Source organism: Amblyomma maculatum, unplaced genomic scaffold (genome assembly GCF_055883805.1).
Source record: "Amblyomma maculatum isolate TAMU_Amacu unplaced genomic scaffold, ASM5588380v1 scaffold_73, whole genome shotgun sequence".
NCBI classification, from domain to species: domain Eukaryota; kingdom Metazoa; phylum Arthropoda; class Arachnida; order Ixodida; family Ixodidae; genus Amblyomma; species Amblyomma maculatum.
In genome coordinates this window covers 134-72222 of record NW_028146798.1, presented here as the reverse complement: position 1 = coordinate 72222, position 72089 = coordinate 134, and the positions used below count along the sequence as shown (strand labels likewise).

The 72089-nt window shown below is 45.1% G+C and overlaps 1 long non-coding RNA gene across 1 annotated transcript; it reads left to right on the top strand.

The window, feature by feature from the left end:
* Positions 1-48119: 48119 nt before the first annotated feature.
* Positions 48120-69628, top strand: LOC146170686 (uncharacterized; the record flags this gene model as incomplete). Its single annotated transcript, XR_014703141.1, has 4 exons — positions 48120-48259; positions 48754-48815; positions 62814-62888; positions 69550-69628. It is a non-coding gene; the product is annotated as an uncharacterized LOC146170686 (long non-coding RNA).
* Positions 69629-72089: the final 2461 nt, after the last annotated feature.

The following is a 72089-nucleotide window of genomic DNA, read 5'->3' as shown; positions in this document are numbered from 1 at the left end:
TACGAGCTTTACTTTGAGACCATTTTCTCGCTCTGTTTTGGTGGATTCCCATAGTAGCTCACGCTTTCTTAAAGTTTCTTTAGAATAGTCATTCGTGAGGAAATATTTCGACCCCTTTAATTTGCTCACGTTTGCAAATACATTTTCCTTCTCTACGTAGTCCTGGAAATAAAGAATTACCGGGCGCTCTTTATCGCTCTTTTTTCCAAGCCTGTGAATACGAGCCACAGAGGATGTTTGCACACTCACCTTTTCCTGAAATATATCGATGAAAACTTTATCTTTGAGTCTTTTTTCGTTTTCATTGTCGTCTTCAGGAATTCCGTGCACAATCAGATTGGAGCGACGGCTACGGTCTTCGATATCAGTAACTTTCCTCTGTTGCATGTGATATGACTGGTGGATGGATTTCACGTGCTGTTCGAGAGGCGTTATCCGGTCTATACTGATGGCGAAATCGGCGACACTCCGTTCTACTCGCTCGAGTCTGGCAGACAGAGAGTTAAGGGATATGTCCAGTTTATTTCGGAAATTTTTTAGATCGCACAGATCCTTTTGGATTTGAATTGGCGTTTCTATGATTTTATCGAACATGTCTTGAACGTTGAGACCTGGATTGGTTTCTGTCTCCACTCAGAAGAAGTTTGCATACGAAAAAGCCTTCATACGCCATGGAAACAAAACGCTTTGGGCACGGTAGGACCAATAACATCGGAGAATAGCAACCAACCTGTACAAACAAGAGAGGTGGCATGTTCAGAGCCAGGTCTTTGCGCGCTCCGCCGTGCCCAGTTAAGGCGAAGCGGTGAAGCTCTTCCTTTATAGTTGCAGCAGATGGTGACGTCACACCCCAACCAACGTGGCCGGCAGAGGGATAGCTGAGTCTTGGTGCGTCATGTTCTAAGGCGGAGATGATAGTTGATAGCGGCGGCAATGGTTCTCTGCTGCATGCATCGAAGTTTATGGCGGCGAATGCGATGAACAGGGCCTTTAAAAACAAGAGAGGTGGCATGTTCAGAGCCAGGTCCTTGCGCGGTCCGCCGTGCCCAGTGAAGGCGAAGCGGTGAAGCTCTTCCTTTATAGTTGTAGCAGATGGTGACGTCGCACTCCAACCAACGGCCGGCAGGGGGATAGCTGAGTCTTGGTGCGTTATGTTCACAGGCGGACAAGATAGTTGATAGCCGCGGCAATGGTTCTCTGCTGCATGCATCGAAGTTTATGCCGGCGAAACCGATGAACAGGGCCTGTACAAGCGAGAGAGGTGGCATGTTCAGATCCAGATCCTAGCGTTCGAAAAGTTCTCAGCAAAACATGTTTCAGAAATGTGAGCAAAATTTAAGGAACACGGTCAGCACTGCATTGCGAATTTTATCCTAGACAAAGACATACGCTTGAAGAAGATAAATCCTTGGATCAGCCGACATATTATCCATTTAAAAACAAAAATCAACCGCCTAAAAATAAATAAGTCTCCAAAATCTGGTACTTTAGAAACACTGAAGCAAGAATTATCTGCTAGCATCCGGTCTGCCAGGCAGCGTTACATTACTGAGCCTCCCACAGTTCCTTAAAAAAAATAAAAGCAAATTTTTGAACCACATCTGGGACCGCAGGGAGCCTATCCAGCATATAGTTGTGCATGGCAATGCCATCACATTTCCAGAAGAAATGGCAGTACATTTTAATTCTTATTTCCATTCTGTGTTTTCCACTAACTGTCATGAAAATGGTAATGTGAACAATATATGCGATTCTTCAAGCGAAAATGTTGTGTTGTTCTCTTATGAGGGGTTTGCGAGATGCTCCTTAGACTCGATTCTAAGAGTTCTTCTGGGCCTGATGGTATACCCAATCAATTTTTAAGGCGTTATGCAGAATCTCCAGCTCATTTCCTTGTGAAAATATTTCATGAACCATTGTTGTCTGTTTCATTACCCCCTGACTGGCTCACTGCCAGAGTTGTACCTATTCGCAAAAACGGAGACCGCTCATTGGTGGAGAACTACCATCCAATCTCGTTCACTTCAAATTCCTGCAAAACTCATCGAGCATGTAATAGCGAATCATATAACGGAGATTCTAAATTCAAATTCCGCTCTTATGTCATGCCAGCATGGCTTCAGAACAAAATTTTCAACTGTCACGCAATTAATTACAACCATTCACACCTTTAGCTAAATACTAGATAAATCCGGACAAGTTGACGTCATATACCTCGATTTCAGCAAGGCTTTCGATAAGGTTCCTCATAATAAACTACTTCTGAAGCTTAATACAATTGGAGTGCCTGCACCACTCATCAACTGGGTTTCTGCTTACTTAAAACAGAGAACGCAGTATGTGGAGATTGATGGATTCTGTTCCCCCTCACTTGATGTTACCTCCGGTGTTCCGCAAGGGAGTGTGTTGGGTCCTTTATTGTTTGTGATTTACGTATATGATCTGGTCTCTTTTATTGATGAAAATCTTAAAATTAATATTTTTGCTGATGATTGTATGCTATTTAAATAAATTCGCTCTGTTCAGATCAAACCCTGCTTAATACACCTTTAAATGATGTTGCGTGTTGGTGTAACGAATGGGGAATGTCACTGAACCTTGAAAAAACTGTATATATGCGTAATACGAGAAAGAAGATGCCTCTGGGCTTTGTCCACACCCTTAAAATATACATGTGACTAAAGTAAATAAATACAAGCATTAAGGCGTAATAATTAATGACCAGCTAAAATGGAGTGATCACATTTCGCATATAACTTGATCTGCAATAAAACTTCTGGGTTTTTTAAGACACAAGTTGAAAGGTGCACCAAGTAACGTAAAAACATTAGCTTATGAATCTATTATTCGGCCAAAACTCGAGTACGCTGCCATGGTGTGGGACCCTCACACGAAAAAGGACAATGCGCGGGTAGAAATGTTCAAAGGCATCTTCTTAATCTATAACAAATACCGAAATTCTGATTCTCCATCTTTCCTTATGGAAACGAACAAAATAAAACAACTCTCTACCCGACGAAAGATAGCAAGATTAGAATTTTTACACTCCTTAATTCATGGAAACCTCGGATTATCGACAACACTTTATGTCACACCATCCCTCGCTCGAAAAACAAGACACACACACAATTATAGCTTAATTCCCCATTTCGCCAGAACCAACATTCACAAATTCTCCTTTTTTCCACGAACAATCGGGGACTGGAATGTACTGCCTGGGGAGGTTTTCACTTGTGAAAAATTCAGGGAAGCCATTAGCAATGTTTTTGACCACTGCGAGAGTTTTTGTCTGGTAGTTTGCAATGTTTTTGACCTCTGAGAGAGTTATTGTCTGTTTTTTTTTGTTGTTTTTTTGATGGCGACAAAATCAAAATGACTATCTGTACCAATTCATGCTTCCAGGTTATTTGTAGAAGCGTATCTGTGCATGACACGCAAACATTTCCCCTTTTCTTTGTTATTTCTTCTTTACACTGATTTTGCCCATTCTGCTTGTACCAAAGAGGTCTGCAGTATCATATAAATAAAAATAAAAATAAATACACAGTTCCGTGCGGAACCCACAGAGCAACAGTGTAGAGGCCTGGCACTCCGTGTTGAAACGAGGGCTAAGGGCTTTGTGCCATGAAAACAAAACAGATTGGGAGGCTTCCTTGCCAGCTACCATGTTTGTCAACAAGAGTTGTTGTCGGGCTAGTTGGCTTGAATCATGTAATGCCATTAAGGCTATGCGCAAAAAAGGCAACACAAAAAACAGAGGCAACGACAGGACGAGCGCAAACTAACAACTAGTTTATTCAGAAGTTTAACCTCTAAATATAAAACATATAAGCGCATGCGCAGCGGAAAAAACCACAACATGCCTGATAAACGCGGACCACCGTCATACCCTACAGAACAGAATTCAATAAGGCAGACTCGCTTTTGTATAAGGCAATAGACGTACCACTGACTCACTGACACAATTGCGCGCTTTGTTTATCAAAAACGACTCAAATATTTCGCGCGCCACTGCGTTGCTGCCACGGCCAAGTATCTTAATCTCATTTAGTCGCGGCCGGCAATTGCAATCTCTTGTACTACAAACTTAACCGAACATTGTCGAGATTGCAAGTGCCGGCCGCGACTAAATGAGATTAAGATACTTGACCGTGGCAGCAACGCAGTGGCGCGCGACATATTTGAGTCGTTTTTGATAAACAAAGCGCGCAATTGTGTCAGTGATACGTCTATTGCCTTATACAAAAGCGAGTCTGCCTTGTTGAATTCTGTTTTGTAGGGTATGACGGTGGTTCGCGTTTATCAGGCATGTTTTGGTTTTTTCCGCTGCGCATGCCCTTATATGTTTTATATTTAGAGGTTAAACTTCTGAATAAACTAGTTGTTAGTTTGCGCTCGTCCTGTCGTTGCCTCTGTTTTTTGTGTTGTGTTTTTTGCGCATAGCCTTAATACCATGTTTGCGTTGAGGTCCGTGCCACATGAGGCCACCGGCTTCAGCCGAGAAGAACTAACGTACGGCCGTTCTATGAGGTCCCCGCTTCAGATGCTCCGCGAGGCGCGGGAAAGGCGCGGAGACGACCCCACAGTAGTTGAGTATATTTTTCCGCTACTAGAACGTCTTCAGTCATGTCGCAAGCTATTGGAGGCTAACATGAAATAAGCTCAGGGCAAGGCGAAACTATATTACGACCGGGACGCTCGAAAACGAACTTTTGCTGTTGGAAACAAAGTGCTCTTACTGACTGCGTCGCGGAAGAACAAACTAGATATTTTAGGGGAGGGTCCGAATAGGTTGTACAGCGCATTTCGGACACTATGTTATTCGAATGCCGGGAAGACGCAAAGAGGTGAGGATCTACCACACCAATTTAATGAATCCGTACAGACAGAGGGCAGTCATTGTGCAGCTCGCTCTAAATGTTGGTTAAGAGAAGGAAAATGATTTTTTTTCTCAGAAGTGCAACTAGATTCCGCACTGGAAAAACCTTGCCAGAAAATTGAATGCCACGCCAAACTGGAAGATAAAAAAAAAAGAAGAGCTAGAAACGCTTATGTGTGAGTTCAGAGATTGCTTCGTTGACCGGCCCGGCAGGACTAACTTGATCGAACATGATATAGAGCTAATTTGCGACAAGTTCATCGGGTGCAGGCCTTACCGGGTTTTACCCCGGCAGTAGGAAATATTGGCAACTGAGATTCAGCGGATCTTAGACATGGGGCTGATTGTACCATTTGATAGTGGATACACGTCTCCCATCATATTAGTTGAGGCGCCAGGTAAAGACCCTCGTCCATCTATCGACTACCGCCGTCTGAATGAGATCACACGTGATCAGAGCTACCCGATTCCGAATCTTGAGGGAATGGTTGAGGCCATAAGTGGTGCTCATTATACATATATCCACGCTGGATCTCACTAGGGGTATTGGCAGGTGCCTCTGACCGAGAAAGTGAGCCGAATCACCACTTTTATTTCCCCTCTAGGAACGTTTCGTCCTCTCGTCCTTACTTTTGGCCTTAAAAACGCGCCCTTTTTTTCCCGTCTCATGGACCGTGTGCTGCAGGGTCTGGAGGACTATACTCTTCCATATTTAGATGACATAGCTGTCTTTTGTAAGAGCTGGGAGGAACACCCCTGTCATTTGAGGGATGTACTGACACGGTTACGTGAGGCAGCCTTGACTGTAAGAGCGGAGAAATGTCAGTTGGGAAAAGCTCAAGTGACTTACTTGGGTCACATTGTCAGACGCGGTTATCGGCACCCGCTAGACTAAAAGTAGCGGCAATATCAAAATTTGCAAGGCCAGTCACCAAGACAGATATTCGGTCATTCCTCGGACTAACCGAATACTATCAGCATTATATCCGCAATTTTTCCGAAATCGCCAGCCCCCTTACTGACAGTTTGCGAAAGAATGAACATGTCAATGTAGAATGAAAATCGGACAAAGAACGCTCTTCTCTTTCCCTGAAAGCGGCCCTGGCCAGTCAGCCTGTTTTGAGAACTCCAGACTACACGCGTTTTGTTTGTGCTACAATGCGACGCGAGTGACCGCGGTATGGGGGCCGTCCTCAGCCAGCAAGATGGAAATGGGGAGGAGCACCCTGTTGTATTTGTAAGTAGGAAGCTCACCCTACGCGATCAGGCCCATAGTGCATCAGAAAAGGAATGCGGCTGTCTCGTGTGGGCGATTCAGACGCTGTAGTGTTATTTGGCAGAGTCTCCGTTTCTTGTAGATACTGACTATTGTCCTCTGACTTGGCCTCGTAATATGTCGGCCAAAAATGGCAGGCTGCTTCGTTGAAGTCTAGCCTTGCAGGAGCACGCATTTGACGTGCGTTATAGAAAGGGGCGCGATAATGCTAACGCTGATGGCCTCAGCCGACATTTCCATTGGTAAAGCTCTCTGGTTGGGCTCCCAGATGTTAACTGGCTACGTATATCATATATGTTTTTTTTTTGCTTGCGTAGTTGTTTTTTCGTTGTTGCTGCTGCTTTTCTTACTATCGTTTACCTACCGCTCCACCTTAGGATATGTTATCATAGGAAGTGGCCTTCTATGGCATCTCTCATGTTACGACATGGATCAATATTTTAGCTAGCATATTTGCTGAAAAATAAATCTTGTTTTTTTTCCTTGTTTCTCGGACATGGTCTCTTTTGGAAGAGAACTTAAAATTGTCTGGACGAATTTCATTTTATTTTTATTACTTTGAAATGGCAATCATTGTTATGAAGGCAGCCTCTCACCTGGCACTTCTCAGAATATTTTTTTGAGCTCCCTGCTTGCTGTGTTTTGGGATTTGAGTCACTGAGTCTGCTAGCGCTGTTCAACAAGGAAACAGGAACCAGATGGCCATGTTTGACGTGGCCAGACCGACCAGGCTGAACCGACTGCAGGTCTCTACGGGATGAAGCGTTGGATGCTAACACTACGAGACCTCTTCGGGCGGCGGAGGCGCTGTTGTTACCGGATTTCAGGCCGAGGTATGCGCAGACTCTAGCAGCTGACAAAGGAGGCGTAATGTTGTGACCGGTGTTCCGGCCGAGATATGCGCAGACACCAGCAGTTGACAATGGAGGCGTAATTATCGGACGCCGGCGAGCGACCGCGAACAAAAGCAGCGAAGCGGCGGCAACGGCAGGTGTTTCCGGCAGCGACGACCAACCCTTCCCGCCCCCCTCCTTAAGGATAAAGACCAGCTGCCCTTCGAGCCTTAATCCCCGTGGTGCCACGACGGCGACAACAGGGCACCTATTCTTGTGATTAATGGGCACGAGGCGCATCACCGAGCAGCATTGACCCCGCTCGCCGAATTCTGAGGCAAGCAGGTGACCCCCTTGGAATTTCGCGGGGTGAATGACCAGCGTCAAATGGTGACTTCTTAGACCATTTTGCCCTGGTAACGAAATTCCATCGTCCCCACGAAATCGTCATCGACATCAGAAGATTTGCCCTCGCCACCGGAATATGTGCAAGGAAATTCACCCTCGGCAGTGGGCGGCACCTCGAGTGATCCTTTCCCCCCTGATTGCATAGTATAGAGGAACTTTGTGTCCCCAGCTAGGGAACTGGGGATAACAAACCATATTTAACTGACGGATTTTGTTTTGACAGATAGCTCCGTTTTCCTCTCATGACTGGTTCCTTCTTCAGTATGTAGAAAGTGTATATAAACGTTATTTTTTGCCTCTCCTCCCTGGCTGTCTTCGGCATCGATACATCGTCGCCTCCTGAGCCCGCTGCGGTGAAGCTCGCCCGCTGAACCCGACTCACTTCAAGAATGGTAGGTTAGCAGGGTCAGAGCAAGGCTTCTTCTACTGTCGGAGCGGGGTTACTTTGTTAAACTTTTTTTTTATTTACGGTTTCGCGACCCGTATCGCTGTGCCATCCTTTTCGGTGGTCCAAAATATCAAACTCGCTTCTATTTATATAGATTTGGGCGCACTAGATTGAGTTGCATATCGTGCGGATCTCGGCCTTTCACAAGAGTAGATTGGTTGAAGTATGCTCTGCCTCGTAACATTTTGTCGTCTGCTACGCACAAAATGGGTGCGCACGCTCATAAGCCACATTGACTACGTGTACCGAACCCTTGTTTTATACTCTCTTGGTAGTCACCGACGCGTGCTGGTACCTCGTTGCCTCGGCAACAGTGGCCTCGATGCAGAGGCTCCGATGCTTTTCTTTTTTTCGGCCTTATGAATGTACATTTTGTTAGAAGAAGCAGTTCTTGATAAGCCTTGAAAAGGCCTTACTGCGTAGTGATTGTGCAAGGCACACTTACCAAGTGCGCTCCCGCCTAGCCCCCACCCCGTTGTTCTCTCCAGTTCAACTTAGATGGACTTTCACAATAATGTGCTGTCCGATGCGGTAAAGATGTCCGCTGGTGCGTCGCATTGGGAGCCCTTCCCCAAGAATGCCGCCTGACAAACAGGAGAATTACACAGAATGACAGATGTGTCCACTATGGCTAGCCAGAGAAGCGCAAGCATGTAGGTGAAGAATTGCTAGTGGAACGCACACTTCACCCCTCGGAGGCGGTGGGTGTTCTCTGTGCCATTGGAGTGGGGGCAGATCTGGTCCACATGGTTCTCTCTGAGCAGCCCAGCCTGTTCACTAGGGCCTGGGAGACAGCCCAAGCTAATGGTATTTTAGACTGAGGAAACCACCCACGCTATTCCGTTAACCAGTGAAAGTTTACTCTCTCTCTGGGCCAATGTCAGGATTAGCCAGAAAACGGAAAGCATTTGAGCGCCTACTAAAATTCGCGAAAGCATGCGTTCTTTGGGAGACCCGCGACGTGGCGACACGTGTGCAGACACCGTTTCGATGCCTGCAACGCCTTATGACTAAGCTAGCGGCAAAATGGGGTATTTTCGTGATGCCCAACTTATTCTTCTTGAGTAGAATGCCTTTATTATGCGGTGGTACACACTCTACATACGTATTATAGAGTAGAGAGTGGCTCTCGAATGGACCGCATGGTATACTAATTGATGTCTCTATATGGGGAAACTCGCTAATCCACTGTAATATACGAGTCATGGGCAGATTGTGCGTTCTTTAAATGTTTCCATGTGTTGGGTCTGTATAGGCATTTCCTTGGTTCGAGTGTGTTTGCTGGCCCGTGTTTACTGCTGGCTGCTTTGAATCCCTGCAGGACTGTGGCTGATTACCTCTGAATAATGCACCAGGTTGTTCATTTTTGTGGACTCAGAATTTTTTTTGTTTCATTGAATAGACGATGAGCTGCTAACGCCTACACCTGAAACCTGTGGTTTATTGCGTCCTGAAGCAACTTTGTTGTCGCTTGTAAAACGGAATAGTAGTAATGTGTGTTGTGTTATGTCTCTATGAAAACTTAGTGTGTATGTTCAAAGAGTGTCACATTGTGGCAATAAATTCTCATTAGAACTGGGCAGCCGTGATGGTCACGATCGTCGGTCGGCTGCATCTGAAGATCCGTGGGACAGTGCATTGCGAGCTTAAAGTTTGCGGAGGTGTAGCGCATTCTCTTCTACTCTGCCAAAACTGTGCGGGAAACGCAGCAACAACGTGACCAGCTTTTTGCAAATGCAGCACAACGATGCTGCAAGGCGTGAACGACGAGCAGCATATATGGCCACCGCCGCTTCTGCGTCAGTGACGACAGCAACAACTTTTATTGTCGAGACGCCAGTGGAACTAATTTATTGTCGACGGCTTGTCGATACACACACGAAACACCAAAGAACGCGTCTCCCTACCTGGAAAGGCTATTTATATTATTGTGGTGGCCATGGGGTACAGATGGTTGTGGCCGTCTGCTGGTTATAGTACGCAACACTTTTGCTGTCCTTATTTTGGGTCGCTACCAAGCGATAATTGGTACCCGTACGTTTCGGGCACTTTCCGGGTCCTAGTGGATCGTCGCAGGCACCCTGGTCCTAATGGCTGCTGCGTGGAAGTCTGTTCGTTTACTGATCCCGCTCCCAATAGCGCCGATTACGGCACCAACGTGCCGGTGTCTAGTGAACCTTCACTCGGTGAAATTTCGGGTACCATCTCGCTTTTAGGCTCTGCGTTCGCAGACAGCATTATCTCGGACCAGGGAACCCTTGACGATTCCACTTTACATCTTATGTGATCTGCAGGACAAAACCGAATAACTCAGCCTGCTCGCATCAGGAATGTCAGTATTGACATATTCTTAACAATTTCTCCAAACCATCAGTTCACCCTTTCGTTGCGAACGGTGCGGACATCTACTTCTTCGCGTGGCATAAACTCGTGGCTCTTTCTTTTTCTCGCATCTGTCATTAGCTTATTGTTTTCCCCTCTATTGGTCCACACTGTCATTTTGCACCATTTCAGCATGGACAGTCTGGTTCAAATTTTTCGTCCGAGAAACAATTCGCAGAGCGCTGATTCTGTGAACGAATGAGGCGTTGTCCTGTAAGAAAATCACAAATTATCAATGCGGTGCTGTAACGACCGCCTTCGGTGCGTTCTCTCATCTTCGAGCTGCTATTTCAAGATACTCTTTTGGTTGTCTGCACAAATCTTTCTACTGCACCGTTGTATTGAGGGTGATAAGTGGCGTGAAAATTGACTTTACACTATTTTGCTCTAAGAAGTGTCGATATTCACTGGATCTGAATTTTAGGCCCTTGTCTGTCACCACATCATTGGGTAGGCCAAACGCGGCAAACCTGCACCTTGCCGCCTCCACCGTAGCCAAGTCTGATGTGCTATGCAATACTTTTATTTCGAGCTATTTAGATTAGGCGTACAGTGACAGAAGAACACAAGGTTAACTTGCATCGAGTGCATGTGTAACCATGCTTCAAACATCACATCAGAATAGCTGTAACCGAATCTAAACTACGGCCAATTTTCTAGGTTGTCGTTTGTAGACAGAAAAGCATAGTATTCTGCTAAGCGCTTTTAGTTCTATGCAGTACTTTATTTGATACGGAAAGGAAAGCGCGCTATTGTTTTTTTTTTTTTTTTTTCACTTCTCACTGGGAGCCGACACATGTGAGAAGTGGAAACAACCTCAGTTCGAATCTCTTTCACAATTGTGTCTGAAACTTGGCTATAAGACTAATGTCCAATGGAAAGAAAAATGATATGACTGCACAGAACGCTTCAAGCTGTACTTTTGCCTCGCCATTTTATTTGAATTCTAGTGTGTATTTGTTGGTAATTTGTTCATCTCTGCTTTTCTTGAATAAATTTGGCTTTGTTTGTAGGGTTTGGTGTCCCAAATTAGCCACAGGCTAAGTGAGACGCCGTAGTGGAGATTTCGACCACCTGGGAAAACTTCCCGTGCCCCTGGTGGTCGAGTCGCAATTCTGAGGGTTTGGGTTAAGGAAACGGTAATGGTAAATGATGGCATTTCAGCAGAACGAGCTGTGTACTTTTCGCTTAAATATACCAATACTAAAATAAGAAAAGTATATATACATATATATATATATATATATATATATATATATATATATATATATATATATATATATATATATATATAGAGCGAAGGGTACGCTTCATTTAAAGAAACATTTTATTAGACTCGACGTTTCGACCAGAAGCTGGCCTTCATCAGGAGTGTGAATGCAAGCAATGGGAGTAGGTTTTATATGCAAAGAGTGGAAAGAGAGACAGGTGCGCAGAGTACAATGGCATTGTAGTGATGGGTGGGGTAAAAAGCAGGTGCAGGAGGGGAGCGGAAGAAAGTGCAGGTGGGGAAAAAGAAAAGAAAAAAAAACACAGCACATGGAAGGAAGCACAGTAATAGGTATGACCCCAGGCGACAAAAGCAGGAATTGTGTGACCTTCATTGTGTGTATGGTGGGGGAGGCTGACATTCGTTTGGGTCACCTGGAATAAGCTTGACTTGGCCGTTTTGGGTGTGTTTGAGGAAGGAATTTACGGGGTAACTGAACTTTGAAGTGGAGAAAGAATACCAGGGCTCTCATTAATACCGGCATGCAGGGCTATAAATTTAAATATAAAGTAGGATTCTCGCTGTTCCCGTTCGCGGTTGCTATGGAAGCCGCTCTGGAGCAGGAAAACTTTAAGTTTGTCGAATTTGTGACTTTTCTGTTGCAGGTGTTTGGACAGGGGAAGGTGGGGGAGAGATTTGCTGTGTGCGCGATGGTTGTTGAAACGAATTCGGAAGGGGTTCTCGGTCTGCCTTATGTATTGCATTTGGCACTCGCCACACTCGAGCATATATACCACGTTCCTGGAGTCACAATTCAAATTTCCGCGGATGGAGTGTTTAAAATGAGAGTGTGTGCTCTTTGCCGTGGTCGTTGTTTGCTGTGTTTGCAAACTTGACACCTATTTTTTCGGCACGGCATACAACCCACAATATCTGCTTTATCGATAGTAGAGTGTACTACATAATTTTGTAATTTTTTTGGTCGTCTGTATGTAACCCACGGAACCACAGAAAAAATTTTGGAGAGGCGATCACTTTGTTCGATGATGTTAAAGTGTTTTTTTTTTAGTATTTTGTTGATGTTCGGAAGGTTGTTTGCGAAAGTTAAGACCAGGTTTGAGCGGTGTTCATTTTGTGTTGCCGGCCGGTCTTCCCCAAATGTTTCATTGCGATCAATTAATCCTGCTCTTTGGATGGCATCATCAATAATAGTTGGCGGATAGTGCTGGTGTTTCAGAACCTCCCGCATACGGTTGGAATTTTCCTCGAAATCTTTTGAGCGTGAGCAGATTCGTTTGAATCTTATTGCCTGAGAGTATGGAATTGATGTTTTGCAGTGGCGCGGGTGGCAGCTTTTAAAATGAAGGTATTGTTGTCTGTCCGTGGGTTTTCTGTAGACATTGGTGATTAGTGCCCCGTCTTCAAATTGAATTAATACGCCCAGGAAGTTAGTTTGAGTGGAGGAGTAGGTATGTGTGAATGAGATGTTGGGATGTATGTTGTTAAATGAGGTAATGATTTGGATGAGTTCATGCTCGTTTTCTGTCCATATGATAAATATATCGTCTAGGAAGCGTTTATAAAAAGCTGGTTTTTTTTGGGTACGAGCGTAGGAAGTCAGATTCAATGTGATCCATGAATATGTTAGCATAGTTTGGCGCCATTTTCGTTCCCATGGCTGTACCACTGATTTGTAGGTAATACGAGTTGTTGAATTCGAAGGAATTGAGTTTTAGAACCAGATTAGCGAGTGATGTGATGGCGGTTGGGCTAGGGGAGTTTGGGGCTTTGTGTTTTTCATATGATGCGATCAGAGCTTGGATCCCGTCCTCGTGCGGAATGTTCGTGTAAAGGGACACCACGTCAAGGGTCATAAAAGGGCTCCTTTGGGGACAGTAAATTTAGATAACTCTTTCAGGAAGTGATTAGTGTCGCGTATGTAAGATGTATGTTTGGGAGGATAATGTTTGATGAGGGAATCCATGTAGTTAGATATTGGTTCTGTGAGGGTGCCAATGCCGGATACGATTGGTCGACCGGGATGATTTTCATTGTGCACTTTCGGGAGCATGTAGAAACGCCCTGGGGACGGATCTATTGCCTTTAGTGCCTTTCTTACTCGTGGTAGTATTTCCTCTTTCTCGGTGAGTTGCTTTAGAGTTTGTGTTATAATTTCCTGGTGTTCGGCAGTGGGATCTGATGGGAGTAATTCATAGAAGTTTGAGTTGTTGAGTTGGCGATATCCCTCGTTAATGTAATCGTCTTTGTTTAAAATTACTATACCCCTCCTTTATCGGCAGGTTTGATGACGATAATTTTTTAAGCGGCCAAGTACGTTAAATGTTCTCGCATCCATATATATATATAGAGAGAGAGAGAGAGAGAGAGCGAAGGGTACGCTTCATTTAAAGAAACATTTTTTTTTAGACTCGACGTTTCGACCAGAAGCTGGCCTACATCAGGAGTGTGAATGCAAGCAATGGGAGTAGGTTTTATATGCAAAGAGTGGAAAGAGAGACAGGTGCGCAGAGTACAATGGCATTGTAGTGATGGGTGGGGTAAAAAGCAGGTGCAGGCGGGGAGTGGAAGAAAGTGCAGGTGGAAAGGAAAAAAAAGAAAAAAAAAAGGCACATGGAAGGAAGCACAGTAATAGGTATGACCCCAGGCGACAAAAGCTGAAATTGTGTGACCTTCATTGTGTGTATGGTGGGGGAGGCTGACATTCCTTTGGGCCACCTGCAGTAAGCTTGACTTGGCCATTTTGGGTGTGTTTGAGGAAGGAATTTACGGGGTAACTGAACTTTGAAGTGGAGAAAGAATACCAGTGCTCTCATTAATACCCGCATGCAGGGCATTAAATTTAAATATAAAGTACGATTCTCGCTGTTCCCGTTCGCGGTTGCTATGGAAGCCGCTCTGGAGCAGGAGCAGGAACAGTAAATTTAGATAACTGAAAGAGTTATCTAAATTTACTGTCCCCAAAGGAGCCTTTTTAGTGACCCTTGACGTGGTGTCCCTTTGCACGAATATTACGCACGAGGACGGGATCCAAGCTCTGATCACATCATATGAAAAACACAAAGCCCCAAACTCCCCTAGCCCAACCGCCATCGCATCACTTGCTAATCTGGTTCTAAAACTCAATTCCTTCGAATTCAACAACTCGTATTACCTACAAATCAGTGGTACAGCCATGGGAACGAAAATGGCGCCAAACTATGCTAACATATTCATGGATCACATTGCATCTGACTTCCTACGCTCGTACCCAAAAAAAACTGCTTTTTATAAACGCTTCCTAGACGATATATTTATCATATGGACAGAAAACGAGCATGAACTCATCCAATTCATTACCTCATTTAACAACATACATCCCAACATCTCGTTCACACATACCTACTCGTCCACTCAAATTAACTTCCTGGACGTATTAATTCAATTTGAAGACGGGGCACTAATCACCAATGTCTACAGAAAACCCACGGACAGACAACAATACCTTCATTTTAAAAGCTGCCACCCGCGCCACTGCAAAACATCAATTCCATACTCTCAGGCAATAAGATACAAATGAATCTGCTCACGCTCAAAAGATTTCGAGGAAAATTCCAACCGTATGCGGGAGGTTCTGAAACACCAGCACTATCCGCCAACTATTATTGATGATGCCATCCAAAAAGCGAGATTAATTGATCGCAGTGAAACATTTGGGGAAGACCGGCCGGCAGCACAAAATGAACACCGCTCAAACCTGATCTTAACTTTCGCAAACAACCTTCCGAACATCAACAAAATACTAAAAAAACACTTTAACATCATCGAACAAAGTGATCGCGTCTCCAAAATTTTTTCTGTGGTTCCGCGGGTTACATACAGACGACCAAAAAATTTACAAATTTTTGTAGTACACACTACTATCGATAAAGCAGATATTGTGGGTTGTATGCCGTGCGGAAAAAATAGGTGTCAAGTTTGCAAACACATGCAAACAACGACCACGGCAAAGAACACACACTCTCATTTTAAACACTCCATCCGCGGAAATTTGAATTGTGACTCCAGGAACGTGGTATATATGCTCCAGTGTGGCGAGTGTCAAATGCAATACATAGGGCAGACCGAGAACCCCTTCCGAATTCGTTTCAACAACCATCGCGCACACACCAAATCTCTCCCCCACCTTCCCCTGTCCAAACACCTGCAACAGAAAAGTCACAAATTCGACAAACTTAAAGTTTTTCTGCTCCAGAGCGGCTTCCATAGCAACCGCGAACGGGAACAGCGAGAATCGTACTTTATATTTAAATTTAATGCCCTGCATGCCGGTATTAATGAGAGCCTTGGTATTCTTTCTCCACTTCAAAGTTCAGTTACCCCGTAAATTCCTTCCTCAAACACACCCAAAATGGCCAAGTCAAGCTTACTGCAGGTGGCCCAAAGGAATGTCAGCCTCCCCCACCATACACACAATGAAGGTCACAAAATTTCAGCTTTTGTCGCCTGGGGTCATACCTATTACTGTGCTTCCTTCCATGTGCCTTTTTTTTTCTTTTTTTTCCTTTCCACCTGCACTTTCTTCCACTCCCCGCCTGCACCTGCTTTTTACCCACCTATCACTACAATGCCATTGTACTCTGCGCACCTGTCTCTCTTTCCACTCTTTGCATATAAAACCTACTCCCATTGCTTGCATTCACACTCCTGATGTAGGCCAGCTTCTGGTCGAAACGTCGAGTCTAATAAAATGTTTCTTTAAATGAAGCGTACCCTTCGCTCTATATTTTTTTAAGCGGCCAAGTACGTTATATATATATATATATATATATATATATATATATATATATATATATATATATATATATATATATATATATATATATATGTAGTTTGCAGTGTTTATCGTCCCAAAGCACCTCAGGACATGAGAGATGCCGTACTGGACGCCTCCAGAAATTTCGACCACCTGGGGTTCTTTAACGTGCACTGACATCGCAAAGCACACGGGTGGCTTTCCTTTCGCCTCCATTGAAAAGTAGCCGCCGAGGCCGGGATCGAACCCGCACCCTTAGGAACAGTAGTCGAGTGCCGTAACCACTGCGCCACACGGCGGGGCAGTATATATATATATAGGAGTAGCGCACACTCGTGCCTTATATAGGGTCACATGTAATGGGGTTCTGTAGATAAATGAAAGTTTCTTTGTCGTGGCTTAACGATATCCTTCTTTTTTAATTATGGACACATTACGAACATCATCTAAACCAGTTGACAACCATTACTTCATTCCCATACGGCGGTTATGAAGAACCTCTGCACGGCGCATACACTTTATGCAGAAATAATGTCAATTTAATTAAATAGGCCCATAATATAATTATATACTTTTCCATTTCCATAGCACATGAGCCATTTTCCGTTGTCAAAAGGGACAGTAGATAAAGATGAACAGTAAAATGAAGATAGCTGAATATCTTTCCGTAGTCACTGTTTATACCATGATTCGGGTAATTTATGAAAATTGCATGATTAAGAACAAAAACGGGTAAAACGATATCAGACGATATCTTTCCCTTTTGGGGTGATCAGGATAATTGGATATGAAGGACACATACAGCTATTCATGCATATTAAAAATTAAACAATCTCTGATGTGCAGAATGAACGCAGCCAGAGTCATGCTAACTGCTTGGGTTTTCGGCTTAACGCATGAATAACGTGTTACTTTTCTTTCCGTCCTCATTGTTTTCTCTCCAGCAGCTGGATTTGACGGTGGACCAAGATAAAAAGTTCCCATTGTCTGCCTATTGCAAGGTGTGCGTCTTTGTTTTTGGATCTTCTGTTTTCGGCTCGACAATGCATTGCCAAAAATTACTTTCTAGCTTGCTTTCTGTGTGGGCGGACATTTTGTGTGAATATTTTTCCGTTGTGCGAATTATTTGCGTGCTCTTGTCACAAATTCAAGAATTGGGTCTGACTCAGAACTAGAGTAAAAATACGTTTTGTCCTCCTATGCGGCGATCACCTAAGCAGTATAATATTCAAAAGGCCGCTGCAAAAAATTTTTAGGGGACGACCACGAGCTGCATATATCATCTATACAATTAAATAATATTTAGCCAGGTTTTCTAGAATGAATTGGAAAATTGCAGCTGCGATGTGAACACGTTTAACCGCAAATGCGTCCGCATTGACGCTGACAGATTCTGGACTAGTGTCGGATGGTTCATTTCTATTTTTCTAGCCCTGGAAATTCAACCACATCATTCGCGACAACAGAAGCGCAGCGTAAGGTTTAGGCTTAAAAGAGCTGCGGAGAGAAAAAAAATGCAGAAGAAATGAACAGATAAGGAAGTTTTGGTTGGTGAAGTTGTGACAATAGCCGACCGACACCAAGTAGTATGGTAGGAGGGGGAGGGGGGCGCTTAAGGCACATATCGTATTGAGAGTTTGTTTGACACTATTTGTTATGCACATATTGACATTCAATGTGAAAATTTTATGTTCTCGCACTCACACTTCCACTCAGACTATAAACCGTTGTCCGTCAATAGTCCTGTCTTACGGACCTTGAAAAATAAATATTAGCACTCGTCAAATGGCTTAGATTGCGGGTCTGCACAACAGTTAAAACTGCCGGCCACGTTATAAAGGCATTGCAAAACTTTCCGGCTTCTATACTCAGTTAATCATGCCGCATTCTGCAATCCCCACCAACAAACTCCCATTAGCATTCTGCTATTTCTGGCGTCAGGCATATAATATTGTAGGACATATAAATATGCATTGCGAAAAGGCAGCCAGAGAGGAGGTCGATATTCCGCAGCATACACGAACTACACAAAACCTGCACTGCTCCCAGATAACATGCATCGACCAACCTTGAAACTAAACGTCTAAATCATTTCCGCAGTCCACAATGGATTCCAACCTACATATCAAAATCGGCGGGAAACGTGCAGCCTTATTCTGAGGGCAAATATTCCTACATATCGGCCGTATTCTTAACGCCGTTAATAAGAGATCTTTGGAAACTGAACGTTGAAAGTTTGGCATCCCGAGAAAAGAGAACCGCGATTTTTACCACCAGAATTTTGACCGCCAACTGAACACACATATATGGCACCCACTTTAACATTATGTTTTTTTCTTCTACAGCTTCAGGAATTAACCATGCGATAGCAATGTGTTTGCATCTATCATAGATAGAAATATACGAAAGCGACATGCATTACACAGCGTCCGAGAGCGACGCCTAAATACTATGCTTGATGAGCTTCGCTGAAAATTATGAATTTCCGCAGTATTTTCTACCGTCATTGCAGTTGTGAACGCCAGCAAGATGATTTATTGCTTCTGGGGATGTCTAAATGTTTGGTGCTTTTTGTTTCTGTTTGTTTTTACCCTCCCTCTAGTGTTTTCGCTACAAAACACATTCTGTTAAAATGAAATATGTCTATGCTTTCTTGACTACTTCTCAGAAAAGCTCTTAACGATTATGGCCACTGGGAGCTAGCAACAAAGGAAATGGTTCCATGCAAGTAAGACTAAAGGAAGTAATTGACTGCTGTTTCAGAGCAGAAAGCCCTTCAATCTAAGTGAACAGAACACTGTTTGAAATCAACTTTCAAAGACTTCAGAAAGATTGTACTGGCTCCAAATGGAAGCCTCATGTGAAGCCATATATAAAACTTTAAGATATTTTAAGCATCAAGTGCACCTTTTGGCTTGCAGTATACAAAACTTCTATTACGAATATAACCTTCGGAACCAAAGAGGCATTGCAAACGCATCCTTGAACAGACACACACAACTCACTACCTATCCAATTCTGTGCCTGTCGCCATACTGACTAGTTTTGAGAATTGAAGGAAGGCCCACTGTCTCAAACATCACACTGCAAAGAATGCAAATGCTCTGTGTCTCCCTCGCCTTAATCTTTGAATGCAAAGTGATGTGCATTTTCGAGTCCCGAGTCATTGGAAACCATTGCGGTTTATCATAGACAAGAGCAGCGTCGAACCATGTAAAAAACTGTTACGTGCAAACTTTTTAGCCAATAAGTTATATTAAACCAGATGCGGGTAATCACAGTACCTTAAGCAAATTATACTTTCACATTTATGTACAAAAAAGGGACCCATTTACGTATATCTGAGGGGCCGAAGCGCAAGCGGCTGAAGACACGAAGCAAATTTTGAAGGTCTATCGAGCAGGGCTGTCTTGAAGATGACTGATGTGGAATAGCTTGACTCAAGACATCTCTTGCTTCCTTAATAAACTTAGTTGTCCCAACTGCACAAAAAAAGGAAGACATTTCGGATAGATTTTTCAGCTTCTGTTGGACAAATATATCACGCAATACAAAAACATACATAACAAAAATCTGCGCCTCAACATATCGGTATCAGTATTTGTGTAGTAAGTGCAGAAAATGGGTGCTTGAAAGCTCCCTTGATAAGCGGTACTGCATTCTCCCAAGACAGATATTACGCCTGCGTAATTATTTTGGAGACATCATTACCCAAGCCATCCAAGCTGGGAGACATCAGTAGAGCATGTACAGCAGAAATGGCCCATTAGAGGTAATCCAATGTATAGGATCCTCCAATGACTGCATCCTCATGTGACCAAAAATAGGAATACTTGCACCAACAAAGAGCCGCAATTTGATAAAGATCAAAAAGAATAATGAGCCCGTTACTCATTAATGTCACATTGTTTTAAAATCTGCCTAAAAGATAAAAGGGTTTATTCAATTATTAAACAAGGTTCGAAATGGTTCATCTTTAATAAACAACCTTATACATATGCTTTAGTTCAAAGGTGGTATGACAATTTATCTTGTAAGCTGTGGTATTTTGGATTTAATGCTGTTTATGGCATGAAGATTTTATCGCGGGGCTTTGATATTGAGCTCCCCCAGTTCATTGATGCTGCTCCTGAATTAACGAAAAGTAAAGTCGGCAGAAATGCACCCTTAATGAAGCTATATTGGGCAACTTGTTCGAGTCCAGTCATAAAAGAATTTACCACTGAAAGTATGGCAGATGTAGAGGTGCCTTCGTATCTTGCATGGAAGCAACTACTGCCAGTTGAAATACTTTTTTTTGAGAGGAGATAAATATTTTGACACCACTGCTCTCAGCGTGGCTGGAGGAGACACTGAAGAGACGTCTATTCGAGCGAACACCATGCACTTTTCGTGAAGCATATCAGTCTAAACCAATTGAATATAATCATACTGAGCAAGCCGAAGTTAGGTGTTCAGCACGAGAATTCTGAGATGATTGGAAATACATGAATTGTAAACCTTTACTTATTAGGCTGTCATTATATGTGAAGTTGTGTTCAAAATTGAAAACAATGAAAGTGGTAAAAGAGGAATGAAATTGTCCTTTAATGACTTGTTATTATATATAATCAAATTAATGTTACAAGCAAAAAAAATTTATGTCGAATTTATATTCTGCCCAAAATTTGGTTGCTTTTTTCAGTCGATATATAAAAATATGACTTTTACCGTTGCGTTATTTTACCACTTTTGCATTAAATGTGCGAAACTTTTATTCTCTTCTCAATGTCGTCGCGGCACTGGTGATGTCAAATCATTTATTAAGCGGTGTTTTCATTAAACGCTGCTAGCATCGGGGCCCACGGACATGTCATTTAAATGCTACACGTAATTGATGTTTTACAACTATATATCGGTAGAAGCGGACTGTTCTCAACAAACGCAGTTGACGCCTAAGCATTTTCTCAAAGTAATTGGTGCCCCTTTTGTGGCACATAGGCGGCAGTACCTACATTATCGTTTTAAGATATATCCATCATCGATTAAGATGTTAGGAAGCAGCTGACCAAGGCGGCATTGAGTGCTGCCATGCATAGAAGGGTATAGTTGATATGTTGATTGCTCGTACTTCTGATGGTTTCCGAAGTTTCTCGGTTTCCCAACGAAGTGCAGAATAAGATGTAGCCGGTTCGCCTAAGTTAGACGAGATAGACACAATTTATTTACACATTTACTAATCGGGATCCAGATTGAGAATCGAGATGAGTATCAAGATGCTTGAAGACTTTCCAGAGGTTAAATTTTAAGGCTTTCGAATTGCGGATGGAACTTTTTCTGTGTTTCAAATCAACCAATCACACCCGTTGACGAAACCCCGCCCACGATAAGGCGGTGCTTTCACACTTTCGCCGGTCCTCCCACCACGCGGCTGGTCGATTGATGTAACATAACTGCTTGGATTGGCAACTTCGTCGGAGCCGACGAAGGTGATCCATGCTCCTCCACTGTCAGCCCGCTGTCCAAGTGAACTTGAGCGTCCAAACGGCCACGTTGCGGCTGATCGTCGATTAATAGGCCTCCGGCCTCGCGGTACTGTCGTCCCACTTCTTTTTACGCAGCCGCCGTTTTCCAAGGGAGCGGTCCTCGAGCAGTGTCTCCCTATCGGGTGGCGGCGGTTGCGCTGCCGCTAAAGGGGCGCCGGCCGCTTCCGGACTGCAAGAAGGGGTGCGCAGGCGGCGTCTGAACCTCAAAGAAACGGCCCGTCGTTCGGAAACACGTGCGCACGACGAAAACAATTCTTCAAACGTGATGCCGGCAAGTAGACATGCACATACTCTCTGTCCTGCAGCAACAGGCCGCTTTTTACTTATCTCAGTCGGTGTGGCGCCAACTGTCCAAATTCCTGACCAGTCGAGCCCAACAGGTGTCTAGAGTATACAGCTGTGCCACTATTGCGCAAGAATAATGGCCAAAATGCGCACAAAGAACCGTGTTCCTTGAGCCAAACAAGACAGTGCTCCTGAAGCAACTAGACAGCATTAAATGCGTGTAATATGACACAGTGAGGCAAGGCACACACTTGCTATGCGCATTTTGATTATCCGACCGCTGATAGCGGATTTGATTTTTTTCGGATGAATGCATGAAGGATAGAAGAATTTTAGAGGATTAGTGAGAGGCGGCATAAAGGTAATACAGATTAACAGGCATATTTTCAATATTGCAAAAGTCTTCATTTATTTCAACACGCAAATGGAATAATGAAAAACAATAAAGGTCCCTATGAACGCGTGGAATCAGACAAAATAGATGTGACACCACTGCATATTAGTTTCACCGTCAGCCTCCTAACCTTATGTAGCCAAGAAACAGGTATGCCGCAGACTGTTGGGCATACCTGTGTTCCGTATGTCATAAGAGGAGTAGAGGGAGTGGTGCTGGGCTTTCGAAGAAAATAGCCTATGTATAACGAGTATCCCCTTTTGAAGAAATTGGGCTTTGGGGCGAAAGAAATTGCTAACCGCAGATGTTTCTCTACCGTTGCTTCACCCTTAGCATAAACGAGTCTTGGCAATAAGAGCTAAAGTGTCTACATTATTTCACTGGCGGGAGTGAACGGTAGAATTTAGGAATGCTCTTCGGAACTTGAGAAGAGAAATTCTGATACAAGAGAATTTAGAATTGTGGCTCTAGCTTATAAGCAGCTATCCCACCTGAAGAAAAGGCGACGACCTTAGTGTTGATGTCATAAACGAAAATTTGGGAAATAAATTTTGATGCAGTTATGAAGTGTGAAGAGGACTCGTTAAGTAGATAAAATATAACGTTAGTTGCTTAAAAATATATAGTGAAGGATAAAGGAATTTTAATACGAAGCCGAGAATGACGATTATATTGAAGTTATTGACCTGAAAAAAAGTAAATAGGAACATTAATATTGCCAACAAATAAATGGACTCCTCAACAGAGGGATAATTCAGTGGAATAAAAGCAGTCCATGGATGAGTGTCACATTTGGCCATTTTGAGCACAAGTGTGCAGTAGAGGAAATGGTGCCTACAGTACACACAATGGAATGCAGAAATCAGAGGCCAGGGGGAGGGGACGAGATAGGGTGGTGTGTTTTCGGCAGTTTTAATTTTTAATGTCTCAACTGGCCTACCTATCTAGCATCCACATACTTTGAGCAAAACGAAAGAAGGTAAAAAGGGCTAGATTAATTTCATTGCAATGAAGAGGGTCGTTAGGATTACTGAATGGTGGTGGGCGCATCTTGTATGAAATAATGCCTAGAATATATACACAGAGACGTAACCGTAGTCTAGGAGGAACACAGACAGCATCGTTATACTGAATTAGGATCTATGCGCTGAATATTTAGTTCTTTACGTTCTTTACTCAATCTGACATCTGAGTCCAAGAAAATGGCCGGCTGGCCTTAAAATGATACTAGGAAAAACACAGTAGTCATGCTTTCCATAAGGCGATAAATAAATAGGCATCATATCCAAACTATATATATATATATATATATATATATATATATATATATATATATATATATGTATATATATATATATATATATATATATATATATATATATATATATATATATATATAAATATATATATATATATATGTATATACTATTCATTGAGGGTGATAAAGCATATGTGGAAATAAACACATCAGTATTCAGGTGCAGGTGTGTATTCATAAACAGAAATCGAAGTATTGATATTAGAAGTAATTTTGATTTTACCTGTTAGGCAAGTCTTCAAAGTCATCCAAAAAAGCAAGAGGCAATAAAACCGGATCACTGAAATTCTATCTGCCAGGCACATGTTTAAAGCAAGTGATGAGATTAGGAATGCACGTTTGCAGTGGTCAGTAGACAGTTAGGAAATTGGTGTAAAAAAATCTTTCCTGTGATGCGAGCATTCTTTAGAATGCCGGTTCTAAAAATCTCATGCAGAAATCCGAAGTACTTTTGAACGCTATGTGTAATGAACTGTTTTACTAGAGGCATGAAAGTATTGCGATGGGTAAAGGAATGCTTATGCTGTCGACAGGTAGAGACGAAATAGTCTGATTGTGACAACTAAATACTGAAGACATGAAAGGGGTCATGACACCAATTTTGCAACAGAGGCTGTTTATTGCATCTTATTCCTTATGTACCAAGCAACTAAACCTCAAAGTTTCGGCTGCATCGGAGCTGTGTCGAATTTTCGTTTCTTCGGGAACAGCTTGCTGATCTAGAAACCGGCGAAGCCGGTGACGACATAGGCAGCCGCCGCGTCGTCTGCTCCATGTTCTGTGCACGTGCGGTGTCAAAAGCGGTTACACGGAGCCGCGGTAATGTCAGCCAAACAGCAGTCATGCCGTTTACCTGGGTTGCCGCAAACTGAGCTTTTAATCGATCTCTGTTAGAGCTTCTAACCTAGGGAATAACGGCATCTGTGGGGAGGATTGAGGCGCGTGTCGGCGCGTCCGACTACGAAATCTGCACGAGCTGACCCCGCTCGAACGGCGTACACATTGTGCACTGAAACACATCTCAAAAGCAATACATAAAATGGGAAAAGTTTATAGCGCCGTCCGACGGCGCTATTGTACAATCTTGGGATACCGCCCGAGAACGAATCAGCATAGTGTCTAGGGCGCTGCACACTACATCGAGGCTCCCAATACCATGGGCGTCCCGTGTTAGCAGCATCGTTTACGCTGCTCCTCGGTAGGCCAAAAACTGTCCCTTGCCGCATCATGAAAGCAAACGATAAGCTGATGAAACTTACAGCACCGGACGCCGCAAGCTTACAGCAACGACGCCCACTAGCGCGAAGGACGACGGCGCTCTGCCTGCTTCTACCTAATCGCCGCTAGGCCTAAATTACGTTGCATATCGAATCCACAGCGGTCCGTACTTCGTAATTGATCAGCGAGGCGTTTCTGTAAATGGACCATAGGATTATGAAACTTCTTTCCTCGCAACCGTTCTGTTTCGTAAAAGGAAGTGACTATTTTCAGCGACGCTTTAGCAGCGAAGCTAGCGTACAGTAACAGCGCCACCACTGTTGGCTATGAGCCAAACCTCCCACCGTATGGGTCGGCATGAATTCACAAGAAGCATTAATTTTTTTAATTGTTTTTCTACGGTCTATTGTTATTAAAAAAAAACTAATTTTAGCACGCTTTTCTGATGCTGGAACAAGGGATCCGCCGTATATATCGCAGGCGCGGACGGCTTGCGCGGAAGGCACGCCGGTGTTTACAGTGGTGAAGGCAGCACAAAGGCGGGAGCGGCTCCGAAGATGGACGCTTTTGCAAGAACTAAATCACCCTTTACTGCTGCTTGTATTCTGTTTTCAGAAACATACTGAGTACTTGTTGGGCGTCATGTTAGCAAGCGCGAGCGCAGTACAGTGTATCGGCAACTTATCGGCGCCGGCACAGCAGCAGACGATGCGTTGGTCGGTGTTGCTCTGTAACGTCACCAAGTGTTTCAATAAAGCAGTCTCATAAATAAAGCAGAATTCCAGTCTCATAGGAGACTGGAATTCTAAGGTCGGGAGTGAAGAAATATCCGGAATTATAGGCAAGTTCGGTCTTGGCGAGCCAAATGAAGCTGGGCAGAGGCTAGTAGAGTTTTGTCAAGAAAACAACCTGACCATAACGAATACTCATTTTCAACAGCACAAGAGGCGCCTGTACACAAGGACTTCACCGGACGGTTTGTACAGAAATCAGATCAATTATATTCTTTGCCGGCAGAGATGGAGAAGCGCTATACAAGCAGTAAAAACAAGGCCTGGGGCCGATTGTGGCACCGATCATCAGCTTCTCGTTGCCAAAATTAAGCTTCGATTGAGGAAAACGCAGAAAACTAGAAGGCCTTTCAGGTATGGCATAGATCAAATTCCATTAGAATATGCTGTGGAAGTGAGGAATGGATTTCAAGAATTAGATCTAGAAGACAGAGAGCCCGAAGAGATGTGGACTGATGTTCGTGATATAATACAAGAAGTTGCTACTAAGGTAGTTCCGAAGCAAAAGAAATTCAAGAAAGCAAACTAGTTATCTGAAGAGGCTTTGTAAATAGCTGAGGAAAGGAGGATGGCAAAAGTTATGGGGGAAAGAGAAAGATACAAGGTTCTCGATGCGGATTTTCAGAAAATAGCAAGGAGAGATAAGAATGCCTTCCTGAACAAACAGTGCCAAGCAGTTGAGGACAACAGCCAATTAGGGAACACAAGAGCTCTGTATAAGACAATCAAAGATATCAACGGAAGCTTCTGTGCTAAACTGGGCGTGATAAAGGACAAACGAGGCAAGGACCTCACTGAAGCCTCAGAGATAAAGAAGAGGTGGCAGGAATACACAGAACTGCACAAGAAGGACCCCAATGTGCAAACCCAACATAAGACTGTTGTGATTCCTGATCTCGAGCCGGGCATCCTGAAGAGTGAAGTTGAATGGGCGTTAGCCAGCCTTGCTAAGAACAAAGCTAGCGGAATTGATGGCATTCCAGCTGAGTTGCTTCAAAACCTCTACCATGACTCTGTTAACATTCTGCATACATTATGTCAGAAGATTTGGACAACCCTGCAGTGTCCACAGGATTGGAGGAGGTCAGTTTATATCCCCATTCCAAAGAAAGCCAGTGCCAAAGATTGTTCTAACTACCGCACGATCGCGCTTATTTCGCATGCTAGCAAGGTGATGTTGAAAATCCTCCAAGGTAGGCTGCAGCAGTATGTGGATCAGGAGCTTCCGGACATGCAAGCTGGGTTTCGCAAGGGCAGAGGAACTAGAGACCAAATTGCTAACCTTCGCTGGATCATGGAAAAAGCAAGAGAGTTCCAGAAACCCATCTACTTCTGCTTTATTGATTATGCGAAAGCGTTTGACTGCGTAGATCGCAGCAGATTGTGGCAAGCTCTCCAAGAGATGGGAGTTCCAATTCATATCATCTGTCTCCTCAGGAACCTGTATGAAGGGCAAGAGGCCACAGTCAGAACTGGACATTGGTCTTACTGATTGGTTTCCGATCGAGAAAGGTTTGAGGCAAGGCTGCATACTGTCGCCCTGCCTGTTTAACCTATATGCAGAGTGCATCATGAGGAAGGCCGGTCTGCACGAGCCTTCAGCTTGAGTGAAGATTGCTGGAAAACGTATTAACAACCTTAGATATGCGGATGATGCCACTTTAATGGCAGAAAGTGAAGTGGAACTCAAGAGACTTTTGATGGGCGTACAAGAAGAAAGTGAGATGTTTGGGCTTACACTGAACATTAAAAAGACAAAGATCATGGCGTCTTGCCTTATCAAGTCCTGGAGCATCAATGGACAAGAAGTGGAAGCTGTGACAGATTTTCTGTTCTTGGTCTCCAAGATTACCTCGGAAGGAGACTGCAGCCATGAAATTTGGAGACGCCTGCTTCTGGGAAAGAGAGCAATGGTTAGCCTTGACCACCTAGTAAGGAGCAGAGGCATTAGTCTGCCAACCAAGATCCGTATAATTCGTGCTATGGTCTTTCCTGTTGTGATGTATGGATGCGAGAGTTGGACTGTGAAAAAGGCTATCCGCCGAAGAAATGACGCGTTTGAATTGTGGTGCTGGCGAAGGCTCTTTAGAGTTCCTTGGACTGCCAGATCAAATCAGTCGATATTGTCGACCACAAACCCTGACTGCTCATTGGAGGTTCAAATTCTAAAGTTAAAGCTCAGCTACTTTGGTTATCTGATGAGAAGAGAGGAGTCGCTGGAGAAAGATTTGATGTTGGGAAAGGTTGAGGGTTTTAGGAGAAGGGGTAGGCAGCGAACGCGATGGTTAGATGGCATCCTCGAGGCACTGCAGATAAAGTTATGTGATGTTAGGAAGATAGTGAGAGACCGGAAAGCGTGGCGTGACAGGGCACATAGGGTCACAAAGAGTCGAGCACGACTGAACGACTGAACTGAACTGAACGGTAGGACGAGTTTCGCCGTGTTCTCTTCAGCCACTCATTTCGAAATAAGGAATGCGTCTAGGGCGCTCGAGTTTCAGAAATATAATAATAATGTCCAGTATTATCTGCCATGCTACAAAACCGTAATATATTGAATGAACGTTTCATGATCACTATAAGGAAATACATCTCAAGTCAACACGAATGCACATTGCGCACGGGCATTGCTTATAGTGAGCTTGTAGCAACCAACTGAGCCTCATTATCGCAGAGTGAGTGCCAAGGGAGAGAATCTTTGGAAGAGTAGTCAGAATCTCATATGTCGGTTGAACATTGGATATTGGCTGCGTTCAGACGCCGACACGATGGCCCTCATCGCCGGAGATAGAGTCTATATCCAAGTATGAAGCAATGTCTTTGGACCTATTTGGATGCAGGGAGTGATTTTAGCTGGATTTTCGAACACAATTGCTTGCTGCTGCTATCACAAGGCATATCGGGACGGCTGCAAGATTATGGTGACATGATCGAGTACTAACTAGAAATGAAAGACTAAATACGAGCACATTTTCTGGACATTTCCGCTTAATTACACAAAAATCAGTCTTATGAGCCAAGAGCTTTTGTACTGACATTGCTTTGCAGGATTGACAACTGTTAACAGATCCTATTGCTCCCACGGTGCCTACACGCCAAAGAGCTGCTCCAGTTCAGACTAGTTCTCCTCTTCGTAGAGTACGCAAGACAAGTGTCAGAAGTCGTGTCTTAGTCATGTACGGCGATGCATATTTCAGCACTTTACTTGCATATATTGTCACAGAAGCCAGTAAAACTGAGTAGGCTGATTTACTTTCAACTACGCTAAGGGACCGGCAAAAGAAGGCACGGAATCAACTGGCGGGCGAGCACCGAGAGCGAAGAAGACGAGCGCGTCCTAATCTCCCGAGCTCGCCACATGGCGGTGCCGGTAAGATAACATTGCGACATTGCCCCTCACGGTGGAAAATGCATAGTCCTGATGCTGAGTGGCGAGGTCGAGGATAACCGTAGTCGGTGAAGATGCCGCGTTCGCATAAAGCAGTTAAAGGAAGCAAAAAAATGCACATGTAGCTTGACCAAGCGGGAGTAGAAGGGCTTCATTCTGGCGACATGTGCGACTTCTGATTGTTCTTGTCGTCGGGATGAGCGAACGGCTCCTTGCGGGATCACTTCGTAGGTGACGTCGCTGAGTTTGCGTTGTACTTCTTAGGGGCCGAATTAGCGGCGCAGAAGCTTCTCGGAGCGACCCCGCAGGCGAACAGTTGTCCACACCCATACCTGATAGCCAGGGTTGTAAATTACCTCCCTGTGACGAAAGTAATAACGTCGAGCATCTTTAATTTGCTGTCTCCGGACTCTCAATCTAGCCAGCTGGTGAGCGGCCTCGGCATTCTGCACTAATTGGTCGGCCCCGGCAATCGATGGGTGGGCAACATCTGGCAGTAGCATTGCGTCTAGCATGGTGACAGCTTCGCGACCATACACCAAACGAAACGGTGTGAAGCGGGTTGTTTCCTGAACTGCGGTGTTACACGCAAATGTTGCATACGGTAGTACCTGGTCCCAGTTCTTATGGTCTTCGTCGACGTACATAGAAAGCATATCGGCGATGGTTTTATTGAGTCACTCAGTAAGGCCATTCGTCTGAGGGTGGTAAGCTGTCGTTCTGCGATCACAAGTGCCACTGAGCCGCATCATTTCCTGGGTTAGAGCTGAAGTAAATGCCGTGCCTCTATCAGTTAAAACGACCGCAGGGGCACCGTGACGAAGGACTCGATTAAAGATAAAAAAGTTCACAATATCAGTAGACGTGCCGCTGGTTAAGAGCTCTCGTTTCACAATAGCGGGTTAGATAATCTGTGCCGACTATAATGTACCGGTTTCCCAACGATGACGGAGGAAATGGCCCAAGAAAATCCATACCGACTTGGTAAAAAGGCACTCGCGGAGAAACAATAGGCTGCAGCAGGATGGCCGGCTTAACAGGGGGTATCTTCCGACTTTGGCAATCACGGCACGTCCTAAGAAAACGCTGAGCCATAGTGGTAAGCTAGGGCCAGTAGTCCTTTTGTCATACTCGTGCCAAGGTGCGAGAAAAACCGAGATGTCCGACAGCAAGCTCGTCGTGGCATGCCTGCAGAAGGTCGGTATCGGAGCGGCGTTGGGACAACCAGCAGATACTGAATGGCTTTGGAAGCATAGGTTTTCTTGTAGAGGACGCCGTCACACAAGCAGAACGACGACAGGCCACGCGTGAAAAGGCGAGGCGGCGATGAGGCGGTTCCTTCGAGGTAATCGATGAGGGGCCGCAATTCGGTGTCATCTCGCTGCTGTTGAGCGAGATCTGGTGCCGAGAGAGCGCCGAGAAAAGCGGAGTTCTGTTTTAATTCAAGAACACGTGATAGGGTCTCGGGATAGGCAGTCAGCGTCACTGTGTTTCTTGCCGAACTTGTACACAATAGTGACGTCGAACTCCTGTAAGCGGAGACTCCAGCGGGCTAACCGGCCTGAAGGATCTTTAAAGTTCGCTAACCAACAGAGTGAGTGGTGGTCGCTGACCACTCTAAACGGCCGACCATACAAATACGGCGGAAATTTTATTATCGCCCACACAACTGCAAGGCACTCATTTTCGGTAGTACACTAATTCGCATCGGATCGAGACAGGGTGCGGCGGGCGTAAGCAATCACCCGCTGCACGTCATCTTGCCAGTGAACGAGGACTGCACTGAGGCCAACGTTACTGGCGTCGGTATGCAATTCTGTGTCGGCTTCCTCGGCAAAGTGGCCAAGTGTGGGCTTTGTATGGAGGGGCTTTCGAAGCTCCTCGAAGGCCCTTTGCTGCTCGTCGGCCCAGATCAAAGGCTGGTCGCCTTTTTTTAGACAAGTCAATGGTCCCGCTATCCGGGAGAAGTCATGTACAAATCTCCTGTAATATGCACAGAGGCCCAAAAACCGACGCACCGAACTTTTAGCAGTGGGGTCGGGAAAGCAGCTACAGCAGCCGTCTTCTCTGGAGCAGGGCTAATTCCCTCAGCACTCATGACGTGACCCAGGAGCTTGAGCTGTTGGAATGCAAAGTGGCATTTTTCTAGTTTTAGTGAGAGTCCGGCCCCGCGGATGGCATTTAGCATGGCCGTCAATCGTTTTAGGTGCTCTTCGTAGGTCGCAGAGAAAATGATAACGTCGTCAAGGTAGACGAGGCACGTCTGCCATTTCAGGCCGGCTAGGACAGTGTCCATCATTCTTTGAAAGGTTACGGGAGCGGAACACAAACCGAATGGAAGCACCTGAAATTCGTACAGTCCGTCAGGAGTAATGAATGCGGTCTTCTCTCGATCACGTTCGTCGACTTCGATCTGCCAGTACCAACTGCGTAGATCGAGCGATGAAAAGTATCGGGCGTGGCGGATTCGGTAGAGCGAGTCGTCGATTCTGGGCAATGGGTAGACGTCCTTTTTCGTAATTTTGTTCAGCCTCCTATAGTCGACGTAGAATCTCAGTGTTCCGTTCTGTTTAGCGACCAGCCCCACTGTTGAGGCCCATGGGCTTGTGGACGGCTGGATCACATCATCGCGGAGCATTTGAATAACCTGCGCCCGAATAGCCTCTCGTTCTTTCGCCGATACTCGGTAGGGGTGTTGGCGGATAGGGCGCTCGGTGGGATCAACTATAATTCGATGTTTGGCTACTGACGTCTGTTTCACTTTGGAAGCGACGGCGAAGCAGTCACGGTGTGTGTCCAGAATTGCTTGAAGGCGGCGTATCTGAGTAAAAGACAAAGCACGATTCACGTCAGCTTTAACAGTATCTTAACTGCTCTCGGGAGGGTTCTCGTCGGCCAGCGAAAGGGCGCAGTGGGCGGAGGGCGCACCGACTTCGTCAAAATAAGCGATGGCTGTAATGTTCTGTAAATGGCGGTATTCGGCACTAACGTCCGTTAAAAGCAGTTCAGTTCGTTTATTACTCAAAGCAAAGACATCCCGAGCGACGCAGACTTGAAGGCTCCACAATACATTCACGTTCGTTTCCGCGAGGTCTTTAAGGGCGGGAAGGTTGTCGCACTTCACTGTAACAAACAAGCTGGTGCGTGGAGGTAAAGTGACATGGTCGTCGCAGACTCAGAAAACTGGCGTGCCTCTGCGTAGTCGTCGCTGCGCTGTGTGTACTCGTCGGAAATAGCGCGGTGAATGGAGACACCATTAAGTCACGGAGGTCGATGATTACGTCGCTTTCTGTAAGAAAATCAAGGCCGAGAGCCAGGTCCTTGGAGCACTCTGCTAGCAGAACGAAGCAACACGAGAAACTTACATGGCGAATCTCAACGCGAGCGGAGCCCACTCCAAGCGGAGTTACCACATGTCCTCCGGCTGTTCTTATTGGGACTCCGTGCCAAGGAGTCAGGACTTTTCGCAGGATGGTAGCAAGGCCATGATTCATAACGCAAAAATCAGCGCCTGTATCTACAAGGGCAGTCGTGTGGTGGTTATCAACGACAATCGGTATCTCGGCGGAAGGTTGCTCACCGTCAACAAAGTGTGGCGTGTCAGGGATCATCGGGCTGAAGGGTCGCTCGTTGCGTCGAATTGCGGCGTCGAAGGAAAGCTTTTGTGATTGACGGGAGGTGGTTGGACTAGTTGGTCGTGCGGTGCGTCGATTGGGGGCGTCGGAGGAAAGCTTCGGCGATCGTCGAAAAGTGGTCGGACCGTCGGTGGGAGCGAAGGATCGGAGGTCGGTCTGTGTGACTGAATCGTTGAGCGGAGGATGTTGGCCGTAGTGTTCATCAATGGTGGCCCTATCTCCTAGGGTCGTCGTCTTCAGTTTTCCAGGCGCGGACTTGAGGACAGCCTGAAGGAAGAACGGCGGCTGGGGGAAAATTGTCTCGGTGATGGCGGCCTGGACTGGCGTCGCTGGAGGGATGCAGTTGGGACGTTATGGCCGAGGTATTGGTCGATGTCCCGAGGTCGTTCGCTATAGCGCGGCCGAGGAGCATCCTGTGAAAATCCACGCAAGCCCATCCGATGGTACGGGCAGTGGCGCAGTACGTGACCGGCTTCGCCGCAGTGAAATCGCAAAAATTGATTGTCCAGCGTGCGCACACGTGTGCTTTGCGAACGGGTGGTCGAGCGTCAGGCACACCAGTCGAAACTGGATATCGGGGCGCAGAACGAGCGAGAGGAGCAGGGTTCCAGGGTGCCGATGGTTCCGGCGCAGGGGTACGCAACACGTCGCTGTATAGTGATGGCACTGATTGGCGGAGCTCTTCGCGCACAACATCCGAGATGCCCCCAACACGCTGGTGTTGCTCGAGAGAGGGAAGCTTTTGCAGCTCTTCGCGCAGAATGCTTCGGATAAGTTCACGAAGGGCGTCACTGTCGTTTCAGGCCATCGGCAAGCGGAAGTCCACAGCAGCGATGTTCGCAAAGCAATCAAAATGTACAAATCACTGATTCAGGGCACGCTCGATGCTTGTCCCTACCTTCGTGAAATGAGCCACAGTATATGGAGGGTCACGTACAAGGCCGGCAAACAGCTGCTCCTTGACGCCTCGCTTAAGGTGGCGCACTTTCATTGCCTCCGACATGGCCGGATCTGCCCGATTGAAAAACCGAGTCATTTCTTCGACAAACATGGCGGCGCTCTCATTAGGCCGTTGTGATCGGGACTGTAGTGCGAGTTCAGCCATCTCTTTTCTTGCGTCGTTGCCAAATGTTCCGAACAGCAGCAGCCAGGTGGTAATGGTAGCCTCATAGTTTTCGAACCACATCTTGGCGGCATCCTCTAGCGCCGAATAAACATTCCGAAACTTCCGCTTCTTGTCCCACGCATTAAACACAGCGACCCGGTCGATGACAGCTGGGTCAGCCAGTCATCAACGTCTTCAGACTTGTCGCCATGGAACGGCGTGGGCATACGCGGAGTATTGCAGGTCAGCGGCTGAGCACTCACATTAAGCTGAATAGTCTGGCTTGCCGATGTAGTCATCATGGTTCGCAGTGGGGAAATAAGGGGACCACACTCGGGAGCTAAGCCTCCTAAGCGGCGGCTTGCCTTGTGCACAGGTGTCGTGTCCACTGCATGTAAATTTGCGTAGGAGGCACCCAGAGGATCTTCGTACATGGGATTCACCCAGCACCTCTACCAAAAGTGTCACAGAAGCCAGTTAAACTGACTAGGCTGATTTACTTTCACCTACGCAAAGGCACCGGCAAATGAAGGCACGGAACAAACTGGCGGGCAAGCACCGAGAGCGAAGAAGACGAGCGCGTGCCAGGCTCCCTTGCTCGCCACATTGCGACGCCAGTAACATAACGTTGCGGCAATATACTTTTTATTGAGCACTAGTAATCTGCAACTTCATAATGCCTTCTTCCGACCTTCAATTTAAACAGCATTCATCAAGCAGTCACCAAGAAGAATGTTGCACTCAGCAATTTTGCCGTAGTATTTAAGGTTTAGCATGATTGTTAGAGAATATAACGGCAGCCAGGGAATCACCACAGCAAAATTGACTGCCGATATTTGATTATCTTGAATCAGTGTATTTGAAAACCGGAGGTCTTAAGTTATTAATTGGTGAGCTAAACAGTGAAAAGGCAACGTTCTGCGACGTCACTCACTTGTTGTCTTTATATATCGTACTTTGGCTTGGAGTTTGAACCGGTGACATCCTAGTTAAATAAGACAGTTTCATCGCTACCTTTGCGACCTAGCATGTCTATTAAAAGGTGAATGCCTAAACGTCGTTGCAACACTTGCAGAACGGCCCATCCTCCTCATAATCATTTTATGGGGATCCATGCTTAAGAGTAATATTACAGACTAATGTGCAACATATTCTTATTTCTTATGCAGATATAAACCAATGGAAAAAGTCCGCACTTCAGTGGATTTCTATTTATTTTGGCGCATCCATCTGAGCTCTAATGTTATATTTTATCAAATACGAATTCTGTTGCGCCCTGTGGTGTACTGGAAACATCGTTCATAATCCGATTATTATTCATAAAAACACTGTTTGCATGTGTCTATAATTCCCACCTGAGATGCGCCCCTCTGTTAAAGGCTATTTATTAAATCGCATAACTACCCTTGGAAACTGACTCTGGCAACGTTTAACGCTACAACCCTAGTTAGTGAAGCTAGTTTAGCAGTGCTGGTAGAGGAACTAGAGGGTATGAAATGGGATATCATAGGGCTTAGTGAGGAGAGGAGGCCGAATGAGGCATATACTGTAGTGAAGGATGGGCATGTACTGTGTTATCGAGGTTTACCAGAAGGGCCACAACTAGGAGTAGGTTTGCTTGTCAATAAGTATATAGCGGTTAATACAGATGAATTCTATAGTATTAATGAGAGCGTGGCAGGCATCGTTATTAGGCTTAATAAGCAATATAAACTGAAGGTTGTAAAGGCATATGCACCTACATGTAGTTCTGATGACCAGACAGTTGAAAGCTTCTACGAATATGTAGAATCGGCAATGCGAAAAGTAAAGGCGCAGTATACTGTACTAATGGGTGATTTAAATGCCAAGATAGGGAAAAAGCAGGCAGAAGACCAGGCAGTAGGTGACTGTGGCATTGGTTCTAGGAATATCAGGGGGGAGTTACTAGTTGAGTTTGCAGAGCCCAAGAAGTTAAGAATCATGAACACCCTCTTCAGCAAACGGAAGAACCGCAAATGAACACGAAAAAGTCCTGACGGGGAGACTAAAAATAAAATTGACTTCATAATGTGTTCAACCCCCGCCATTATGCAAGATGTAGAGGTAATCGGGAAAGTGCGATGCAGTGACCGCAGGATGGTGAGGTTCCGCATCAGCCTAAATCTGAAGAAGGAACGCAACAAATTAGTAAGAAAGAAACCCATCAACCAAATAACGGTAAGGGGGAGTGCAGAAGAGTTCAGGATCTCGCTACAGAATAGATATTCAGCTCTAAATGAGGATGGCGACGTTATCCTAGAAGCAATGGACAATAATTTCAGAGATGTGCGGTAGGAGTAGGCGGTAGAATAGTTAAAGAGGATACCGGTAAGCTGTCTAAGGAGACCAACGATTTGATTAAGAAACGCCAGAGTAGGAAAGCTTACAATCCAACAGACCAGATTGAATTGGCCGATATATCAAAGCTAATCAATAAGCGCAAGGTGGCCGACATAAGGATGTGTAACATGGAGAAAATTGAGCATGCTGTAAAGAACGGGGGAAGCCTTAAAGCGGTAAAAAAGAAATTTGGCATAGTCAAAAAACCAGATGTATGCAATAAGGGACAAGGAGGGCAACGTCATCATGGATATGAACAAGATAGTCAAAGTAGGCGAGGAGTTCTATACAGATTTCTACAGTAGCTAAAGTAGTCAGGTCAGTAAGGAGATTGGCGGTAGGGGAAAACAGTCAGACGTTCCACCAGTTACGAAGGACGAGGTCAAGGAAGCATAAGAAACTATGAAAAGGGGAAAATCAGCTGGAGAGGATCAGATAACTACAGATTTGCTGAAGGACGTTTGGATATCGTGTTAGAAAAGCTGGCCACCCTCTATACGCAGTGCCTGGTGTCATCAACGTACCGGAACCATGGAAGAATGCAAACATTATCCTCATTCATAAGAAAGGGGACTCTAAGGACCTTAAAAATTACAGACCTGTCAGCTTACTTTCTTGTACGTACAAGGTATTTACTAAGGTAATCGCTAATAGAATCAGGACAACCTTAGACTGCAATCAATCAAGGGATCAAGCAGGGTTTGGGAAACGGGGCTCTACTATCGATGATATCCATACCATCAATCAGGTGATAGAAAAATGCACGGAATTTAACCAGCCCTTATACATAGCATTCCTTGACTACGAAAAAGCATTTGACTCAGTTGAAACCTCGGCGGTGATGCAGGCACTGCGAAATCAGGGAGTAGACGAGCCGTACGTGAAAGTACTGAAAGATATATATAGTGACTGTACAGCAACCATAGTTCTGCATGAAGAAAGTAACAAAATTCCCATAAAGAAAGGTGTTAGGCAAGGGGACAAAATCTCCCCAATACAATTCACAGCTTGCTTAGAAGAAGTATTCAGAGACTTGGAATGGGAGCAGTTAGGGATAAGGGTAGATGGAGAATACCTTAGTAATCTGCGATTTGCTTATCACATTGCCTTGCTAAGCAAATCGGGGGATGAACTGCAAAAAATGATTGGTGACCTAGACGGGAAAATTAAAAAGATAGGCTTGAAAATCAATATGCAGAAGACAAAGGTAATGTTCAACAGCCTCGGAAAGGAACAGCAGTTTACATTAGGTAGCGAAGTACTGGAAGTAGTAGGCGAAAATATCTCCTTAGGACAGGTAGTAACCGCAGATCCGTACCATGAAAAGGAAATAAGAAGAATAAGATTTGGATGGAGCGCATTTGGCAAGCACTCACAGAATATGACTAGCAGCTTACCGGTATTGCTAAAGAGGAAAGTATATAGCAGATGCATCTTACCTATACTCGCTTATGGGGCTGAAACGTGGAGGCTAACCAAGAGAGTTCTACTTAAGTTGAGGACACCCCAGAGGGCTATGGAACGAAAAAATGGTACGGGTAACATTAAGAGATAGGAAGCGTGCAGAGTGGGTCAGAGAAATACCTCAGGTTACCGACATTCTAGTGGAAATTAAGAAGAAGAAATGGGCATGGGCAGGACATGTAGTGCGAAGAGAGGATAACCAGTGGTCGCTTAGGGTAACAAACTGGATTCCAAGGGAAGGAAAGCGTAGCAGGGGGCGGCAGAAAGTTAGGTGGGCGGATGAGGTTAAGAAGTTCGCAGGGGTCAATTTCATGCAGCTAGCACAGAACCGGGTTAGGTGGAGAAATGTGGGAGAGGCCTTCGCGCTCCAGTGGGTATAGTCAGGCTGATGATGATGATGATGATAATTACCCTACGATAAGGTCACTATTATCTAATCGCTTTTTTGTTCATGTCTTTATTTCATGTAACACTTGGTAACTAATCGTAAATTTTGGTAAATGTGAAGCAATATTCTTGTTAACAGCTCTTTCCTATCATGGCTTAATTACAGCCTGAAGGAGTCTGCTGTCCGTATGTGTGGTGACTCCTCCGAAGCGTGTCCCGGAAGCACTGTTCCGCGAATTGCCGTGTGAACCATTTGGACTCCGCTGGAAATGCCAGCCAGCTCTCCCTGTCCCCGGTTTCATATATGTCTTGATTTAGATATGAAGGAGTTTATGTTGTAGCTCGAATAAGTGAGCATGTTTTGGGAACCAATATGGCAGTGTTGTCGTGGTTTAGGATTATGAGCCGCCATTCGCATCATTGTTGCATGAAAGGTACATTATTTGTCAAAAGTGTAGAGCCCAAGGGGCCTGCATCTGAGCAACTTTGTGTGGCCTGTAATGCACGTGCCGTGTTCGGAATCTCTTTATAGTACATATATTTTTGTCCTACTCTCTCTAGTGGAAGGACCTCCAGTAATGCTGAGTCAGCGCAACTGCTCGGCCCAAAAACAGACCCCCTGAGCTTTACACTTTCCACAACATTCACATTCAACATTTGCACTTTCGTAAGTCTCCAATTCTGACATGCATTGTCACTGGGAAGATGCAAACGAGTTTTCTAGGAGATGCTACTGGCTTCTGCTCTCGACCACCTCCCCAAGTTCGGACCTATTTGGACATATGAGTGTTTAGCGCGAGCGAGACTATGGGCTCTGCGTCCGTACACAGAGGGGATTCCTATAACGAACTTCAAATTTCTACATTTCTCGCGGCAAGATCTTCTCTTGTCGTCCCATATTTATTAATGTGCGGCGTGTTCATGACACTTGATTAGTAACTTTCCGCGTGTTGTGACAACGAAAACCATAAGGCAGGTAGACGACGTTAGCAAAGGTGGGGAGTGCCCAACCTGAAAAGCAAGTGAGGTATCCAGTGTTGCAAAGAAAGCTCATAACCTTGCTATTTATTGAAGGCGTATTACCATCCCACAGAGCCACATTCACAATCGCCAAATATTTTCACTTGTTTAACACCTGCTCAACAGGAAATTATTTGCTGTCCATGCTTGTATTACGACCCACATTGGTATACAGTATTTGCGAAAAGTTATCTCAATATGTTTCCAGTTGATGGGGTCTCACGGATGAAAAAAAAAGAGACTACAGTGGCATTTTAAGGAAATTTTAACAGGGCTTATTTGCACGTACGAGATATTTCATCACCTCTATAGAGGCGATAGCCCTAAAAATGCTCGTCAGGTTTAGAACTACAGATGCCCTTTCCAGTCATCAGCACTCAATAAAGATGGCAAGCAAGAAGCATCGACATAAAGCCACCAAACGTGATCAGAACAATCTAGACAAATGTGAAAGCTGGTGCAAATGGTTGCAAATCGTTCTGATTAAATCACGGTGCATATTGTTTGACAACAAATGATGGATCCGCGCCCGGCGGCTTTAAAGGTGCGCAAAGAATTGTTTGCAGCATGACCTAGATGATTCTACTCTTTACAAGCAAAGGGATAAACCGATTGACTGAGGCTATTGGCAGAAAAAAAAAACAATTAGTGATTTGGAACTATTCTGCAGTAAGATCATACATCATAACCAGACAGAGACAGAGTGCCATCGGCCTACGTCACCACGGCCGCTACGTCACGGACAGGCTTCCGGTAGCTGCGAAAGTCGTCTGCTCGAACGCAGCATGCACTGCACGGCGCTGCGGTTCGAGACGTTAACCTAGAAGGTAGTGGCGTCTGACTGCAAGTGCGCGTCGGCGCCAGAGTATGAAAAGCGCACGAGCTTGTCCGATTCAACTTCATACCAACTGTAAGCTTCTGCTCCAGATCGTATTTCATGAGCAGAACATAACATACGCTGCTTCAGCCTTAGAGTACCGGCAGTAAAAGCGTACTGTAGTCGCAGCTCGTCTTTGCAGCATCCATTATTTGGGCGCCTTGATGATAATTATATAAAACTGGCGTCGAGCAAGGTCTGCCCTGAACTGTATCGTGAAAGTACATCAATTCGCACCGGTTAAGTGCGGCACCGGACACCTCCAGGGTGCGACAGGGATGCCATCAGCGAGCGCTGTGTCCGACGGCACTCCTCCAAGCGATTCTCTCTGGTCGTCGCTAGGCCTTGTTTGTTTGGCATCAAAGACACGGAGTACCGCGTTATGGAATCGGTCGCATCACTTCCTCTCTTACCTCTCAAGAGTAGCCGCATGTGTGCTACTTGGCACGAGCTTTGCGTGTAGCCGCGGAAATGGCTGACACCCTGCGCTGTCGAAATTCATGTGCCGAGCTGCATTGCTGATGTGCGCCGTCAATTCCGGCTCGGACGATGCATACTCATGAAGTAAAACATGCGTGCACGTTTGGTATTTGTACTTCCTAAACGCTGAGCGAATGAAATTAAAAAAAAAAAACACTGGACTACGTTTTTGCTAATCTCAATTCTTAAGATTCGCTGACAAGCAATTGGTGCTCCCCTGTAACCCGATATCCAAACTTTAAGCGATCTCTTGAAATAATCAGTCCATGCTCACGCCGATGACACGAGACCTTCATTCGTAATGCACCACAATAGATGCATCTCGCCGAGCGTCGTGAAAGCGGTCGTTCTTACTAAAAACGACGACGGAATGCTTGCACGCGAGTAATCCGCACGCGAGGAGACCGGCCGTCGTTGATCAATCCGCAGAAGAGTGCACCAAAGGTGTATACGCGGGAGACTCACCGGCAGTGCGAGAGAAGAAAGGGTTCTTGTAGAAAGCCGTACTAGGCAGAAGTTCACGCTAATTTGCGCTCAATGGGACACGGATATGAAGGGGATAGGTGGTGTCCAATCTGAACGAGCCGCAAAGCACGCTGGGTAATTCTGACTTCCGGGTCCTTCGTCGAGACGCGCGCCTGCAGCGCTGTGCTTAAAACTCGGCATCGACTATCTTAAATTCGACTTTTCACGTGTTTTGTAAGCGCGAATAAGGTCGTAAAAAGGCTATAATGATCCGCACACTTGTTGTGACCCTATTGAACGTTTCGTATTGAAAAACACGGGTGAAAACTGGTGGCAAGTACAACCATTGCAACGTGTGTCGTGTGTTCGCGCTGAAGTTTAGCATAAATCATTCATTCGGCCAGATGTTGTTTGTCGGTGATGTTAGCGTGCAGTTGCGGCATATATCTCTAAATTATACTAGAGTAGGCATTTTTGAACGTATTTCGATTCTAGAAGCTGGTTAATTAGACTGCCGGCAGCCGCCGTTTAACGTTTCTAGGAGCTGACTGTTGGGCAAGTGGTAGCTGTGACAGTTAGAACTGAAAGCATGCAAATACCACGCAGATCATGCGCACTTTTTTTGTCCCCTTTTATAAAGCTTTATCGGCTTATGCTGCACTGCCTGAAATAGTCAGAGCAGCTAGGGTTTCTTGTTTTGCCGTGTATTGCAGCTATCTGCAAGCACGGCCAGTACACCACGTTTTATTTGTTCAGCTAAATTGTGACATACTGTTCTAGCAGTCTGTCGTGCTATTCATCCAGAAGATCTAGATTTACTTACCATGTGCTTCGAGACCCTAGAAGTGTGCACAACCTTCACTATTTTAAGCTGCATGCTCTTACCAGCTCAACTGATTTGTTTACATATGCGCTTGTTTTTCTGAATGCTGTAGGAGGCAGAATGCCAAATAACTGTATCTTGGTTAATATGATACTGTCAGTTATTGAAAACATTATAGGATCACGAAATAAATAAAAATCTCTCTCTCTCAGACATTTGATCTTTACTTGAGTTGTATAACGAGAATGCAACTGCATGATATGTATAGTTTCATTTTTAGCGCTGTTGTATTCATTTTGCATGCATTATACCCCAAACTTTATGCAGCCAAGACTGTACGGCCAAAAATCTCTACTAATCTTTTTTGAGGGTCTGGGTCGGTTAGTAACGTATCTATTCTGGCAGTCAGAGCGGCATATCCTCTTGCCGCTGCAGTGCATGCGAGAAAACAGCTCTCATAAAAAATTAATCAAGCATAGTGTGTGGGACATTTTACGTCGTTCCCATAAAACTGTGGAAGCTCTCCATGCTTGAAAATCCCTTGCTTGATTCCCGAATACTGATTGCTGCATTATGCCGGCCTAAAAATGAAAGTACTAAAAGAAAAACTTTGTTTTAATGGTATCTCTTGCAGCCTCCAGAAACTTCAGAATCAGAATGCGAAAAAATTATTTCTTCCAAGAAAACCGGGGAAGAGCCTGCACCTATTTCGCTGTTGTGCACTTTGTGCTGGAGTCTGACAGAAAAACTATAGATTGTGTACATTCAGATGTTTCCAGCAGGCAGGCTGTTAATGCATACATACTGAAATGTGGGAATGTATAACTTTTGCACTATATGCAATGTGTTCAAGATAAAGGAGTCAAATACGAAAAACCAGGCATAAAGTCTGGTTTTTCATAGTGAAAGCATCATTTGAAAGCAAGTCATCAGCGCTTAGCACGGGTTTACCAAGGGCACCAAGAGAAACAGTCAGGCACAAGAGAATAGCCAAGGATAAAAGTGACTACTCTTTATTATACAACCATGAAAGTGAAGATTCTTAGAAATGGGAAACCGTTCTCGTACTGTAACTACACCTCATATTACTTTCTCCAGAAGAACATTTGTAGCACACGTTTAGAACATATGCGATTAATCGACCTCCAGGCAAGGCTCATGCAGGGTACAAAATAGAAAATTGTAACAAAATGCCTAGAACAGGCTGTAGAAATCAGCTTCAATAGACCTGCGGGAAAGTAACAGCAAGCTGTCAGAAAATGCATAGCATACAGCACAGAAATCTTGCCTCAGTAAGACTCATACTTCTTATCCTTACAGACATAAAAGCTGCCAGCTAGGCCAGCCCCTGCCTACCTTGCAGAATTTTGAACTTCTTGATGTAGCCAATGACCCCAGGGCCTTGTTTTCCATCAGAAGGCCACACAGCAAATGAAAATAACACATAATCTTCACGTATGCACCACCTTGAATTGCATCACAAGTAGCTTATCTATACATTCATTTAATTTTCGCATGCACGTTTAGCACCACATAGGCCATTATAAAATTGCTTTGCTGAAGATCAAAACATGGTTTTATACCATGTATTGCAGCTGTCAGCTTTTTTATGTACCATACAATGAAAGAGGAAAAATAGCTGGACAATGTTAGTGCTGTCCTGAAGTGAAGACCTTCATGACTCTGACCTAGAGCATATAAATATACTGTTAATTTTTATCCCTGAAACAGTCTTCAACTGTCTCTCTCTCTCCACTCAGGACAAGAATAAAGACCACAGCTCCATGTAGTAGGTCTGCACAAGCAGGAAACTAACCATCTTGCTCGTATTTCTCCGCAATTTTGTGCCTGCTGACGCTTATTGCTTGGCTTGTGAAATCATTTTCGTTGTCTGGAGTTAAATCACGAAATCATTGCTTACACAACAATGTATAAATCTTGCAACTGCTAACGGTGACACGCTGGCCTAGTCAAGCAACGAGACAAACCATCGACATCTCATTGCACTGGTCAAGGTTGTAAAAACTTGCATTTGGCAGAAATGGCCGGCGAGAAAATTTCTCATTACTTATGATCTATTACGCTGTACCGACGGAGGTCAAACAACACATTTTCCGAACCTTTTGAAGATGTGAAACGACCGCTTGCTGCTACCGTCATCTTGTGAAAACAGCTGTAACACATAGCTGAAGTCGCCCGAGCGATAACTTGGTGCCGATGAACGAGAGAAAACAACCTACTTCACAAACTTTCCTAGCTTTCACAGCGCTATCCAACATTTGCCATTGACAAAATACTCAAAAGAAAGCCTCGTGTTCCCCGTGCAACTCGCCATCGATGGTCAGCCAGCGGGTCGCAGCGGCCAACTGTTTTCGTCGTTCACAACTCGACGGCACTCCGAACATTTTGTATCGCGTTCTAGTTGAGTTGCCGTAGTTGGAAACCGAGCACAACACCTCATTCCCAGCAAATTCGGCGCAAATATCAGGAGAATAAAAGTCGCAACCGCCCACCTGCAAGCAATGCCAGCAGAAACCAAACCACAAGAACGACTCGGAAGTCAAAGTTCACGTGATAAAGCCTGGCCGGGAGGCAATGTCCGCCAAAACTTGAACACCATCTATTGCTTCTCCGCGGTGGCCGCCGGTGTCGACGCGTGTTTTATCTCATTAGTTTGCATCGTCCGAGCCAGAATTGACGGCGCAAACATCAGCAAAGCAGCTCGGCACATAAATTTCGACAGCGCAGGGTGTCACCCATTTCCGCGGCTACACGCAAGAATCGTGCCCAGTAGCACACCAGCGGCCATGCTAGAGGGGCAGGAAAGGAAGGGGGCCGGAGAAGAAAATCAGCCAACCACTGGCATTTTAGCGTATGCAGCTCATCACTAGCTGCATCTTTCAGCGAGCGGTTAACCTGTGCATGCTGGGAGCGGTCATCGCTACCGCCGGAAGCGATATCCGCTATATTCTTACACTGGCCTCTCGCTGATTTCGTCCGATGCTGCCAATGCGCTGACCCAAGCACTGCTAGAACAGCAAATGGATCTCAAATGGGAAAACTTCGATGTTGTCTGAGCATCGCCTTCAGAGAGCAATGGTATAGTGCATTCTTCAACATTTCTTTTTCAAATGCAAGCAACTTACGTTATGCCGCACGGCATATTACACAGCCATCGCACTCATGCACACATTAGACTGCGCGACATATTAGGGTAAGGCCTAGACGAATTACAGGCTACACAACATATGACGCCACTACAGTATTCCCACACTAATTACGCTGCACAACATATAACGCCACGGCAGTATTTATCATTGAAGTAGCGCCGCGTAGACCCCTTAGTTGCGTGGGACCTCTGGTCTATGTTAGAAATTGCGGCGAGGTCGGTTCTCATCTGGAGGGTGGCTTAGTGTCATGTGCCGCATACTATGATCAGGCAGCTCGAGACCATTGCAGCGACAACGAACCTAAACTTCATGCCCATGGCGACGATGGATGCTCCCGATTCCATCAAACGCGACGTAGCGGCCAGTGGAAGGATTCAGGATCACATGACAGAAAATGATGATATCATATAATGAGTGCGGCCCAAGAGCGAGCATTCGCCACACGCAGTTTCCCGCTTAGTTGTCCTCTTATAGCCGCAATATTAAACCCAGTTATGAAGTAAGACTCTACACCTTATCTAAAATTCTTACCTCGGCTCGACATTCATTATTCCCACTTTTCTGGCGGTACAACCACTCAGCAGCGCGGCTATAGACGACAAAGTTAATGAAACTAAGAGAAGGACACATAACGCTAAAAGGATAATGACGCGGGAGAAAAGATATAAACTTCGTATCATTTCTTTCCAACAAGTAATATTATGTGATATCATATGCTATAACTAAGCTTTGATGGAAACCTTCTAGTAAACAAACCTGCATAAAATAAAACTGTCTTGTTTTTTCATTCTAAGTCTTCTAATTTCATAATGCTTCTGATTGAATAGGACTTTAAATAGAAAAGAGCGCAAATAAACGCCAGTTTCTTCTTCAGCTCTTTTAGGTTACATACTTAGATGTCACAGAAGTGCTAAGCTGGTAAGGTTTAGGGTACGGGTAGCTGCATTTCATTTTATTTTGAGGAGTGCAGCAATGGGGGTTGAGGAGAAGACTAAAGCGGTCGCCAGAGTTGATGCATTTTCACCGTTCCCATACTAATTTCCCAAACATATACACCCACGGGGTCCCGTTAGAAAGGGTAGGCGTACTCGTAGAACGTAATATTTCTATCGGTTCCAAGAACAAAACAAAGGTGATTTCGAGGGCGACCATATTGAGACATGTCGGAATAAACTGGTGCTGCTTGTAGCAGAGGATGTGCATTCGCCAAAATGTAGAGATCCCTGAAGTGGACCTAAGAAGCATAAAACAAGTTCGCGAAACATGTTACTGGGGGGAAAAGCAAGGCTCAGTGAGTCATCGCGTACGGAATCGCTTGGACGCTGTACTGCTTGTTTTATTTCAGAGCGCAAAGCTAGCTCACGACTTGATTTTTTTCGCGCCTGGAACACGTGAGAACTCTTCTAGACGGCTTCAGACGGGGCTCTGCCATAAATTGACGCTGTGCTTTCAATTTATGGCAGAGCCCTCGCAGGGAATCGCTTCGAAAGAAGTCATTGCCCGAACGCCACCACACTCACTTTGAGAAGTCAGCGCAGCTTTCCCTTCCTCCTGTCTTGGAGAGTAAGTAGAACCAACCCCTCACTCTTTTTAATCTCGCAACGCGCGCGGATGGATGGATGGGAGGATGGAATATAGGAGCGTCCCTTTGAAATGGGGGGTAGCAGTTGCTATCATGGTTGTTTTTTTCTTATATCTTCTACATTATAGTTCTGTGTCTACATTACTAACATTATGTTACTTTTCTGCTACTTTAAGCCATGTTAATTTAAACCGCCAATCTTCCAATCTTCAAATAGCGCTCGAGAAAAAGTAACGTTACCTCTCGACTCTGCAGCCACTCTGCCGCTCTTCTTAGTGGGGTCTATATTTTTGACAAAGGCTGTACCATTGTACTTTTCCTTGAATACAAAGTAAAGTTCTAACCACAAGAATGTTTTCTAAATATTTCCGGCAAAAATGCTATTGGTAATATTTTCTTTCTGGCAACCTTGTCATCCGGCCAAAAAGTTACCTTATATCAGTATTGGTGGCTTTGTGGTGAGGCTCTTACTGAGTCGAAGGCACGCGTTGAACGCAGCTACAGGAGGCGCGTTTTGCTTGCTGCGAGATTCGAAAGGCTGCTTCACGCTGCAGTACGCCAAACCGAATTTTACAATTATTTATTTTGTATATGTAGAATCAGTGGGGCAGTGGGGCACATTTCGAAGTTTGCCTCACTTAAGGGCACTAGAAGTCAGATATCGTCGAAAGCCGCTCTTCTTTTCATTCGATTTTTGCCTCGAATTGGAGAATTGTGAACTTTCATTAGGGAGACACTATGCATTTTTGTTCATACCGAGCAATAAAATTTTGTTAACAAGAACAACTGAGAATGCCATATTTCTTACTCTGATACAAAATTATTGTGTCGCCTCATGCAGCGAAAAAGTGGCGACATGAATTATAAAGAAATCAGGTTTTGGAGTTTGAGTACATCGTTTCATTTGTTATATGTACTCACAAACTCGTTAATTATAGTCTTTGTAATTTGTAATTTTCTCGTACCACTCTGGAAGAGTGACGAATGGCGAGATTCCCGGCAGCGTGTATGCAGCACGCTGTTACATATATGCTCCAGACCTTTTCCTAGAAATTTGACGTAAGCATTGAAATAAAAACGGATTCCTAAAGTTTGCTTCATTACTGATGTCGTTTTGGGTCATGAATTATATTAAGCAATCATTTATATTCCAGCGCAGACCTTAACAATCTTTATTATTATGCTTAAGAATATTTTTTATATCTTTTGAATATGGCAGTACTTCTGTAAACTATTCTGCTTTTCAAGATGTGTATAACAATTGATCTCGGCGTATCTGTGAAACGCATTCATTATTACAATCTATTGTTGAAGAGCACGCATAATGCGTGTATAAAAATGATTACAGTGCACATCCTGGCTCTTGAACTCTTTGGCGTTATATAGGACGAAAGTATAATTTAAAATTCGCAGAGAGCAGGAACGCTGACATCTTCTTTTCTTTTTTTGGTTGACAATTTTATGCGAGGCTACAATTGATTCTTACTCAGGATACCTATTTTTAAGGGTGCGAAATTATGGCGGACAAACTGTGAGGTAAAATATCACCACTTGTTACTGTATGCTCTTATTGAAATTCCATGGGGATGTAGCGCCTATATAAATTACATTCGAATACACCAGTTGACCAGCTACAAGTGTACAGAGCAAACAGTAGAGGCTGCTTTTGACTAAACATGAAGCTTACATACTGCTTAGCACTTATTTTGTTTGCAACGGACGGTGAGCTACTAATATTTTCTCCAACTCCAAAAGAGATGCAATATGAATATAGTTATGCGATGATGTGTAGGAATACTTTGCCAAATTAGTTTTGCATACAAATTAACACCGTATAGGTTTACATAATATAAAATGTCGCGTGCTCCCTACTTTTTCCACGGATGCTTTTTTTGCTTGTTGCTTTTTTGTTTAAATTTGCAAAGGGTTTATCCTACCCTGAGGTGGTTTAAAATCATTCTTGTAATAACTAAACGAATGTCCGACACTCTAGAGTTGTGTTTACCTCGAGGAAAAATATGTTGCTGAAGATTTCTTGAAGTTCCTTATTCCACAATTTACAGGAGTATTTAATGACGCGGGCGCTTGTACTTTAATGTAGTAAAAAAGGGCCGTTATAATGGTGTCTTTTTATGAGAAGCGTCGCCACGTAAATTGCACTCCTCAATTGAACGTCCCCTATGAACGTTAACAACGCATCTGTCTGTTTCTTATAGATTACATATCCACTGTTGCCAGTTACGGTACTAGAAAAAGATGCACTGCACCCTACCGTGGCGTAAGTATGGCCTCTTTATATACTCCGATATGCCTAATCCGCGTGTTTTCCTCTTTTTTTCTCTAGTCTATGTGAAGAGTGCCTTAAGAGTGCCTTACAGTTTCGATGTGAATGAACATCAGATATCAAAGTTAATCCCTGCTTTTATTCAATGAGTGCAGAACACGTTAACAGAGTTTTAATACCTTGAAATTCGCACTCCGAATAAGGACTGCCGCAATAGGCTCTGACCTCATCGTGACGACCTGAGTGTAACATTATCGCAACGTATCATTCTTGAAATGTTACAATTCATCTGCAGTGATTACTGTCTATACGTTATTTTAGGAGACTGCTGCTCTGCACAAAGCATGCCCTAATTATGGGGTTCCGAACAGGTCGTAAAATGATATCGGAAAAAAACTGGAGTACTGCAGAATCTGCATTGGAGCAATGCGAAAGCACGGATGCTTTTGTTTGTTGCTTCTAGTTGCTTAATTGACTTCTGGTTTAACCATTTTAATTTTTCGTACTTTAAAAATGCGCGCCAATTCCTGCCTATGTCCTTTTCCGGCTCTACTTCCGGTTGCGGGACGTCACATTCTTCCCGTCACAATAATTCACTTCTTGTTTATCATTTTTTTCTTCGGTGCTTTCAAATTTCGCGCCACGCCCTTCCTATCCTCTTTTTCCGCTCTGCTTCCGGCTACGTGACACCACATCCTTGACTTAACCCTAATTGACTGTCTTAATTACCTACTTTAGTCTTAACTACTTTCAAATTGTGCGCCTATCCCTTCCTATGCCCCTTTTTGGCTCGACTTCAGATTGTGTGTCGTCACATCCTTGACCTCACCCTAATTGACTGATTTATTTACTATTTTAGTATTTGGTACATTCAAATGTGGCGACAAGCCATTGGCTAATGAGAACAATTTCGCCTTTACTTTTACATTTTTGCCTCTGAATAATTACCTAATTAAATTATTGGCCTAATTATTTTCGAACATTACGTAACTCTCAGTCGATTCACACAACTCATTACCTATACCACTTCTCAATTACTAAAACTGCAGCGGACACGATTTTGCGCCTTTTGCTTCTAAATAATTACCCAATTAACTTATTGGCCTGATTATTTTTTCAGACACGTCATTGCATCACCCTCTACTCGTTGACTCCACTCATTGATCTGTACTACTTCTCAATTACTCACAACTGCTCCGGAAAAGATTACATTTTTGCCTGTATCAATTACCTAATTAACTTATTGGCCTAATTATTTTTTGACACGACATTCCTACGCCCTCTATTGATTGACACCACTCATTAATTTCTGCCACTTCTCAATTACTAACACCTGCTGCGGACACGAGTTTGCTGACGCGACCTGCGGGTAGAAATCTGCGCACATAGCGAAGTAATGCTTTCGCAATTATAAATAACATCGGCACAGGCCTCACTACTTGAAACCACTACATCCTTCGACCTATACGAAAAGAAGCGTGCCTGTGCCCTCGATTGGACTGACGGACACCCAGAAAAAGGTACTCAGAATCGTAGCGCCGGCTGCTCTACTTATATCATTGCACAAACGCATGGAGCACAATGCCTCTGAGTGTGTTTCACTAAAGTTAAAATTAATCAAATCCAGCTTCGTAATGCAATCTAAGTTATTTTGTTATGGGTTCTGAAATTTTAAGGAACTTTTGATGGAACTGGAGCTACTTCATCTGTGCTATTTGGCTTTTGACAGAGCATTTCAGACCAACGTCAAGAAATTGAATCAGGGTCGGAAGAAAAGTTACATGATACCCGTATCATGTGGTGCACGTTTATGGGCGTCAGGAATAACTGGCAGTCAAGCAATATGAATAGCGCTCTAAAATACATTCCAACTTGTTCCTTAGCAGCATCGCGACGGGGAGGTTAACCGTCCCATTTTTGTAGCGCTCTCTAAGAACTACACAATCGTGTATTGGAGCTGTATGACTCGATGGTTGTCATACTATACTGTATAGTAGCGGCGGTAGTTATCATTATACATGGCTTCTTCGTAATACAGGATATTGGTAAAGTCAAAGGCAGAAAGTGAAAAGTCACGAAGATAAGGGAAAGGGAAACAGCAGTATTATAATAGGAATAAGAGCCATTTGAACCAGGTTCCGAATGCGAGACAAACGCTAGGCGGAAATCGGTTTGAGTAAATGTTTCGCACTAAATTTCATTTCAATGTGAAAGAAGTTAGAATCGAAAATGATAAGCGTAGTCGTTTTCCCCAAAAAAGAAATCTTTAAATCAAAGAGTACACACCCGTGGTTCAGTGGCCAACCTTAAAAGAGGCAATTGAAAGATGACATTATCGCCAAGGTATAAAGGGATATCGCACCAATGAAAGGAATTACCAAGCATCCTCTTAGATAATTAAGGCCAGCGAGATGATGAGAGTTAAACAAAATAATCGTGATAGGTGCCGAAAAGGCGGTCTGAATACATTTAACAGAGATTCCTTAGAGTAAACGATTACTTTTGGTCTGGGGTAGCGCAGTCATGCTAAAACGCTCTAAGCTTGCACGATCTACATTGTATCATTTTCTAAAGGAGCAGAAGATGATGGTAGCCGGCAGAAACAGTACACGCATAAGGAGCAATATCGTTGAATTTTCTGAAAGTTTCGAAACCTAGCCACTTCCATATAATCGCAGGTCGGCAACAGTTCTACCTTCTTGTAAAGCAAATGTCGTGAAAAAATTTGTAACAGCATTATTCCGCAGTGCCCTGGTATTTGAAATAGCCATATTAAGACTTATTATTAAGTTTGGTCTAACTGACATTTTTATTATGCCAAATAACAGCAAAATTGTTGGAGCTGAATTGAAGCGCAAAAAAAAATTTAACTTCTACGAAAATCCAAGCAGAAAAAATATAGCTGACTGTTTTTTGAAACTCCAGGCTCACAGCTAAACATTCAACCATTCCGCCGTATATGCTATGATGAAGTCGAGCACGCGGAGCAAGAATGAAAATTTGAGAAGTCAAGTGATAGAAAACAGCCAGCAGCTCCGTTTTTGTGACCGGGTACGCGTCCCTAAAATCATAACATGCGCGGAATAATTGCACAATTCCATAATACATTGCAGACCACATGAGCGTGTCCAAGTTCTGTGGCCTACGCAAGGTATTTTAGACAATACTCTGGAGTCGCGCTCAGCTTGCGTATGTAAACAATTTTTCCGAAATTCAACCCGTACGAGATTTTACAATTTTACAGCATCATCGTTGTATTACATCGTAACGATGCCACATAGGTGAGAATGAGCTGCAAAGAATATTGGGGCCTCACTGGCACAGCCTGGTGACGGTCGCAATCTAAAGAGAACCATTGGGAAAATATATGATCAGGAAGCTCGAGCAACTTTCTCCGTGTACAAGGCGCCTTCAAAAGTAAGTTCTGAGACGCGAATGAACGCTATACGATGTTCTTTGACAGTCGGAGACAAAGGCCGTCTGCCACCATGCGCATTGTTTTTTCGGCATCTCAAATCATCCCGCAGATTCCTAAACTGAATGAAAGATAGGTAAGAATAAACTGTACTCGCCCACAGATGCTATCTCAATGACGCTTCCGAAATTATACGTACGACCAGAAGTTTTAAAGCAATGAAGGACTCTGGTACGACGCAGCCTGATTGTAGCGTTATATAGGTACTATGTTTCTCAGCTACTGGTTTTATCTTGCCGATACATCCGTTATATGTTGCCTTACGCACCCAGACGTGTTTAGAGAGCAGTTTTTAGTGTAAAAGTAAAAATACCCCTTGCTCATCTAACTAGAAAAGGCTAGCTAAAATAATAAAAGCATTAGACACCTAGCATCTACTATATAGCTAATGACATAATATCAATAATTGATGCCGTCGATGTCTGCTATTGCTGAGACAAATGACCGTGTTTTAGAGTGCAGCTCTTTGACGTCCGTTTCTGGGTGTCGCGTCGGCGTCGCCGTCGGGTTGGCCTCGTGACCAGCTCCGCCCTCCTTTCCGCCCCCAACCTCAGCCCCCTCTTCCTGCGTGGCGCCGCCCCCGTATATTTATCTGATTGCTGCGTGCGCTCCCCCGTTCGCCGCTGCTTATATCCCCCTTCCCCCTCTTCTTGCGTGGCGGTGAGGGTGCTCACCGGTTGCCGAAACGCCGGCTCGCTATCAGCTGATCACGGTGCGCGCATCCCAAGCCGAAACGCAGAGTCACGTTCTTTTCAATCGCTAGCGGCGTGAGCGGCATCAGTCAGACGCTGCTATCTGTTCGTCGCTCAACGTTCCTATGGGCCCACACGCTGTCTCCCGCAACCTCCCGATACCTATTTTCTCTCTTCATTTCTCTGACCCCAAAGCTTATTTCATGACAGCCAAGAGCTGTTAGTGGAGTGCTTCTCGAAGGAATACGTCTGAAAAATTATAAAAAGTTGTCTGTAATTGTACCTACGTGTCATGCTGAAAATAATTGCCTCAATCTATTGAAATGAAGAAACAGCTATTGCGCGGCGCTCAAATTTCGCATTAGAAAGTAACGTAATCGTCAGCAATTTTTTTAGTTCATTGGCACAATCATTATGCAAAATACCAAATGATTAGCATAAGAAAATGACAGCATTGTGCTTACGTGATATTACTTTATTATCAAGGCTTTCCACATCACTCGACATCCTTATTAGGCTGCATATCAAGGGAGATTGCAACATCCGCACGTCGCCGCGTCCAGCTGCGGATTGTCGCACTGTTTGCCGCGCAGCCTACAGCGCTGCGTGATGCTTGTTCTCTCGAGCCTATTCCTGTTAATAAATTTCATTCTCGCCGCCACCAGTCCCTCCAAATATGGCGCCGAGATTTGATGCACCAAAAAATATCATGGTTTCGTTAAAACAGGTCTGCACTACATTAGAGAGTTCTGCCTTTAGGTGTTTTAATCAAGGCTTTCACTACAACTTGACCAGGTGACAAAGAATTGCTGTCATCAAATTATCGTTGGAAAGGTTCGGGTTGCTTGACGGCGCACGACATTGGATAATTTACGTAGCGAAATTCGTTTGAATATCAGCGGAATATCCGACAATTGCTGCAAATGCAGTTTATCAAACATTATGTGCCCCCGTATGGCTGAAACAAACGTTTACATCCCTCGGTACATCCAGATACCGAGCACCCAAAGGAAGTAGAACCCCAGCGGAGAACGCAACTTGTGCTGCGCTGCTTTGCGGAGTGCGTGGTTGTACGATCTCTCTTTCTTCTCTCCCATGACGCTTTTCCTACGCTATTAAGAAGAAGAAATGGGCATGGGCAGGACATGTAGTGCGAAGAGAGGGTAACCGATGGTCGCTTAGGGTTAACAAACTGGATTCCAAGGGAAGGAAAGCGTAGCAGAGCGGCAGAAAGTTGGCTGGGCTGATGAGGTTAAGAAGTTCGCAGGGGTCAAGTGGATGCAGGTAGCACAGAACGGGTTAATTGGAGAAATATGGGAGAGGCCTTCGCCCTGCAGTGGGTACAGTAGGGCTGATGATGGTGATGATGATGTCCGGCCAAATGCACAATCGACGATGCTAGCACAGAAAGGTCAGGAAAAGAAAAATTCAGCAGGAAAATGTTAGTATGAGCAAGAAAGGAACGGCGCTATCCGGGGCAGAGGTAAATATGAGAGAAGAAAAGGAACAGCGGCGTTTTATGTCGCTTAAGTCTGTCTCTCTATAGCGCAGTGCGTGGACCACAAGGGGCAAAAAAAGTTTGGAAAAAAGGGGTTGGATGTTTTTCTACCTGCCAGGACTTTCAGATGTCACTTTAGATTTTGACTCTCTTTAAATGATAGTTTGGCACTTGCAATGGGGCCTGGAGCAAAACAATTGCAGGTAATGTGCAACACCATCGGGAAGGAAGAACTGTTTAAAATTTGTAATGAAGCCGAGAAGCGGTAGGCGAATGTCTACTTCGAGTAAGTATTAAACGTTGATCCGGAACATGAAAAGGGAAGAACTAAGAAATTAAGATAAAGGAATTTTGGCATGTACTCGCAGGGTACGACTAGCAGCTTATCGAGTTTGCTCAAGATAAAAGCGTACAACAGTTGCAGCTTACCCGTATTCCCCTATGGGTTGTACTTGAATTGAGGACTACGCACAAAGCTAGGGAAAGGAAAATGATATTTGTAATGTTGGGAGATATGAAGTGTGTTGAGTAGCTCAGAGAGGTAACTCGAGTTGCAACATTCAAGTGGAAATCAAGAAGACGAAATTGGTATGGACAGGTCATGTAGTGAGAACTGACAACCGATGGTCGCTAAGCAGAACAAATGGATTCCAAGGGAAGGAAGCAGCAGAAATTTAGACGGGCGAATGAGGTCAAGAGGTTTGCAGGGGTCAAGTGAATGCTGCCACCACAGAATCGTGTAAATTAGAACACTCACTGAGTTCGCAGCGCACTCCATCCACTCGGCGAAGACGAAGTGGTACTCAGCAGCGAAAAATAAGTCTACCGGCGGAGTACTAATGCCTGGTTGCGGCTGGACGAAAAAGGTTCGTGGTGGCGACGGTGGTGTCGGTCGCAACGTAAGAGATGGTAATATTCACCTTAGAGAGATACCGTCGCAAAATTGTGCTTCAAGGGCTGCGCTGGAGTGAGGTTGTGAACTGCACTAGCTCAAAAGTTATATTATGTAATTAGCTGATTTATTTATTATTTGCTGTATTCCTACTATCAGTCGTTGTAGAAAAGGGACGTCGAGGACGGTGTCGAGGTCGATGGGGAAGCGGGGCGATCAAGAACAACACGATCTGCACGATGGTAATTCCACAACTGCTTCTTCTTCGTCAGAGTCCAGCAAAGGGGTCCATCTTCTTCACAATGTCCCCCAGAAAAAAAGGATACATCCTGGCGACTTAAGGGAACAAAGATACAATGAGGTCATAGAACAGCTAAAGTCGCTGCACATGTACAGTTTCACGGCCAAGACGCCGAAGACAACAAGATGCCCTAAGAGGCTCAACAATGTAATTGACTGGCGAAGTGTGCTCGACTACGCGGTAGGGCGCATGGTACTGGAGACCAGTTTTGTTGAGAGGCCGGGGCTGCCGGATGGAACCCATAGCCACACAAATAAGCCGCGCTCGAAGTGTGGTGCCTTCTTCTGATTGGTGTCATGCTGTTGTTTTTAGCGCCATTGAGAGTCGGTCGTGAACGACCGGGCAACCTGGCGGCATTATTGGGCCTGCTGTGCAGCCTCGGTAACAGTGGTACATTCAGATTCATCATGGCTGTAGGGGAGCAGTATCAAGGGGAGCAGGTGGATAACGACCATAAAGCAAAACGAGCGGAGAGAAACCCGTGCTTGATTGTGTAGCAGCGTTGTATGCGTATGTGATATAAGGAAGAACAATGTTCCAGTTGATGTGGTTAGATCCGACGTACTTCGATAGCATGTCATCGAGGGTGCGATTAAATCGTTCTGTAAGACCGTTTGCGGGTGGTAGGCAGTGCCAGTGTGGTGGATGATTTTGCCTTGAGCGAGCAGGGCTTGAACGACGTCAGATAAGAAAGCGCGGCCTCAGTCGATAAGCGATTCACAAGGAGCACCGTGACGAAGAATGAAGTTCGTCAATACGAAACCGGCCACATATTGGGCTGTTGCAGCTGGGAGCGCAGCGGTTTCGGCATATCTCGCAAGATGGTCAACCGCGACAATGACCCAGTGATTGCCGTCAGCTGTGTACGGAAGAGTGCCGTAGAGGTCAATGCCAATGTGGTCGAAGGGTCTCAGCGGACATATTAGATGCTGTAACTTACCAGCCGAACGGTGAGAGGCAGGTTTGCGGCGTTGACAGGCCAGGCATGATCGCACGTATCTGAGAACTGAGTTGTACATACCGCGCCAATAGTAGCGAAGACGGATTCTAGTGTACGTGTTGAAAACTCCAGCGTGACCGCACTGCGGATCGGCGTGGAAAGCTGTACATGTTTCGGTCCGCAAATGGCTCGGGATCACAAGGAGCCATTTCCGTCGAATTGAATTGTAGTTGTGCCGGTAAAGGAGGTTATCCCGAATCCAATAGCGGGAAGCATGACGGCGAAGGGCTGGTGAAGGAGTAATCGTCGAATTTTTGTAGAGGGAGTCAATAAGAGAGGCGATCCATGGGTCCTTTCGTTGTTCGGCGGGCATGTTGCTGACGTCGAGCGTAAACGCCATGGGGTCCAAGACGGAGAGGCTGGCAAGCTCGGCTGGAAGGGGCGAGCGAGACAAAGCGTCGGTGTCTTTATGCTTGCGACCAGATCGGTAAACGGCATGGATATCATATTCTTGGAGGCGAAGAGCCCATCGTGCCAACCGGTCGGAGGGGTCTTTGAGCGATGAAAGCCAGCAGAGGGCATAATGGTCAGTAACTACATCAAAAGGAAGGCCGTAAAGCTAAGGGCGAAACTGTGTGAGTGCCCAGACAATAACCAAGCATTTAGTTTTCGTTACTGAGTAGTTCGTTTCAGCTTTTGTGAGCGTACAGCTGGCGTAAGCGACTACGTACTCGCCGAAGCCATAGGGGCGCTGAGCAAACGCAACGCCGAGGCCGACACCACTGGCGTCTGCGCGTACTTCGGTGGGCACCTGGGGATAAAAATGACGCAGGATGGGTGGGGCTGTGAGGAGGCGGCGTAAGGTATTGTAGGCGGCGTCGCATGCTGGTGACCACAGCGAAAAATCTGAGTTATTGCCAAGTAGCTGACTCAGCGGGGAGACAAGGGAAGCAAAGTTCTGTTTAAAACGCCGAAAGTATGAGCACAGGGCTAAGAAGCTCCCAAGTCGCCTAATGGTAATAGGTTTCGGGATGGTAGTCACAGCTCTTGTTTGGCGGGATCAGGGCGGATACCCTCCTTGGACAAAACGTGGCCTAAAATAGTCAGCTCACGAGCAGCGAAACGACATTTCTTCAAGTTGAGCTGCAGACTGGCGTTAGCAATACATGTCAAGACCTGCTTCAGGAGAGAGATGTGGGTCGCAAAGTCCGGCGAGAACGCCGCGATGTCGTCAAAGTAACAGAGGCACGTCTTCGACTTCAGACCACGCAAAACTGTATCCATCATATGCTCGAATGTAGCAGGAGCATTACAGAGAGCGAACGGCATAACAGTAGGCTCGATCACGACATTCGGAAGCATGGTGTGAACTTGGGCTGCAATAACGCGGCGCTCGGTGGCAGAAATACGATAGGGGCGCTGACGCAGAGAAGGATGGGAACCGGTGTCAATGTGATGGGCGACAGGTAATGTGCGGCTCAAAGCAGGCTGATGAGAGTCGAATGAAGAATGGAACTGATGAAGCAGTGCGAGAAATTCAGACCGTTGAAGTTCAGAAAGATTGGCATCGATGGAGGGAAAGAAAACATCGGCAGACGACTGGTCCAGCGCAATAACAGGTGGTGTAAGTGCAACCAAGTCATCAGGCTGTTAAGTGGTTGTTGCGTCACCGGTGAGAATGGAATCAATGAGCTGTACGGTGCCAAGGCATTCACCACGCCGCTGGGACACGGGAAATGAGAACGGATTAGAAATCCAGGGCGCGGTGAGGCCAGCTGATATAGAAAATACAGCATAATGCACGGGAAGACATGCGCTTGACAAAGATTAGCGATGGTGAGAAAGACATCGGTACTGCGAGACAACGCACAAGCACTGGGCACAAGAACGAAAGAGCACGCTGGGAGGTCAATATCTTCGGCAACGATGGCTTTGGGAGAAGGAATATCCGGCGACTTTTCGCCAAGCGTAAAAAATTTCCAGTTCGGCACGAGCACAGTTGATCACCGCCTTATTAAGCGACAGAAAATCCGAGCCCATGATGAGATCATGAGAGCAGGAAGGCAAAACGACGAACTCTATTGCATAGACAACTTTGTGTATGACGAATCGTGCTATAGGCTTTGCAGGCTAAGCACTTGCCGTGCATAGCGAGAATCCTGAAATAGGTGTCGTTACTTTGCGTAATGAACGGCAAAGAGTTGCAGCTATGGCAGAAACAGCGCCTGTGTTGGCCAGAGCTAGTACAACGCCTTCTACATAAACTTCAAGCAGATTTGCGGGAGATACGTGAAGCCTTTGACAGTTCAATCGTTGCTCAGCTCTCGCCTTAGGAACTGCGGCATTCACTTTTCCTCTCGCGCAAGATTAGGACGCCGTCGCAGCGAAGATAGGGAACGACGACGTGGCGTGGTTGAGCGGCGAGACGAAAAGGTGGCATGGTCATTGGCGACGGAACTTGCAGATGGATCGGCGGCTGCGTACTGGTTTCGGGGCGCCTGCCCGCCTGCAAGGAAGGTGACATTCGGCGCAGTACAAAATCGTCGGGAGTGCGATTTCCGTAGTACCGGGCAATATGGCCAGCAAACCCACAGGAATAGCAGATGGGATGGTTGTCACTTGTTCGCCATTGGTTGCGGCGCTGCGGACGAGGTGGAATAAAAGGCTGCGGCGCCTGAAGAAAGTGCTGTACAGGCTCTGGAGGCGTAGCGTACACCACAGGGTAGCTAGGTCGCCGTGGTCGGCGAGCGACGGCAGCGTACGTCAGCGGTGCGACAGGAGCGGGCGCCATTGGTTAATCGACAGGAACGTCGGCGTATGCGAGGGTCTCAACGGCTGGGGCGGGCTGAGGCATGGGCGCTGGTGGAGCGACAGAGGGAAGAGCGTCCGCCACGCGGTCGGCGATGGCCTGTCGAAGGGGCGCCAAAGTTTGAGACAGCTCGCAGTTCTTGGGAAGTAATGATATCTGGCGAGCAACTTTCTCCCAGATGAAGTCTTTAAGTTGCTGCATCAGCGTAGAGCTCCTTGATGTAGAGAAGAGACCAGAAACTGGTTTCACAGGCCAGGGAGGCGGTGGAGTGATGAATCGCTGCTTGAGCAACTCATCGTAGTTCTGCTAAAGGTTGACCATTTGGGCAGCAGTAGTCAAATCCCGGGACGTTAGCATTTGAAAGGCGTCATATTCGATGCCCTTCATGATATGCTTTATCTTGGCTTTCTCGGACATCTATGCGTCGACGCGACTGCACAGATGGACAACATCTTCAATATAACTTGTAAACGTTTCGTCAGGCCGCTGTAATCGAACGTGCAGGTGTTGTTCGGCACGGAGCTTGCGTACAGCACGACGACCAAACACGGTTGTAAGATTAGATTTGAAGGAGTCTCATGTCGTGATATCGGCTTCGTGGTTACGATACCACAAGTTGGCAATGCGGGTGAACTAAAATTTGATGTTTGTTAACATTGTGGCGTCGTCCCACTTATTGTAGGAACTCACTCGCTCGTACAACTCAAGCCAGTCATCACAGTCTGTGTCGTAGGTCCCGCTGAAGAGCGCAGGGTCTCGCTGGAGTACAAAGCCTGAGCAGAAAACCGGCGGGGTCATCAGGGTGGCCGGTGGGTGTTCGTCTTCAGCCATACGAGTTACCGGGGAGCGTGCGGGTGCAAAGCTCAAGCGTGAGGGAAGGATATCAGGCCGCACCTCCACCAAATGTAGAAAAGGGACGTCGAGGACGCGTCGAGGTCGGCGTCGAGGTGGCGAGGAAGCGGGGCGATCATGAACAACACGATCTGCGTGATCGCAATTCCACAACTGCTTCTTCTTCGTCAGAGTCCAGCGAAGGGGTCCATTTTCTTCTTCACACGTAAACATTTACCGAACACCTCACTACCTGTAATACCATAAAAGCTCCAAATATTAGGGTGTTATATACGGGGCGGGTTACACGTAAGACAACAAAAAGATTACGTAAGTTAAAACTTACATTTATCTCCGTTTATGATTGCCGCTACTCGATTGAAAAATTTGGATGGACAAGTGATTGTGGCAACGTCGTGTGAAAGGCCGTTCCAGTCCAGAGCTGATCGGGGCAGGAAGGATGTGGCAAATATGTTAGCACGGGAATGTGACCGGGCAACATAAAGATGATGAGCAATGCGGAGCGAAATGCTTGCTGGAGGGTTGATGTAGGGCGCGTGATGGAGCGAACTGTAAAACAATCTTGTGATATAAACGCATACTTTCAATTGGTTGGCGACAGGCCTGGGTTGTTAGACCGACTTCCCCTTTCAATGATGATTAGGTCACGTTACACGAGCAGCATGAATGAATGAATCTAGTGCCACGATTCTGCACAGATTCTAAGTAATTGGTTATATATATTTGCTTACAGCTACCGATGGGTGCGGAATATTCTAGCTCAGACCGTGAAGTGATTTGTAAGCTTCTAATAAAGTTTCGAGGTGCATGGCGGAAATGGCGTTTTAAGGATTCAAGACTTCTGCCAGCCGATGATATTACTACTCTAGGAATATGCACGTTCCACTTTAGATCATTACCCATGGTTACGTCCAAATAATAGCAAGACTAAGTTAAATATATCATGACGTATGAGATTACATAGGGAACAACTATTGGCCTTTGCAGGTCATTAGTTGTTCGAAACTCTAGGCCTTCGAAAGGGCACAGCAGGGTTAGCAGAGCCTCTTCCAAACGCACACCCATGAAAGAGCCGGGTACCGTGCCGGGGGACGCTTGTACCCAATTTTACCGGTGGGTGTCCGGCGGTGGGTTTAGAACTGACCACTTCCCTCAGCCGAGACGGGCGCCCAAACCACTAGGCCACGACTGCAGCTAAACGATACCAGTTTGCATTTATTGGGGGTAAATTTCATTACTATTGGTAACACCAATCTTTTACTTAACTTAAGTGAGTTTGCAGAGCTATTTGATCAGAGGAGTTACAAATTGTGTGATAGATAAGACTACCATCGCCGAACATACGCAGTTTACGGATACATGAGTGGGTAGATCACTAATATATAGTAAAAATAGAACAGTGCCGAGGACTCAACCTTGCGCAAAGCCCGATGTTATTGATAGGAAACTACAGTCTTAATACAGAAACAAACTGGGTACGCTGAACTGGAAAATATTTTATCCATTGCACCACCTTGGGGTGTAAGTTTATCAAAGAAAGCGTAAGTAGTAAGCGATTATGAGCTACTTAAGAAAAGGTTTGACAGCTTTGACAAAGTCCAAAAAGATACCGTCAGTTTGAAGGTGGTCATTTCGTAAGTGCCTGCAGAAGTTCACCTAATATTTTATATGACGCTGTTTCTCTAGTGGACCGTTGTGTGGGTCTATAGTGCAATATAATGTCACCAGCGCGTAGAGCATCTAGTTCCCTTCTCCCTTGGCATTATTCAGATGATTGAATTACGTAACTGCATAAGCATGAATTCTTTTGACACACTCGCCCAGCGTCAATTATTTGTGGCAGTAGCGCCTGAAACCACCTCAGTGGAGCATCTGTAACAACGGATGTGTACACCTCCGGGAGGGTAGCCGCAATACGCAATCACATCATCCACTTTGGGGTGGATGATGTGAGAGGCATTACCCCTCATGTAATGCCTCTCGTGGGCCTTTGAGGTACTAATAAATAAATAAATATATAAAACAATGATTAGCAAGTCGTATATAGAAACAGAGAGAACAAATACGTTATTACCGAAAGGGTTGAGTAACAAGTTTCCACAAACATTATTTCGTTTGTCACTAACGGAGAAACAATTGTGGTATATTATTTCAGCTCAAGCGGCTTTGACAAAAAATGTGACGAAAAATATTCCGCAGAACACAGAAAACATTTTGGACTGCAGAAAAATAACTGATTCTTTCTTCTCCCTACACAAACAATTTTCGGCGACCTTGTTATTACTGGAAAACGCTATCATGCGGAAAAACCATAGCGGCTCAATTTTTACTTAGTATAGAAAACCGACCATCACAAAATACAAAAAAGTAAAAATATTTGAACCAACTATATTTTAATATATGCGGCACATTGTGGATCGCTTCCTAACTTTATTACGCAGAATCTGTCCCCCATACTCAGAAATCTTCCTGCAAAGTATTACTGATATGAACAGTGATGAATTCGTTTCTTCATATCAATAATTTTTTTCAGGGAGGATACGGGAAGGCATACAACTATAAATGCAAATTGACGAACGTGAAGTACCCGGAAGGTACTCCTTGTTTGGTGAGTCAGTTTCTCTATGTGCTAAGAAGCGTTAGCCTTTTCATTATGAATATGTGACCATGAATTCCGTTGTAAGATGTCTGAGAACAGCTAAGTGTGATTGTCCAAGTATTTCAACGCAGTAGAGTAGAGCATTTGGAGGGCAGAGCATCACACCTATCAGTTTACTGGTGGATATCAGTTTATCTAACATTTTTACCAAACGGTGTCAATAAAAACTGTCCGGATGCAACGAAATTCTTTTCGTTTAGTGTTATACCAGAAGAATATGCAAGACACAATTTAAAACTGTGAGTGTGTAATTAATAAAATCATTTCATAAGTGTTTCATTTTGGGTACTTCCTAACAGGGCTATTAATTTATAGACGCCCTGAAAGGGCTATTCAGAGATAATGCTAGAAACCGTACAGTTGTACTTGGCCTTTGTAAGCATTTGGGTGAAATTTAAAAGTTTATAGTGGTGCCTATTATTTGCAAAAAATTTTTATTGAGTTCTCCTGTCAACCACCTTCAGCAGATTAGGGCGACATATCCCCATATGCAACCTCCCCGAAGACATTGGGGCTTGCGGGGTGCGCCTATTGATATCAAGCTCGAAACAAAGGCGTACAGGCGGTGTTTTGTGGGCATTGTCACAACGTGACCTCCTTCGTTCTCACTTCTGCGCCAGCGTGCGCTCAGTAAACGATAATGAAGAGGGGGAGTATCAGATTGCATCGCCGATATGATTGGTGGTACTGAAGACCGCTTTTATTCTGGCTTCATTATCATTATTCCTATTTGTGTTGCAAAAAAGATTGATGGCATACTTATTCCTCGTGTACGTTTTTTAGCTCTAATGGGCCCTTCAAAACTCCTAATTGTTTGTCGTGTTAGCGTACAATCAGTACTATATAAATCTTAAAATCTCGCTACGACCAATAAATATTCTGCAAAACACCATTATTGCAGTAGAATAACCTCTCTGCAGGTGAGTGCATGGCCGAGCGAACACAACATGTAATATATCAACACATGGATGAATACTTTACAATTCTAATCTATTTCTCGGCCACTTTCTTCTATATCCTACAGAGCCTAGCAAAACGTTTATATTGCTGGTATAAGCTGAAATAAACTGTTGTTGTCAGGTGTTATGAGAAACTTTCATGAACTTTTTGCAGCGGTAAGATAAATGTTTTTCAATATAGAAATTTTTCATAACGGTAAATACGGACCTCTGTGAATTCTAAAGCATTCAAAATGTGGTTCGAAAGCTCAATTGGTAATCACTGTTCTGTACAGAGGGTACAAATTAGCCAACCTAATTAGGCCAGAACAGCTAGCTTGTAAAGCTGCTGGAGTGCGCATTTTCTACAATATAGCATAACAAAGACACCTGTTTGGCTGTGAATGCTCTTATCAGGGCTAGTTGGTGAACAGAAATTCAGGCATGGTGCTAGCGCACAACGAGGACACATACAGCGGGTAGGCGGACAGGACAAACGCTAGACTTGAAACTGAAATACTATTCCGGAAAGAGCATATATATACATTTTATTCCCTTCCCTCCTCGTAAGCATGCTTCCTCAGTCTTGACGACCCCTTTCGTGTCAGGAATTCGCGGGACGTTATCGAGTTTCTCAGCAGTGGGAGCTGTCCTGTCGTATCTATTTCCGCCTTTTCTATTGACATAGAGGAGTTGTTTTACTCCCTTCCTCAGAATCAGTTGCTGTGTGCTGTGCGGGAAATAATAGACGAGTCGAACCCATTAAAATTTCAGAATGCCTCAGGGGTTTCAGTTGACAACTTTGTGGCTCTGTTAAAGCGTTACCTCGTGTCTACTTATGTGCGCTTTAATGATGATAGGTACGTGCAGAATGATGGAGTGTGTATAGGTTCTTGTATAGCTCCTCTTCTGAGTGAATTTTTTTTAGCTCAGTGTGACAAACGCATTGCAACGTATTCGGAAAATGAAAGAACGCTGAATTTCTTTAATGTATTTCTATACGTTGATGATTTCCTTATGTTGTGCAGCTCTACCCAATTGCAAGTTGAAATTGAAGCAGTGGAGTGTTTTATTGTTCGGTTTCGAAAGGGCGCGGAGGGGCTGAGATTCACGCATGAGCTTCCTACCAATACCTGCCTGCAGGTCCTGGATATGTGTCTAATTCTTGGTGAGTCTCACCTGTGCTGGAAGTATCGGCCTCGATCTAAAAAAGAAATTTTACCCTATAATTCCGCCCATTCTAATTTGGTGAATAGAAGCATCGTGCTGAACTGCATGCTTGGTGCTATCTGCAAGTCTTGTCCTCACGTGATCCTTGACAGTCTCAGTGAGCAGGTGGCACGGATGAGGAAATCGGGCTATCCGATGGAAGTCGTAACGTCCGTAGCCGAGGGCCTTGTAAAAGAGGTCTATGAGTGTTCGCCCCAATGAACCTGGCAAGAGAAAGCCTAACAGCCGGCGGGTAGCCGTTCCGTACCTGCAAGGCGTGTCAAACCGTCTCAAAAAAGTCGGGGAAGAAAACGGCATCTCGGTTGGTTTACCAGCACCGATGAAGTTGAGCGGGCTTTGCAGGATTGTCAACGATGGCATGAAGAACAATGCCTGCATTATGAAACAACAGAGAAAAGCCGTGAAATGTCAGAAGGGTGTGGTTTACAACATTCCCCTGCACTGCGGCAAACGCTACCTCGCACAAACAGGCCGTTGCCTTAGCAAAAGATTGCAGGAGCACCGGCTAGAAGTTTCAGGAGTTGCGGTGGATGGCCATTTGGCCGAACATTGCAAAAAGTGTCTTCACCAACCAGACTGTACTCCAAAATGAGAGGAGACCGCAGCCATAGGGAAGATGAATACTAGGGAGAGCAGGGAAATCCTTGAGGCCCTCTGTATAAAACTGGCAGGAGATGAATGCGGAAGTAAGACCTCTGTCGTGTCTCCATCAGTAATGAAGAATGGGAATATCTAGAAAGGTATGGCGGCTATAAAAAATATGAAGGTTTTTCCATCACCAGTAGCTGAAGATTCGTCGTAGCCCTGGTTACTATCTGACGGGCATTTTTTTCTCCCCTCACTCTCTTTCCTCTGCCCTAAGACTTGTACCTGGTTGTGCCAAGGGTTTTGTGGATTTTCTTTACATATGTGGGAAATTCTGCTCATTTTATGGTGGGGTTGTCGCGGTGTAGTTTTTATCAGTTCATGGTTGTTTAGTCTGTCTCATCTAATTGTTGCTGTTTGTGTTATTACTGGGCTGTCGCGCTGTACTTATTATCTTTTTATGACTGTCTTGTCTCTTTCATCCAACGTCACCTCGGCATGCCTTTACACATGTCAGTTTTACCATTCACGTCACCTTTTGAAGATTTCTTTCGCCGCAAAGGTTTGATTTCGTGTTTATATTTTGGTTCTGTAAGGTCTTTTCGTACCATATTCCTCCTGCTCTTCGTCCCATTTGCATTTCAGATTTATCGAATTTAATCATATCAGTGCATTCTTAAATTTGGCATTTTTAAGTCGCTTTTATCATTTCTGACGCGACTGCAACTGAAGGCGACACCAGCGGAGCATGTTTAGAAGGAAGGAAGGAAAAAAATATGCATAAATGTGTTCTTTTCCGGAATAAATTTCAGTTGCAAGTCCAGCGTTTGTCCTGTCCGCCTACCCGTTGTTTGTGTACTCCTTGTGCTCTAGCACCATGCCTGAACCCCTGTTTGGGTACGCAGCGCGTATTTTCTGAGTTTCAGCAGCAGATATGAGGAGTTCTATAAATTCTTTTCAAAAAAGAAAAAAAAATATATATATATGTGTATATATATATATATATTGTGAGGCAGAAGAACGCACCAGCAAATTCACCTTTTTACTTCAGGTAGGCCGAAGCAGCAGCTACCGACTAGCCACAGCTTAGCAACACTTCGTCTTCTTCGCACGACCCGAAGACCGATGATGATTACGCTGAGATGAAGATGAAGGTCACTCACAGTGCTTACAACATTCCCCCTCTCGAACGAAAGCGACCATCCTGGTCGCAAATTAAATCTTAAGGTCGGCGGTTAAAGGGTTTCAAGCGCGACACGTGCACAATCTCGGTGCCGCGACACCGGCGATCGCGAACAGGCGATGCAGGTGTGATGAGATAGTTTACAGGGGAAGTTTGTTCCAGAACCGTGTACGGGCCAATAAAACGGCTCAGAAACTTTTCACACAGGCCGGGGATGCGAGTAGGTGTCCAGAGTAGCACTTCGTCTCCAGAAAAAAAGTGTCGGAAGCAAGCGAAAGAAAACAGAAAGGGGGGAGGGCGGTAGGAGGTAAGGTCTGACCTCAGGTGATGACCTCAGAGGACTTGGCCAGGTGTGCACATTTCCTGTGCACACCTGGCCAAGTCCTCTGAGGTCATCACCTTTTTTGAATACCAAAGTGTTGGTGTGTTCTGGTCTTATCAGAGCCACTTACCTCCTACCGCCCTCCCCCCTTTCTGTTTTCTTTCGGTTGCTTCCGACACTTTTTTTTTCTAAGCTAACACCTTTCCTTATCCACCTCCACCCCCCCCCCCCTTTTTCTTTTTTTATTTTTTTTTTTATTTATTTATTCATTTATATTTTTTTCCCTACTCCCACTCTTCGGCCGTCGTGGCCAGGAAGAGTGAAAATAGCCCGCATTCTTTCCCAGCAGAGATTATGCATCCAGGCACCTGTGTCAGCGCAGTTCGACAGGCCTGTCCAGCACCTGCGATGCACCTGCGATGGCACACCTGGACATCATCCTTCCCTACTGTATCTGTCTCTTTCCTCTGTCTCCCACGTTTTGTTTTCCTACCCAGGTGTGGTCTATGTCCAAATGCTTAAAAAGCCGCAACACTATCCAAGAAGATTCACTCTTGAGAAAGATCGGTCTCCGATCGAAACGTCGAGTCTAATAAAATGTTTCTTTAAATGAAGCGTACCCTTCGCTCTATTATTTTTTAAGCGGCCAAGTATGTTAAATGTCCTCGCATCCATATATATATATATACATATATATATATGGAAGCCATAGGTAGCGTAAGAGGGTTCTAGCACAGCTTTCGCCCTCGCTCTTGATCACGTTCTACGTGACGCAGGCGGTAACAAAGGACGTCCCACGTCCGCCGCTATGGCTGAGGGTGGCGCTGGTGAACACTCTCAAGGTTCGTATACAGACTTCATAAATACCCAAGAAAGTAGCAGGGGGGACAGCGGTCGATGTAGCTCAGTTGGAAGAGCACCGGACGCGTTATTCGGAGGTCGTGAGTTCGGATCCCACTATCGGCACGTTGTTTTTTCTTCTACTTTGTGTCTAATTATATTTCCCCTAAACAGATAACATTACTAATTTCTGTAATTATCCAAGTAAACATTAAAAAAAAAAGAGACAAAGTACCATCCCCAACGCTTTCCTTGGCCTCGCCGACTGTTGGCTTCTTTCCTTCATGTATTATAACGAGCACCCTCATTTCCCCTTGATTGATCTGCTTGTAGCTTACGGGGGTCTCGGTTCTGGCAGTCTTGAAGCCATAGGTAGCGTAAGAGGGTTCTAACACAGCTTTCGCCCTCGCTCTTGATCACGTTCTACGTGACGCTGGCGGTAACAAAGGACGTCCCACGTCCGCCGCTATGGCTGAGGGTGGCGCTGGTGAACACTCTCAAGGTTCGTACACAGACTTCATAAATACCCAAGAAAGTAGCAGGGGAGACAGCGGTCGATGTAGCTCAGTTGGAAGAGCACCGGACGCGTTATTCGGAGGTCGTGGGTTCGGATCCCACCATCGGCACGTTGTTTTTTCTTCTACTTTGTGTCTAATTATCTTTCCCCTAAACAGATAACATTACTAATTTTTGTGATTATCCAAGTAAACATTAAAAAAAAAGAGACAAAGTACCATCCCCAACGCTTTCCTTGGCCTCGCCGACTGTTGGCTTCTTTCCTTCATGCATTATAACGAGCACCCTCATTTCCCCTTGATTATATATATATATATATATATATATATATATATATATATATATATATATATATATATATATATATATACATATGCACGTGGGGTGTAATGAGGTTGCTAAAGCAAACGAATTTCTATAAAGCGAGAATTTTTGAAGTATACTCGCCGTCATTCAGGAGTCCTTAAGCACAGGAAACTAGTGCCTGAACATATTACTGAGCTTTCTTGAAAGGAAACAAAAATTGCGGCCACTACTTTTAGGCTCGAAAAAACTTGTACGCTTAGTGGTTCAGCAGAAACCAGATATACTTCTAGCAACCTTCACTTCAAACCACGTCTCGCTGTCAGCTTTAGTTTTACGAAAAGTATTTCACGAGGCTGCTGATATTTATTCCGCGTGTGGTTCATTTTAGCAAGTTATAAGGGATCTGCCATAAGTGCCATAGATTGATATTTAGACTAGTATTATCTTTCAAGATGCTAGCATAACCAAACCGTGAAAACTAACTATCATGGCAATGATTTATTGCTTTCGAGCTTTCAGATATTCAGGTGTTGAGCCATCGCCGGTAGCAGTGAAGGAAAAAACATATTGAAAGGAGTGAAGATCATCGTTTCAATATACAGACACAGGATATATGAAAACTGGGAATGGATTATGAACTGCGTCATCATATCTTTTTGAAATTAAAAATGGACTCTGCTATATTTACAGCCTGTAGACTACGGAGGAAGAAAAAACGACCGACCGGGGCTCTGTGTGAGTGGTAATTGCAAGCCTCACTACGATCTTGGTAGGTAAACATGTGAAGTATTCGAAGGTTGAAATTATCAGGCGCTCGTGCCTTTTTACAGAAAGCTTCATGTTATTTCCCACGCGTTAGGAGAGTTCGCTTATACCTTGGCTCAGATATTCTCAAATATCTAAACAGTGACAATACACTGTTTGGATATTTTGCTCATAAGCTTCATGCTGTGAACCGGGTCTAAATCATGGCAGCACTGATTTCGGGTCTTGTTCAAGGTAGCGTCGGGTGGACGTAGGAAAAACTTAGAGCAGCTCAATTGTTTGGGAGAATTTTATGTTTACAGCTTACCACGGCAATGAACAAAACTTCAGAAGCGTGAAGGAAAGCCTTGCTCATTGTTATTAAATGGTTTAAGTGAAACAACTTTTAAAAATTAAGAAAAACGTATGTACCGTCTGCAGCATCTGCCATCGTGCTCGGATGCACCTGAGTTATAGTGGCGGAAACACAGAGGTAGTGAGAAGGTAGTAAGTGGAAATAAATTAAGGGGGGTGATGAGAAGACATAAGAGTACAAAGCTATGGTAAAAACTAATAAATCAGTATAAGAGTACGACGCCGTCCCGCGATTCTCTTAGCATTGCACAGCCCCACATCTAGGACCTTATCCTTATGTGCCTTATCCTTATGGACATGTGCCTTATCCGCGCCGAGTCGCGTCCTGTCATGACAGAAAATAGGGAGCACGCGTGTGGTGCACTCCACAGATAAGCCGGAGTGGCGGCCCCTGGCTGTGAGCGTCAGAAGCAGAGCACACAGATCGTCCTGACACTGAGCGATACTACCGACGTTGAACAGCCCGCATGCTCTTTGAACAAAGAAAGGCTCCCGTGAGTTCGATCATCGTTGCCCGCACTGCCTGGGCACAGTTGCACCGTGATAGCCCCTGATTAAGCCAGCGCTCAGTAGACCGCAAGCATTTCGCGACGCTGTTGGGTGAACACGGCTGAAACTTTTCAACAGCCCCACATCTAGGACACACGTCGCTTGATGCTACTCCGTGGCACACACGTCGTTCTCATAGCCGCGCACATCAAATGCGCACCTGAAGGATCATTGCGCGTTGCAGCCATGCAACTGACCTGCCCCTTTACGCTGAAGATACGCTCACCTAACGCGATGCGCCTGGGTGCTGGTTTGAATGGTTCGAATGACCAGCCGCATTTCTCCCTGGCATTGGGATAGTCACTGAAAGCTATAGGAATGCAACGGACCGAGTTCGTCCCTACTTTCATGGCCTTCGATGCGGCACTTACGGGGAACATACTGTGCGCGGAGGACGCACCCACACTCCTTTAGGCGTCTATGCGCGCACGTATTTAGCTTAATAGTTGAATTCCAAGTCTACATGCTCGCAGGTGCTGAAGGACGAAACGGGAGCTGGGCACACTTGGCCAGCGTCTGAGAAAGGAATAGCAGCATTTCGGGCCCAGTGGTATACCCAGCAAAATGACAAATGTGCCTAGGTAAGGCTATGTATGTGGATGGGGGGGGGGGAGGGGGGATGGTACACGCCGCTGCAAATCAGCAGTGTTTGGTATCTACGCAGCCTCCTGTTCACAGGAGCATTGTGTTGCGTTTCTCTTCATAAATGATGGCTCCGGTTTGCTGCACAGCAAATGTCAGGGAGCTTCGAACTCTCAAGCAGCAAGGCAGGGAGCCCACAGACCGTAGAGGAGGGGACGGCGTACAGATAGTAAGTTCGTTGTATTCGTGCAGAGCTTTTCTCGAACGCGAACGTCGGTGGTAGCGTAACCGCTACAATGACATGCCTACTTTTGATGCACGATGCGGCCTGTCTTTGTGCTGCATCTCCTGTGGCGCATGCGGAGGTTGGTGTGACCATGGGACACCTCGGCAACGTCGTAGCGCATTCCGAGTTCTTTGGTGGACCGAGGCACGCACGTAGGAATCTCCGGTGCTGCGTCTCAAGCTACTACCAATTAGACTTACACACAGGGGTATTCGGGAGCACGTTAGGCCCCATCCATTCTGCCGCGCTCTGTATAGCCACGCTTGCTGAGATCGGTCCTTCCGACAAGCGTCGACCATGAGTAAGGCAGCTGTCGTCCTCTTCATGTGCACACAGGCTCTCGTTATCGAGGGGCGGAAGGAAAAGTGCTGGCCGATGACGATGTCATGGAAGACGAGTGCCGTCCACTGTATTAGGCGGCGGTCGAGCAGGCAAACAAGGAACGCGTGTGAGGGCTGCCGATTCGGCCGCCTAAAGCGAGAAAGCATAGCAGCGCCAACAGGCATCTACTGCAGTCAGGTCTCCCTAAACGCAATCCCGCAGTTGTTGAACATTATCCGGTGGACACAGGCAACACAAAGCCATGTATGCATACTGGTTCACAGCGCTAACACCTAGAACGATAATAAACACAACAACGCAGAGCGCGTGTTTATTATTGCTCTAGGTGTTAGCGCGGTGAACCACTATGAAT